This window comes from Battus philenor, unplaced genomic scaffold (genome assembly GCF_028537555.1).
Source record: "Battus philenor isolate CCGP_79_NKW_IND1 unplaced genomic scaffold, ilBatPhil1.0.hap1 SCAF_1, whole genome shotgun sequence".
NCBI lineage: Eukaryota > Metazoa > Arthropoda > Insecta > Lepidoptera > Papilionidae > Battus > Battus philenor.
This window is the reverse complement of record NW_027181661.1, coordinates 16,564,690-16,636,778: the sequence shown is the minus strand read 5'-3', so window position 1 is coordinate 16,636,778 and position 72,089 is coordinate 16,564,690. Positions and strand designations below refer to the sequence as shown.

At 40.8% G+C, this 72,089-nt stretch overlaps 4 protein-coding genes and 1 long non-coding RNA gene across 8 annotated transcripts in view; 2 read left to right on the top strand and 3 right to left on the bottom strand.

Annotated features, from left to right (window-relative positions):
* Positions 1 to 24,460, bottom strand: part of LOC137921042 (uncharacterized) — a 28,314-nt gene extending 3,854 nt beyond the window's left edge. For 2 of the 3 annotated variants that reach the window (XR_011107288.1, XR_011107294.1), the window contains exons 1-4: positions 24,256 to 24,460; positions 19,564 to 19,619; positions 19,300 to 19,427; positions 18,881 to 18,985 (exon numbers count right to left, since the gene is read on the bottom strand). This is a non-coding gene — a long non-coding RNA (uncharacterized lncRNA). The remainder of the gene's footprint in view (positions 1 to 18,880; positions 18,986 to 19,299; positions 19,428 to 19,563; positions 19,620 to 24,255) is intronic. The other variant, XR_011107282.1, reaches the window with a different exon arrangement.
* A 20,014-nt stretch (positions 24,461 to 44,474) lies between these two features.
* On the top strand, positions 44,475 to 52,169 carry Flo1 (flotillin-1). 2 transcript variants are annotated; one of them, XM_068763490.1, is made up of 11 exons: positions 44,475 to 44,620; positions 45,719 to 45,885; positions 46,879 to 47,058; positions 47,245 to 47,328; positions 47,869 to 48,087; positions 48,387 to 48,547; positions 48,832 to 48,940; positions 49,258 to 49,383; positions 49,473 to 49,643; positions 51,015 to 51,120; positions 51,453 to 52,169. In XM_068763490.1, exons 1-10 carry the CDS (start codon positions 44,569 to 44,571, stop codon positions 51,081 to 51,083), a joined length of 1,338 nt encoding a protein of 445 aa, XP_068619591.1. In that variant the 5' UTR covers positions 44,475 to 44,568; the 3' UTR covers positions 51,084 to 51,120; positions 51,453 to 52,169. The 2 variants fall into 2 exon arrangements, with proteins under 2 accessions (XP_068619591.1, XP_068619598.1); XM_068763497.1 differs by lacking the exon at positions 51,015 to 51,120.
* A 51-nt stretch (positions 52,170 to 52,220) lies between these two features.
* LOC137920232 (sulfhydryl oxidase 1-like) lies at positions 52,221 to 56,514 on the bottom strand. The gene is made up of 2 exons (XM_068763510.1): positions 54,705 to 56,514; positions 52,221 to 52,387 (listed from the first exon to the last, which is right to left on the bottom strand). Exons 1-2 carry the CDS (start codon positions 56,405 to 56,407, stop codon positions 52,372 to 52,374), a joined length of 1,719 nt encoding a protein of 572 aa, XP_068619611.1. The 5' UTR covers positions 56,408 to 56,514; the 3' UTR covers positions 52,221 to 52,371.
* A 2,674-nt stretch (positions 56,515 to 59,188) lies between these two features.
* On the bottom strand, positions 59,189 to 69,181 carry LOC137919777 (ubiquitin carboxyl-terminal hydrolase 38-like). Its single transcript, XM_068762967.1, has 12 exons — positions 69,133 to 69,181; positions 68,764 to 68,928; positions 67,469 to 67,621; positions 66,724 to 66,947; positions 65,746 to 65,901; positions 65,033 to 65,203; positions 64,350 to 64,525; positions 63,795 to 63,977; positions 61,826 to 61,927; positions 60,867 to 60,937; positions 60,132 to 60,510; positions 59,189 to 59,585 (listed from the first exon to the last, which is right to left on the bottom strand). Exons 1-12 carry the CDS (start codon positions 69,179 to 69,181, stop codon positions 59,225 to 59,227), a joined length of 2,190 nt encoding a protein of 729 aa, XP_068619068.1. The 3' UTR covers positions 59,189 to 59,224.
* A 113-nt stretch (positions 69,182 to 69,294) lies between these two features.
* Positions 69,295 to 69,753, top strand: LOC137919769 (uncharacterized). The gene has a single exon (XM_068762954.1). It carries the CDS (start codon positions 69,295 to 69,297, stop codon positions 69,751 to 69,753), a length of 459 nt encoding a protein of 152 aa, XP_068619055.1.
* The last annotated feature ends 2,336 nt before the right edge of the window (positions 69,754 to 72,089 follow it).

The following is a 72,089-nucleotide window of genomic DNA, read 5'->3' as shown; positions in this document are numbered from 1 at the left end:
ACAGAAATATTGATTTAAAATAATGTCCGTGTGGTCGCTAAAATATGCATGGAGCGCTGAAAAGCTATTTACAGGCGTCGAACGGACGGCCCTCGGCGCGACCTACTTCGACCTCTAAGACTGTTGTACGAACATCTTCAATATATGAGAAATATACGAAGAGCGCGTACAGAAGGCTTTATCTGGGCGCGGCCCTGGTGAACCACCACCACCCAGAGTGGGACTCAAATACAGCCCCGACTCTATATCTATCTAACCCTAATTAAAATCATAAAACGAGGTTGCATTTGTAATAAACCTTTTTTTTATTACACCGTTCAGTATGAAGCAATGGCAGATGGAAACGAAGACGAAGACATGCATTGACCATGAATTTATTTTAGAAAAATAGAGAAAAACCTTATGATACTCTGTTAAAACAATGCGTTTAAAAGATTGTCAATTAGCGAGCGAGGCATTTATGACACACTAGCACTTAATTTTTGGTGTTTTCTTCGCAAGTTACTATGTAAAAGATAGTACGATTTGCGAACCTAAGATCGTTTAAACAACGAGCCAATGGGCGTCCGTTCTACTAGAATAACACACGGTTGCGTTTTTATGAATGAACGCGCGGTGTCGCATTGCTTTCATTCAGCGTGAGCGTAGAACGGAAGCGAATAAACAAATTTAAAACATTTCGGCCGCACGATCCGTTAAGCCGATTTGAAAGGGAACAAAAGGAAGGAGCGAGCTTAGCCGCGGTCAGTTTCGACCAATAAACCTACCCGCGGGCGCGCCTCGCAGCCGGAAACGGTCGCCTCGTGCCGCGTCGGGACGGCGTCGCGTCGCATCGCATCGAGTCCGCGTTAAACCTGAATCGAGTCCGCGTTAAACCTGAATCGCGGCACCGGTAATTCAGTTATCGCTGCAAGCGATGCGATTCGGATTGACGCGCCGATTCGTACCATAAACTGTTTCGGATTTCTATTGCTTCGTAATCCGATACCGCTCGGTAATTGCGCAAATTTATTGTCCATTAACTAAACGACATCATTCAATATCGTTTTAAAATTGATGTTACATTAGTTTTTACATTTTACGTTTATTACTTGTAACTAAACAGTGATATTAAATAATTCACACTACCTTCGGAACGTTGTTAACCGCTATCCTATAGGATTTTGGAAATTTAAAAACAAGTCGTGCGAATAGATTTCTCGGTTTGCGTTCTTCATTAAACCTCCACCTCCTTCCATCACCAAATAGGTTTTATGTTTGTTGCGTCGTAAATAAATTGTTTTGCCGGTTACAAGTTCGAGTATCCAGTGTTAGGATGTAAAACTAAATCAAATACTTCAATAATAAATTTTTCCTGAACAAATTAATACTGTTTACTCTTCGGTTGGAAGTAATAGAGCGTTGAAAGCGTTTATTTTAAATATCTCTTCACGTTAACTAAGCTCGGAGAACGCGCGCAGGCGAGCGCTAAACTCGTATTGTGTTTACGGACGTCGGTGGACACGAATGAAAACTTGCCCCCGCCGAGCGCGCCACCCCCCACCCCTCCCGTCTTCCCCCCGCGCACCCCACGACACCTGCAATAAAACTAATTGCAGACTGCAATATCGCTATTCCGTTTGTTCCGCGCCGCAGCGTCCTAAATGATATTTCATTCCCATGCGCGTTCATTTCTCTTCCGCTTGACATTTGTAAACATTTCGCGGTCAATAACGTTCGATGGACTTCGTTCTCTCGTGTATTTATTATTAAACGCACAGATATGTGGCGACGTGAAGGTTTAATATGCATACATTGCTCCCCTGCGAAACGTGCACCAAAACTTTAATTCGTTTGTTTTAAATATTACGAATGTGTACGTCGGGCGTAGAATAAAGAGTTCGCTGTACCAGCTGCGCCCCGTGGCCGCGCGCGACTTGTCATTGAACGATCAATTGTTAAACCGGCGCTGCGCAAAGAGACGCCGATGAATAATAATTTGTCTCTGCCAAAACGACCAAATATCAGAAAAAAAAACATTAAAAATACCCACACTTACATAACAAATACAGTTCCTCTTTGTCTAAATATAATTAGTGATCATTTTTATTATAAAAATCATATATAAAACACAATTCAATATTGATTAAAATATAAATGAAATAAGATTATATATACACTGGTTATGACATTTACAAAGTTTCATATATATTCATCGTGAACAATGTCCTGAAGTGTTGCGGTGGTCTGCGGCGCTGGGCTTTCGGTGAAGGTGCTCGCTCCGCATGAAAGACAAGGTAGTGAGAATTTGAGATGTACGGGACATCTCACTACCCAGGTCTTTCACGAGGCATGGAGCAGGCGTGTTTCGAAGTCCTGGCATCTGCTACCTCGACGTCGGCACGGGTACAAGGCAATCACACAAGCTTCACCACAGATGTATCCATTTCGTGATTGGTGCAAAAAAAACAATTTAAAACTAACGAATTAAATTGATAAAACATTTTACAAACGCCTGGAAAGAAACATTTTTTTATTTATAACGTTGATGATGATGTAAATAATGAGATTGAGGCTTTACAGTGGAATAACACTTACAAACAATAATAAATAAACAATATAAATTAATGAAAATTTAACAAACAAACAAATGACAATGACTAACGTAATAGATATGCGTATCTATAAATTTATTAAATAACAAATACATAACGTACACGAAATATAGTCTTACAAATAGAAAACATATCTTTATACAACCATTATTACATGTAAACATTAGCAAGTTAATTATTACAAAAGTAAAAGATATAGAATATTTTGGAGGCGCGTGGCGAAGGAGCGGGTCCCGTTAGGAATGTCAGCGGGTAACGGAACCGAGCGCACGGCCCGCTCCACCAAACAAAGGATGCGCTCTATCACCGCACATATAAAGTTGATACGACGTCTGATATCCATAACACATAGTTCACGGAGTTGTTCTTTTTACTCGGCTTGCCATTGGTTTAAGTTTCAATTAACAAGATTCCTCATTTATTTAAAACATACTCCTTGCTCGTCTTTTTAATTCGGTTCGAGCGAAAAGAGCAGATGCAACATCCGTATTTATCACCTTTTATTACAGACACTGTTATTTTAATCAGAGAACTAAACGCGCAGCTTGTCAGCCCTAAAATAAACCTTTTATTTTCATAACAAAACCGACGAGTGTACGCGGTTAATGGGTAAGGTCGTGACATTGATTAAAAAAGTTGTGTAAAATTTTTAAACTTCCCGACCCACGTGACGTACAGTTTTGTGCAAATCCAGTTTACCGATTTAAAGTTCATATTTTCGACCGTTTCGTCGTTGAATAACAAATGTTAAACTGGTTGCAAAATAAAATGTGAGTGTAAGCGGCTATAGTGAAGGGTGCACCATTATAAATTTCACTTTAACTTTTTTAAACAACTTAATAATACCCAACATTGAAGTCATACGAGAAATATTTCCAAGAAAAGTCATATCGAAAAGACGTGACATTACTTGGTCACCACGACGTACAGTTACGTGATTTATTCTAGAACCAGTTTTCTGTTAATTCGAAAACACCTAACTAACTTGAAGTCAAGAGTGAAAAGGTTTCTTCTAAGCAAACATGTAGCATCTTAGACCTCTTCATTGGTTAACATCAGACGAGACGAAGATCAAATACTTCGCCTATAAAAAATAAAAAAAACATGTTTTCCGGAAAGCTACAATGTAGTTCAGAAGAATGTCAGGACACCTTGACGATAAGAATCCTTTGTTTTAATAATAAAGCAAAGTCGAAGCACAAGTCTTATCGCTCGGCGCAATTTCTTACATTATCTAAATATAAATATAATAAATAATACTACAGTTAATAAACAACGAAATTATTATTTACATATAATCTTTAAATAGCTTGTATATACCCTTTCACTTAGATAGTGTCCTTCAGCCAAACTATGTATGTAAAATATAGCAATATACAGTTCGATATTTCTAATTAACAGTGCATATATAACGGTATGGTCTTTCTTTTTAAAGAAATTATAATAAAAACATGTATATTATTAATAGTGATCTTCAATAATACCTACCCACATATTTTAATATTGCCAAAAAAAAAAACAAAGGAGGTCAACGATGTTATTTGTATGAGATCGTTAAATATTTAATTGCATTGAAAACAGCATCGCCTGCAAGCGGACGCTTAATCTGGTTAGTGTTGTTTAACTTTGAACTTGCGATCTCAGTTGAAGATTCACTATTATTTTTTTATTAGGTTTTTATCGACAAAATACGATATGAGCCGCCTAAACGATTCAAAACCATTGAAACTTAAGAAATCATATCAAACGCTAACATTTTATATTATAAAACATTAACCGAAATTTTAGAAAACGATTTATAACACTCGGAGTTTTGCTGTGAGATAGAAACAGAAATGTGGAGAACCGCTGAAGAACCAGTCACAGGCGTAGCTCGAAGAATTGTTCGTTTGAATTTGCACTGGGAGGAACATACAGCTCATGCAGCCGACTGCTGATGGAGCCGAAAGGCTTTCGAATGACGACCGCGAGCAGGAAGACGCGGAGTGTGTAAGCTCCCCACTAGATGTAATGAAGTAATGACAATGTAATGAAGATCACGAGAAACGCTGCGGGCAGCACAAGACCAAACATTGTGGCGATATTTGAGGAACTCTCTCAACTAATATGAAGCGAAATAGCGCATCGATCCGACTTGAGCACGGTTCCTAACAAAATTATAATTTTTTTCCCCATCTCTTTTCTCTTAACCCTTAAATTCTACCAATAGGAATAATCCACGCCCATCGATAAATTTTTAATCTGTTATCGATTATTTAGAAAGCTTAATCTATTTAAAGAGATATTTAGAAACGGGAAAATGAATTACGGGCGCCTCGCGGCCCTATACGTCAAACAAAGAGATGAAATAAAATGCGTGCTAATTGGCCCGCGGCTCCCTCATAGCTCACGGCGAGTGTGAAGTTGATTGTACACATTCGCACGGGGCAAACGCACGCACGCACCCACCCTACCCACGATGCCCATGCGTACCTACACCGCCTCATTGTATCCTATCATAACTTTTTTTTTCCCACTCGCTAGGCGCAAATTCAAAACAAGGCACGGCTGAAAGCGGGCAAGGACGATCGCCCTGCTCTACAACGGGTTGTAACGCGCTGTTTAAAAAACGCTCACAGCTCGTGTATTGGCCGCAATACATTGTTACAACGTTTCTTATTTTCATTTAAAAATATTAAATTGTAATAACTCACAAAACAGTTAATATTACACACGTGAGAAAATTTACATTTGTTATTTAACAATATCTCACCGAGATAACTTTTATAGTTAATAAAGCACACTGTCACAGAGCTCGAAGCAGCGTCACACAGATTAACCAAGGAAATTATTACGCGAAATAAATTACAACCAAATAAATTGCGCGGACAAACTGAACTTTATCTGACACTTTTAAAAGAAATGACAGCTGAACTGTCAAAATGATATTTACTCTGTGGTATTAAAATCTCGCTATAGAAACTTTTTAAGACAATGTTAACTTTCTATTGAGTTTTTATTAACCCTTTGTGTGCCGCAACATAGCGTCTGTCCGTGTCGGGGACAATTTTTTTTTAAATGATAAATGGAATATTTTTGTTTATGAACCTTTGGTCGGTAGTATATCAAGAGCAAGCGATTTTTAACTGTATTTTAAAGGTGATTCGATATAATGTAGCGTACTTTATTTCGGGCGAATCCGACCCGTACGTATTCGGGGAGTTCGGATATGTCCTTAGACAGCTGACAGGTTAACATGGGGTATGTTTTATAATTCCATTTCAATAAATATAATACTATTAGCCAAATTATGGTAAAGACACTTACATTAAATGCACGTTTAGTTAAGCAAAATTAATTATTATATTTTATAAACAAATTAATTCTGTACAAAGTGAACAAATGTGACTGATATGTATATGTAACGTGCTCGAAAACTGAAGATCGCTTACATGTATATATATATATATATATATATATATGTGTGTGTGTGTGTATATATTCTAATTTGTAGTGTCGAACCCATTTGTTTGCCGAGATTACTCTACTTGACTCGATAGCGGTCTGCCTTTGCTTTTACGATCTGACTTATAGCAATTACTAACCAGTGCATTTAATACCAATATTGACTCTGGTCATCATTTCTCCGACATCTCCCAGTGACAATGGCATTAAACCCGTGTGATTGTCGTGATTAACACGTTGACTGCCACGGCAAATTTTCGTAAATCTAGCCTAAAATTATAATTTGATTTCATAACATTATATTATTAAAAATTCTGACTAGTGTATAGTTATTATCAAACATCATAAAAAAATATGTTTTCATCGTGGATGCCAACTAAGGGTTGTGTCTATGTGCCTGCGACGCAGACAAGTTTCGACCTGTCGCTTCTCTAAAACTGAATCACAGCCTTTTATGTAGAAGATTATTTTAAGAAGTTCCACAAACAATAAAATCACATTTTATTTTCTGATTTTGAACAAATTTTTATGATTATACTTTTTGTTCATTTTTAATTAAATTTTCTATTCTTGCAAACATTGATTTATTATTCTTTTTCCAGAAGCAGTGTGTCGATATTAGCACTGATATATTTCTAGTATAATAGTAGCTGCACATAAATGTCAAGTAAACGCGGGACGAGATATATTGTAGCGTCCTAGAAAAGAACGCAATCTAGGAGTTATATCGTAGGCAGTCAACGTGTTAAGTATCGACATATCTTCGCCTTGTACATTTAAAGTTTGTATTATACTCTATCAAGTTTTAACCCTTAAATTTCAGGTATTAGACATTTCAGTTAATTGTCGTTGAAGAATATATGATATACACATTTGTCATAAAAGAAAAAAAATACATTATACACCTCCCACCCTTAACTGCGCAAGCTGGGAATATATTAGCACTCTTAATGTCATAATAAAAATAAATAATAAATTCTAAGTACATCATCAATAAATAACATTACATGTAGATCATAACATTTTATTATAAAATTCCATAACAAAATAGAAGTTGGCAAAAACAACTTCCAAACATCACGTAGTTTGCAAACTTATCTGGCTCTGAAGCATGTCTATGTACATCATATATATATATATAGTATTCTACCGGGAGGGAGTGGTGATATATATCAAACAAGACCCACAGAGTACAGTAAGAGAAACCTGTCGTCACTTTGGTCTCGGCACACCTAGGTCACACCATCTAGGTCATCGTGATATAAAAAAATCACACTCCATCAACCAACTGTCTGACCCAACTATCTGACCGTGACCACTGTACCGCACCTTAATAAAGCGCGCATATCACATCATGCATATAGATATAATCGTGCCGATATAGTAACAGACATATATATCAACATAAAGCCTTATGAGTCAAATTACAATATTAAGGTTTCGAAGGCTTACCGAAAGTTCTAAAACTAGAATTAGATCAACCGATGGTTAAATCTCGGGACCCTACTTGTTAAACTAATTTATTTACATGTAACCACTTAATATATAAATGGAAAAGACAATGCTTGATTAATTTTTTTTTTATAATATAATATTCCTAAAATGTGAACAGCACATCATTGCAGAAACTAAACGTTCTAAATTCATCCGTGATTTTAAATAACTAACTTAAAAGTGTAAAATTTAAACGTAAAAGAAAATAAAAGATTATTTATGGCAAACCACCTTTATCAAATACACGAACGACACAAAAAACCGATGGTAGAAATCTAACTCCAATAATGTTGTTACATTGGTAGGAACACCGGAAACAGTATGATAAAATTAAACACTTAATGTCGGTACATATGCTGATATAGACAGACATATAGTAATACGAAAACATAATTATTATCTATATTTAATACAGAGCTCTGTTAAGTCTGTGAAAACTTGAGTGTACATAAATAGAAGTAAATTAAATTTTATTTAATGAATATTTAATGATATATATCGTATTAAATTTAATAATGAAGAAAAATGAATTGGTTCAAAACAAATATCTCTGCATGCACTTTATAGAGATGAAAACTGTGTCTGTATCATCTTGACAGTATCAACGTTGTTAATGTTATTGAAAAAAAAATAATGATCCGTAGATAAATATAATCTATATTTTAAAAAAACAAAAGTAGTTATCTGTAAATCAATATGGGTGTAAAATTAAATACTACAATAATGGATGTAGTTGCTGAACTGACTAATATAACGACGCATATTGATAACAGAGAAAATTGGTAGGTATTTATTTGTTCACTGCGCCACTCTCGATACCAATATCATTTTAATAATTGGTATCATTGTTATAAAATTAAATTTGTATATGAACTACTTAAAAAACAAAACATATATATCGTTATCCACTGCATTAGTGACCTTTACAAAAACATATATATATATATATATATATATATATATATATATATAATAATTTGTGCAATTACATTTTCTTCTGTTTAGCTTCAAAACGCCCACTGCGTTTAGATATAATACAACCGCTACCAGGCTAGCTGGCGATCGAGGTATGATATTATGGAATAATAAATGCATAGTGTTAATTAACCCTTAATAGCCTGATTTACAAAAGTGATTTTTTTTAAATATTACTATGTTTGCTTGAGGGTGTAGATGAAAGGAAAAATAGATTTTTTTTTTAATTTCGTTGGAAAGAATATTATACAACAGTAAAATTCGTACAGCCAACCTATATAAAAAACTAATAGTAATGTGAACATTCGGTTTAAAAGATTGGTATCAAAATTGAAACTAAACTAATAGCCTAGTATTAAGGGTTAAGATCACGAGAATCCGCGACCTACGATCGCCAGTCTGTTACTATTAGGTTTACTTTTAGGTTATATTATCTATATTTTCAAATTACTAGACTGCAAATCACAACATTCGCATGAGTTCTTATATATAACGGAAAAACATGTGACAGAACTAAAAAATACGCTGGAATGGGCATAGTAATAGTTGGGTTAGGTTAGGTTAGGTTGACATAAATATATAAGTAATCTATTGCCAATCTGAAGTTGAACTGGACATAGTTTTTGACCAGATATTCACGGGCTACTTGGTATTCTCAGAGTACCTTCATAGATTTAAGCTCAAGGAGTCCCTCGTGCGCCCGTGATCCAGGGTCAGGCGTCACCGGCTGTCTCTTATTTAGCGCCGAACGATCTGTTTGTCAGTATAGGTTGAAGGAAATCATAGAAGAAAATCATCGCCTCGCTAGTAAGCCAAGATTAAGGACGCAAGATCTTTCTGGAGTATTGAATGAGAATAATCGGAACAGTAATAAAAATGAATAAGACGTAAGTCATTAGAAAAGACATAAATATCGCAAATAAATTGTGAAAAACCGAAATGAAAATTGTTATATAGAATTGTATAAACGAAAATAAAATTTAATTAGATATAAAAATTGTAAAATATTCTTCAGGGAAGTCTACGGAAGAGAGGCAATTTATAAAATGTAACAATGTATGGAAATGAATGGAAGAGAATGAGCAGAATAAAGGAATGAATGATAGATCATAAAGACAAAAGAGGAGAGGAGAAATAACAAAATTTTGTGATCGATTTATTGTTAACCATCTTCCTGCTTACACATATGGCAGGGCAGTACGAGCGTTCCCCAAAAATGGCGGCCATAAAAAAACTATTGTCTTAATACATCTACATGATTGACAACAGATATTTTAATATACAAGCTCGCATTTGTCTTTGTCAACCTTTAGACGCTTGTAACTGCGAGTGCGCGAACATTCGAGAAGGAAATTGCAAGTATAAATGAAACTTGTAAAGTAATTAACTAAATAAACGGAGAGATCTATATCTCAGAGTAACAAGTTATTCATACACAACAAATAAATTGAATCAGACTCCAAAGTTGCCGCTGCGTTTGAAATATATTTGAGTTTCCAATGTCTACCAAATCTAACTTCACCATTGGCTTATAACTTCATTATTACAAAATGTTAGTTCAATTTATGTTTTGATATTATATATATGGAGCCTTTTGTTTTACTTTCTCAACTAATCCATATTGTCGCGCTTGATTTGAAATTAATATTTGCGTAGATGTGGGTGAATGAATTAATATAATAGATCGATCTATTTATGCCATTTTTAGACAAGGTACATAGCTCTTTAACTTTAGACCGTGACTTTAACTTAAGTGAGATTTATTAAAAACTTATATTAATACATTCCATGCCACGTGGAGCGTATACGACGCCGCACTTTCCGTGCAGACCATTTGCAGTTCTCATTGGAAAACAAAGGATTTAAAAAAAAATAATTGTAGGTCGAATATAGATAACTACACATCACGCATGCGCGTATTTAATGCATATTGCTATAGTTTCGCAGTGTAAAAGTGTAAAGCATACGTCTTAAATCACTTTTTTTCATTTTTAAAGTGTGGGTTGTATACGCCCCACGCGGGCTGAATGTAACATCATCGAAAATTGCCGCGACACGAAACGTGTTAACTCAATCATACAATTTCATGAAAAAAATAATATTACGAAAAATAATTCGATTTTACAATACGACGCTCAGCTATCGATGCCGGGGTTATATTGATACAAAATATATGTGAGGCCTAAACGTCACGTGACTCTCTTGGCGTCTGACTTGTCCAAGGCACTAAAACACGAGACATTATTAGTCGAAAAATACACAAACCATATAACTTTACATCAGTTATGTTTTTATTTAAACGGTTGAATTGAACTGAAATATTTATGTTTGGATCAGTAGTTAAAATAGGCGTGCGCCAACGATCACAATTGGTCCTTTTTATTCCTTGTTTATATTAATGAAAAGTCTTAGCTATAGAATTAAAAAAATGTAATTAAAAGCGATGATATAAACAATGCTCTCTCATAAATTTTTTAATTGGATTTATTGTTTAATTATTAATAAAAATAAATGTATGATTCATTCAACTACGTTCAATACAATAGAGATTTATTTATTAAAATCGACACCGCAGTTTCTCTCAAATTACAATGGGAGCCCGTATATATGTGATCTATCGAACGAGATCAGTTCTGCAAAATGTGCAATTAAAAATAATCCCTCAATTGACAGCGCAGCTAGATTATTCTACTTTAGTATTTAGGGTTAAATCTGCTGATACAGATACATTTTTTATTTTCAAAACGTATGAATAGTTATCTTCTAGGCAAGCATGTACCATTATAGACAATGCTTAATTAAAAATTGTGGTATAAAGAACTGTTCGTTATATCTATATATAGAATTTTGAAGGAAATTTTCTTAAAGAAATTATCGTATTGGTACATAGTTGATATATGCATATATGATAATCAAATCTATGTGTATAATATTATGAATAAATATAAGAAAGCTGTGTAAAGAACTTGAAATACCTTTGTCTAGCGATCAAATTTTTTAAATCTTTCGTCGGCAACTGTGTACATTATTTCGGAAGATATATGTTAGTGAGATATTTAGATTAATTAATTACTATACTGAGCATTTATAGGTCTCGGGTTCAATTCGCGAGATACAATTTTTATTATATAAGATTGTCATTGCTCAAAAATAAATTTACATAGAATGGTCAGCAGCTTTCTATGGGTACCATAATACTACATTGCGATCGCTAAGCCTGTCAAGCGTGGAGATTATTGTTTATCCTCATTGACTATTATATAGTTGATATATTAGGAGAACCAGAAAGTAATGTCGCTTTCTTAAGTTAAATTCACTCGACTACATTTTTAACAAGTTTTTATTTCTAATCAACAATATATTCACCTTCGTTATCAACAACCTTTTGCCTTTTAGTATACAAATCAAAGCCGGGTAACAAATCAATCGGTTTTTCTGTAAAATAAGTCGACAGAAACGACATGTCTTTCCGATTCCCCTCATGTATACATATATGTGTATATGACATTCTAAAATTTTTTTAAAATAAAAACTCTTTCGTAGACAACTGTGTTCTGTTGTTCACTACCATGTAATGTCACTAAATTATCTTAATAAAATCAAAAGTTGATACAACGAAAACTAAAAAAATCTACTATGGCGTGAAACATTTTTAGTTGATAATAAAACTTGGAAATGAATTGCTTTTTTACTGTATTAAGATTATTAATATTAAGGGATTAGAAAAAAATCACTTTGAAGTTGAAGTATGCTATAGTGGATCACAACCTAATTCTATTCTTCTGTCTTCTTATGATGTGGTCGTTCTTATGATATCTAATTCTATATCTAATCTGTTCTTCTATGGAATAAGCTAATAACAGTTTCAAACGGAAACTTCGGGAACATATGCGTCAGAAATTAGCATAATCTACACAACAGTTGTTATTATTATTTATGTTTATCTACACGGAGTATATATGCTAGTATTTTTAATGTATCATTAGTGTTCTATTTTATTATAGTTTAGCACCTGCCTCGATTGTTTCCCCTCTCCCCTAAGGTAGACTGGTAACGAAAGCCCATGGCGTTAAGTCCGCCATTGTAGATTTTTTAGCGTGCATAAAGAGTAAATAAATAAATAATAAGGTGGTCGATGTGAATGATACTAAATGAACAGTATGAAGAAACGAATGAAACATATACATCTATTCTAACTACCTTTTTTTGAATATTTAATTTCTTCGTTGCCAGTAACAACGAAATAAATACAGCTCTTAATGCACACTCCTTCATCGATTAAAATTCATACTTCGAAGTCATTTCATAACTTATTTAAAAATATGTTAAATTATTTTTTAATGTCATAGTACACCATTATAAAAAAATTGACCATAGTTTTCGTCGTATTGCTTCCATTGTACGTTTAGTGTAGAAAAGTAATTTTTATTAGTTAGAATTAACGTGTTTAAAAAAAAACATAGTTGCGGAAAGAACTCTTTAAAAATATATATTAATGTCTGACGAATATAGGGTGAAAATAATATGAAGAACATGATACATTGTAAAAAAGCACTCTCGACCCGCGAGTCGCCTGAACAACGAAACTATCACAGCCTTCCACGTTTACTAGCACTAACTTCAATCTATATATATATATAAAAAACAATACTAATTATCTGACAATAAATAAAATTTAAATATAAGACTGCAAATTCTAAAATTGATTATTGTGCATTTGAATATAACTCGTGTATTATTATTTTATGTATCTAAATAACATATTATTTATATTTTTATTTAGTCAAGGAATGCACAATTTAAATTTAGTTATATTATTGTTAATCATATCAATCTAATTTACTTATTAATCAAACTAAGTGGTTTAATTTAAATCTATGTAATTTATATATATATATATATTACACCATCAGGAGGGTGCGGTGGTATATATCAGGTCATCGTGATATAAAAACATCACACTCCATCAGCCAACTATCTATGTATATATATATATATATATGTATATATATATATATGTATATATATATATATATATATGTATATATACTACAGGGATTCTTAAATGTACGCTTAAGAAAGTCTGTCCCATTGCTAGTAATATGGGCGTTACATTTCGATTGGTTCATCAAAAACCCTCTTCTTCTGCTTAATTTGTTCAAATCATACCATCTGTAGAGATGCCTATATGTCCTTTATTCTTTTGGCGTCAACTGTCTTAGCGGTCGTGCATATTCTTATACAAATATCATTACAAACAGAGATGCTATACCACAACACCCGTTCCCTAACCGCGAACAGCGTGGGCGAACTGACGATGAATCCAGGTCTATCCTAGGCTCGCTTGTGGTCCACGCTACCGTATCAAGCCACCCACAACATCAACACTACACAGAGCGGTTTACTACGTACGAATGTCATCGTACAACTGGAATGCGCCTGTCCAGCTTCTATTTTATTTTTTAATTCACGGACCCTTCCGCTCCGTAATCTCAGTTCCAATGAAGCTGTAAAAGCTTCCGGGCTAACAGCGTCAATTTCAACCGTAACCAAGCAACAGAGATGCGTTATGAACTTTAGCAACAATGGAATGGCGAAGAATACACGCCAATTGAAATTTTCAACACTCGATTCTCTTGATCGATTTTATCAATAGACGAGAGAAAACACCGATTTATTATGAGTGTGTTTGCGTGGAGCGGCGTTATCGGGGCGGACGGGGCAGCGGCGCGGGGCCGGGAGCACAACCTAACTCGCCTCAATGAACTGAACTTCGAAAGTGAACGCAGCCGCAGTCTCCCCCGCCCCCCTGTCGACTAGGACCACGTGTGCAGCGTGCGTAGCGTGTGCGCCGTGACCGACCGCACGTATGTTACTTCACTAACAAACGCTGTCTATACTATATACGATAGTCCATTCATAGAGATACACACTATTAATTCAACGACCGGATACTGGCAAACAGATCCGCGTGGGTTCTATGTTTTAATATATATCAAAGTTATAAATATGAATTACTTGAATGTGTTTGAATTATCACCGTAGTGTTGCATCGTTTAATTAAAAGTTAGCGGTGACGTCACACGTAGACATCTGCAACCGCGCGGCAGAACACCAGGCGCCGTCGTGGAGCACCGGAATCTATGTGCACATTGTTTACATCTATATCCGAAACACGCGGCTGAGACATTGTGATCCGTGAGCTGCATGCCTTGCTTATTTTGCATAGCTAATTCCGCAAAAGCAAACTATGCGACGCAAAAGCAGATTTCATGTTAATCATCTTCTCGGGAGGCATATACGGGGTCGCATTTTTCGCTCCTAGTTCACTGAATGCAAAATCCAACAGATTCTGGTGGAAGGTGTAAGCACATATTTCACATAGAAATTTATGTGCAAAACTTATAGGTAGCAACACGTAAACGGATCGCTTTTAAAATAATTCTTCAATTTCTTAATTGCGAGTACCGTATATCTTATTGTCTGACTGTCGATAAAATAACCGCATACCTAATTATATTTTCAAAATAAATCTAATAGTATTATCGCAAGTATTGTAACTATTTTACTGTGCCATATATATATATATATATATATATATATATATATATATATATATATATATATATATATGTGTGTGTGTGTGTGTGTGTGTATATATATATCAATCTTTTAAGTATGAACATTCGATGTCTACAGAGTACGTTGGATACTCGGAAATATTTCTCTGTCTCCTGCTTACGTTGGCTATACTTCAGATTCTTCTGATCGCCCATATATAAGGAGTGGTTTTCTCTATCAGCCGCCATTGTTTCAGTTTGTTCTGACCGAAGCACGCTTCAGTTCCTAAGTCAGTCAGTGGCATGTATAGAGTCTAATGTCGATGATGACGCGCAGTCTCTATATACGCACTTGGCTTAAGTCCAACGGCAAACGAACGCCGCGAATAAATAATCGCTCGCTCGCTGTAATTCGTCCGCAGACTCTGAAAATATTTACGCGACCACCGATAGCTGACCATGGCCACGGTGATATCGATTTCAAGGCCTTGCAAAGTCTGGTCGCGAACAGGAGCATCGAGCTGACATTGTGCACATCCACGGATACATATCCAGCTTTATATATCAGCTATTCATACGTAATGCAATACCATTTACTATAAACTCCAACAATCGCTAATATATCGACTAGATTTTAGAACTATTTAATATAATAGCGAAAATTTTCAATAAGAAATTGTCGTGTCAGTGCCCTATGATATATCTACTATATGATTTTTAGAAAATATTATACAATAGGGTTTTAGGTCGCACGCGGAATTTAGACGCTCGGGTTTAGTCTGTCGGTCTAATTAGCAATGGAAATTTCGCATTTAACCAGAATGTAATAAATAATTCTCATCGACGCAGTGTTTATAAATCTTATAATCATATTGTTGCCTTGAAATCCTGTGGAGAACGTCAATATAGATGCAAAGGTTTTTAGTTATGAGAGGAAAATTTATTTAAATAAACTCATGATTTTTGGAAGGTTGGTAAAGTTACAGTACCAACCGATAAATATTTCACATCGACCTTTGGAAAGAGACAATCGGCTAATTTCGGCTTCGTAGAGCACTATCTCTGTTCCACACTACCTATATGACGTTTTGTTATTGTTATTGAAATTCAAAAAGATCACATCTTGCCTTGTTGGAAGGTAATTACGACGGCGTACCGTAACGTAAACATAATTAGTCGAATAAATACATTTAAAAAACTTTTAAGTTAAAAGGTTTGTTTTTTGATATTGTGGTGGTTGTGGAAAAATATGTACCTAGTCCGCCATATTGGAACGGCGTCTATCTTGAATTTTAAATTTTGACATAATCATCGTGTTTTACTAGTGCAGCCCTTTCATTTGATACCCATATTGAAGGGGTTATGGAAAAATATGTAATCCGCCATATTGTATCGGCGGCCATCTTAGATTTATAATGTTATTGATTTTATTATTTTGTGTACCAAATTTCAGATCAATCTGACAACGGGAACGTGCTTAAATTTCAATTTCTAATTTTGACCCAAATAAACAAATTCCGTACGGGTCGAACTAAATAAAACCGTTTAAAAATGTCAAGAATTCTGCCACACACAACAATAAGATTTTTTCAAAAATTTGTACACTTGAAAAGTGTACTGGCGAGATATTTGTTATAAAAATTATCAATCGTTTCATTTTGACTGTCAAAATCTATTTAAGCAGAAGACGTCTTACTATATGTGATACCTGTCCGCAAAATAGAAGAACTAATTCCTCTCATGTCGTACCACACAAACAACATTCGCTGGTCTAAATATCGCTTTCATATAAGAAAATTAAAAACGAAGTAGATATGCTCAGTGAATCCTATGCAAAGTTATACAAGATTGTTACTACACAAATATCTAGTAATATTTTTTTTTAATTGTTAGCAAAATCTCTTAATATCGTGTTATATTTACTGATGCAACTGATTTATGAACCAAAAAAATGTATACATACATCGGTATCTTTTAACGACAACGGCTAGAAATGTTTACAATTAAGCGAAGGGTCGCTTAATTGTAAACATTTGATATATTTTGTGTATTTTCAGTTACAGATACATTTTCGACTCGTCTCTTTTTCTTTTCTTATTTCCTTCCGTTTAAATAGGTGTTCGAAATTCGAAATATCTTTCACTTCGCCTTGCTCTCCGATGCGAAATGTCCCGTGTCGATGACACAACGATATTCAAATTTTTGTTTTGATTTTTACGCGCCGGCGCTGTACGTAATCAGTGATCTGAATAGGTGAACGATTTATACAAAATAATGTCAAGATCGTATGTTAATACAGACGCGCCTCCTGGTTCATGAATTTCAATAGAGTAAACCCGGAATACGGAATTAGTTATGACGCAAATTCACAGGTGTTCGCGATTCCGTGCCCATTCATACGCCGTATTGTTTAATAAAGTTTTAAAAATTAAATTGAACAAATCCTAATATTTACAATATTTACCGCATTATCTAATATATAAAATTCTCGTGTCACGGTGTTCGAACTTGAACTCCTCTGAAACGGCTTTACTGATTTTTACCAAATTTAATATGCGTATTCAGTAGGTCTGAGAATCGGCTACTATATATTTTCTATACACCTAAGTGATAAAGGTTGTTCACACTTAAAAAAAATTATTTTTTAACGAAATTTTTTGTTTTTATTTTATTATGATACAGCATACAAGAATACATACAACCATAAATTTTCACTCCCCTACGATCAACCCTTATTTTTTATTTGTAAATTAAAATATCAATTTTTTTTTTGCAAAACAACGTTTGCGGGATCAGCTAGTAGACAATAAAAATATATAATACTCGTAATAAACAGACGTATGTCACGACTTTACGGAGCGATCTAACAATACGTTGCACCTGCTTCGTCTATATAATGCTCCGAATATAATGTAGAATTAAAATATGAAATTAATTATTGTTATAAACACGACGTTACTCTGGCGGAAAGAACGTGAAGTCAGTTTTCGTCGACTTGTTAGAAATGATGCAGCGTGTTTTAACATAACGGGCCATCTTGATTGCATTCGAACGAACTGAATCATTATTTATTCCACGATACATTTAGATATATGGCCGTTGTCATATATGCCTCAATTTCACTTGTTTCCGGTAATATTAAGATTTCGAGGTTTAACTTTGGGTCAAAGTTAACAAAGATGACCTTAAAGTGTGATAGCATCGTCTCTCGAGCTGAACCCGAATCAAAAGGCGAAAAATAAAAATACCAGGAATAATTTCAAGTGGTCGGTGCGCACATAAACGTGTCATTATATGAAGCGACTGATGCCAGTGTTCTTTATACGGAAAAAAGAACAAGTAATTTTATTATTTGTAGGAGATTTTTTCTTTGGTAAAAGGAAAATAGTGCAACGTGAACGTGAAGAGAGTTGACTATGAAAATGAAACTGCGGCATCTCGCTGCCGGGCTACAGGCTTGATTCGAGTGTTGCATGTCGCTAGCCGGATAGTCATATTTTATTTCGATATATTAAAGCGAGATTGTAGGGGGAGACAGGGAAACTATCCACGCCAATGTCAAATAATAACATAACACATAAAGAACAAGTAAACTACAGTCGTCAAATAAACTTACACGAGTTCATTAGTGCTGGTCACAGTACAAAGGGTCGGTTTGCTTGTTATAAACACGAGTTCGGATAATTAGACCATCGCTTGTTCAGTTACAATCGAAACTTTAAACTACCCTCGGCGCATGGCGCGGGGCGCTTTCGAATCGTGCACAAAAGGAACCGGTTCAACCGAACGGGATAACTCGCAAAAGCAACTTACTAGCAGACACCCGGCTAAACGAAGCGACGCGAGCTGTGCCCAAACTGTGAGGTGCAGGAAGCTAAAGTAAGGATACGGACAGGCACCGCCGCGCGCCCGCGCCCGCTGCGGACAATCACAACACAAGTATTTGGAATGATTCATTAGTGTACAGCGCCGGCCCAGGCGCCGACAGCTCGCCTAGAGTGGGCCCCGGCCACGCCGCAGTTACGAGAGAACAAAATATTACACTGTCACAATAAAAAAAACTTGTCACATAAAAAACAACCCATCACATAGAGTACAAAACAAGTCGCGCAAGCAATAACGTCTCCATAAACAATTCACAATAGCAGTGCGATTAAAATAATTGAAATAAAGTTAAAATATTTCCCGCAAAATTAACAATAAACATAATAACGGCTGTTTGTGATAGTTACCTGTTAGCTGATGCTCTGTCAAGTCAGCTCTGTTCATGTCAGTTCGGTTCTGTCCCAATAGGTCCAGTCTTGCTCTGCTTTTCTACGGCGGCTTCTGGGGGCACCGAATGGGTCGTCAGCGCGGGCACCTGCAACAAGGGAGAGACGGTTCCTTGAACCCGGTCGGAGAAGTCGAGCGGCGCGGCAACGCAACTGACAGGGAAACATTCGCAGAACGCAGGCGCACACGCAACTAAATAATCACAAAGTGAAATCGGGACTCACCCGCGTGACGCGACCGCACGCCGCACGCCCTCGCCGCGCTGTCCCACAGGAGCCACCTGATAAATGAAACAAAAGATTTCAGATACATTTGAATGGTTTAGGGAAATAAAAAATAAAATATAAATATCATTATTAATTTATCTAATAAGTATTTTCTAATTGGATATGAGCAGGAGTGTTCACACTATCGGCGATCGATGGGTGACGCATGCGCAATGCGCGCGGTTCCCGCGAACCGACTCCGACTGAGGAAGCGCTCGGAACACTTGTGGGCCGTGCACTAAGAGCAAATGTTTTATTTGATAGATTACTAGCAACGAAATGACTTTAGTAGAGAGATAGACCGCACGACACGACGCCGAGTAACGGTCCGCGCAACGTTTGAAACGAAAGCAGCCGCCCTGACCTCGGGCAAGCCTAGCGGACGCTGCACTCGCGCGCTTTTTTTGCACATTTCGAGGCGTCGAGTCACGGTGGAACGCAGTGTCACCGTTACATCCCCTCATGCGCTGCACTAGATCACTTACGTCTTGATTTTTTTTTTTAAAGACGAGGCTTTGTATGTGTGCATAATGCTTTTGCAGCGAAGCGATAGCTAACAGCGGTGCGAAAGGTTTTGTAATTAAAAAAGGAATGAGAAGCACTCTTTTCGTAGTATTTAACATATCCGAAAGAGCAGATGTGACGACGAACCCACTGGCCGCCGCGTTTCCTTCTGTGCGAGTAAGGTACTCAAACTGATGCCAAGCATCGCGAATCCAAGTTTAAGGCACGTTTTAAAAATATCGATGCAAGCGCTTCAGTTGTTGTGTCCCACGAATACAGGTTTATCTAAGGAAACGGGATATCAGACTGATGAGGTATCGTAGTTGGATGAGACTGCGCGCCAGTGCACATTTTATTATATTAGGTCAGTAAACGCAAACATTAAATCAAAAGCCTTGGGAACATTCTTGAAAAAGATACTGGCCGAATGTGCGTTAAAAGGCGGCGGGTGTCGGCGCGGCGCGGGGTGGCCGGGCGGCGGGTCGGGGGACGCGGGTGCGAGTGCGTCACCGCGGCGATAACGCGCTGCGTCGTTGTGACAGCGGCCGGGACGCGTCAACGTCGCTTCACCGTTTCATTTTCCCGCCGATCGGCAGCGGAACTCTGAAGGGACGGCGCCAACACAGCGTCAGGACAGGCGCCGGGGTACGTACACTGAGCGATAGCTATTCGTCCGCGTGTCTCAGCTGAAGGTCACCAGTGAACAACAATTATAATTGATGCGATTAATAATTCATAATAGATACGGGTAAAACAAAAGGTTTGTTTACGCGCTGCGTATTAAAATGTCGAGCGTGTTTACGACGACCGTTATCGGTCATTATCTGGTGCGAGCGCTCGACGGACAAAAACAAAGGGTGTCACACTGACCCGCGTTCGCTCGTAAACCAATACGCCTGCAGCCGCCGGCGCCGCGACGCGCCGCGCACTTTCGCACGGTGCACGGGCTCATTGTCACGGCGCGCGGGCATAAGTTAGTTTCACGTGAACGTGCGGTACTGGGACATAAGACAGGCCTGTCGTAAGATCTCTATAACCGCAAGGCAAGCGAGTCGAGCTCGGCGAGACAACTACAGGCCTTACAAACAAAATTACATACGCGCGTCTTTACGTGCGACATCCGTCTCATAAAGAGCCCCGTTCCCCAGCCTCTTAATTTAATGTATAACAAAAGCATTGCATAATGTTTTTTTTGGGAAACCCAACATAGATTGACTTTTGTCAATTGAAAACCATCTACCTGCTCGCCCCGACCCCATCGACTAGACCTTTCCGATGCGTTGCGATACGTTGGGTCGCGCCGCCGCGCGCTTTTTATGATCCTGCCACACCCGCCATAGGTTCGTCTGGAGGAAAAAACTATTGTCACACATAATGGTGTTTGTGACAAAACTGACGCTAACCTCCTAGTACCGAGTGATTGCTAGAAATTACGATGTCGTACACGCTCGCTGCGGATCTAACAAGACATTGGTATGAAATTATATAAAGTAATAAACAAGAGTACAGGTCGCGGGACTATGTCGCGTGCGGTGGCGGCGTGAGGTGCCGCTCTACTTGTCGGAGCGGGCGGTCGCGTGCGGAGCCGCTTTTTTGAAACCTTACATCCGCCGCGACGGCGTACGTACGCACACACACTTGCGCATTCGGACGCACACCGACGCCTCGCCCGCGATTTCCCCCAGCAAAGAAACATCTGGAATAATTCTTGAAAAAGTAACCGGTCACGATATCCGCTTCTCAGGCCCCGTAAGGCGGGACGGACCGGTGGCGCATTGTACGCGTTCTCGAGCGAGGAGCCGGGAATCGCGCGTCGAATCCTTAATTAAATATGTAATTGCGAGTCACGTCGCAGTGGCGCGCGGTGCATCCGCATTCGCCGCGCCGCCGGGTGCAACAAACGCGGCGGTGACGTCAGCGCGTCGCGCGGGCGCCAGCGACAGCCAGGGGGACGCGCACGGCTCCCGCGTACACTGGCCTCGCACACGAGCCGCGCCGAGCCCGCGCCGGCTCCGAAAGTGAAACCGACCGCTCTGTCCTAACGTTGACGGAGTGCGTTGTTCATTGGGCACCATGCGAAGTAACTGGCGGTATAATACTTCGATATGTTATTTTAGCGAAATAGATCGTATGTATACAGTGCCGCCCCACAGCACGTCTTGGTATGGTTAAGACCTACGCCATGATGAGGACGCTGATGGCGCTGTGGCCTCAGCTCAAGTGCTCGCGCGGCTGTTTTTTCTATTACATTGGATCGAAATATTTATCTACTTAAGACTTTTACAAGCGCTCATTTCCACGATGCCATGCAAAGTGACGCCGGCTGCATGTTGCACTCCAGTTGTCGGCGGCGCCGCGAAAGAAGTGTTTATCGCAGATGCACGAGCGCCGCACGCCGGCCGGGAGGACGCCGCGCGCCCGTTGGGAGGGCCGAGAGGGCCGGTGCGGAGACAGCGGGTGCGCGCGCAATGTTTCCCCGCCAGCCCAATGGAGCGCGGGGCGCCGGCTCCAATTGGAGCGCAGCGTTATTGAGGTCACGGCGCTTTTTGAACGTTATATTACGGCTGCCATCCACCCGAATGTAATGCCGATGTTCTCCCGCAAGGATACGAACTGTCGGTGCGACACGCCGACAACCACCCTTGAACTTCTGTGAACCGACAAACAACGGGGTCGAGTTTCCGGAGCGCGTGGATAGTAAGCTCCCCGAGCACTCTATGACCACGCCACTAAGGGCAAATGTAGACAGGATTACGAATCGAATTATGAAGCATTTATTTTACATTCTGTTTAATTTTTAATAGTATATTATGTTCCGGATATTAATTTAACCCAGGTGAGTTATAGACATTAAGATTTCGAAGAGAAATCAAAAAGCCCCCTTAAGCCCGAAAAGATTTACACGTGTTTACGTGCGAACACGGCCTCCGAGAGGCCTAGCGAGGCAAAGTGGTTATTGGCACGGGCCGCTGGGGTCTTTGGCCGCAATAACTGACCTAGCACTAAGCGCGCCCGGGGGCTGCGGCACCTGGCGGGCAGCGCTCCCGCTCCCCCTCTCCGCTTCGCTATCTGTCTGCGCCGGTTATTTTAGTGAGGCGCTCGCGCACAGATGGCGCGGACGCAGCGGTCGGACAGGCGCGGGGCGAGAGAGGGATGTGCGGGACGAGGGGACGTGAGGGCGCGGCGCGACTCTGCGCCCTAGCGGCGCTCACGCAGGGTGCAGTTATGCGCGCGCGCCGCTCCCGGACCCGAGTTGTAAACAAACCGGGCGAGGGCAATGGCTGCCGACCGCGCCTCGCGCCCCACCGCACCGCAGCCCGCGCCCGCGACGCCATTCAACCGGGAAGTTCACGCTTTATTTTTAGCATTATACGAAAGGCCGCCCGCTCCGCAATAAAATATAACGGAGCCCGGGCGCTGCGCGAGTACGCTACTGTTGTCGCTCCCCTGTCCGCCGCGATCTCACAGGGCGAAGCGGCGTCGGCGGCACGGCGACGGTTACATTTCAAATATCGAAATGCGCGCCGTGGCCGTGGGAGTCAGGCGGCCGACCACGCGCGCCATTCTTGTGTTCCACCGTTTGGACTCTTATATTCCATATAAACATCGGCATTATACATTTTCCAGAGCCGCCGCGAGATCCAAGTCGATATGAGAGCAGGCTCGGTGACGCACGCCGCGTCCACGCATTCTGTGTATGACCGCGCACGCATGCCCTGCACCAAATAAAAGCGAGGAACGGCTATTTTTGAAACCGGTCCTGCGAAATAAAAGGTGGGCCGGCTGGTGTCGCGGTCGGTGCCGAGCGAGGGTAAGGCCGGTGTCGCGGGCCAGCTGCGATGAGGTCGTTAGCCTCGCGGCCGCGACAAGTGCCCACCGCAACATTGACATTGGGCGCGCCCGGTGAACACGCTGCCGTTCACGAACATGGTCGCGTACGCGTCTTCGGCGGCGTCTTCGACGGCGGCACTCGGGCGCGAGTCAACGACCCACGCGCGGGGAGGGCGCGGGAGGGTGCGCACGCACGCAGCGGTGCCCCGCCTTTATTTATTACGCTACGCGCGGCGCGGCGGGGCGGGGCGGAGGCCGCATTCCGGGCCTCCGAGTACGAACGCTTACAACTAATATATGGAAGGAAAAACTTACGGCCGGCGTCGGCGTCCGTCTGCGAGCGTCGGCTAGCACGTGGCGCACGTGTGACCGCGTGCCGCTGCCGGTAGGCCCCTGATCACCCGCTGCCGCAGAGTCGCGCATGCAGCGGCCGGAGCGCGCCGGCGCGAGCCCGCCCGCTGCCTACGAGTTAGCACTAAAGTTCACATGGCGCGCGCGAGCGCCCGACCGCCTCCGCGGAACACACGTCCACTCAGGTAGCGGCATGACGCATTAGTGAGCGCGCGGCGCGGCCGTACGGAATGCGAGAGAGGCGCGGCGGGGCGCGGGGCGGGACGTCCCCTGCCCCGCTTCGACCCCGGCCACTCGGGGGATATGTGCTGCCCTCTAGGCCGGGCTCATCGACCGCGCGCCCCGCCGAGCAGCGCCGTGCCGCGCCGCACCGGCCCGGACGCAACGCCACAAGCTTTCCCACCGATAGCGGGCAAACGCACGCCTGCATCGAATCTTTATTACAGTAGTAACGAGCATAATCTAGCAGTAGGTAAATGATTTACATTTGCGTAACATAGGCCCCGGCCGACTGCGTTCCTTTTCTTGACCTAAATAACACATAGTCCGTGAGCGCGCGGTGGCAGCGGAGGCGTCAAGGACAGCGGGCCTGCACGCCCCACGCCTGCCTCAAACTGTTGCGAAACGCTGCAGAAAGCACTCGGTGTTCATTTATCGCGTTAGCAAACATTAATTCAATGAATGGAACATTAAACAAATAAACTGTCGTAGGGATTAACGACGATAGACGGTGTAGTAGGCGCGTGTAGCGGAACGTCGGTGCGCTGGTGGCGTGGACGCGCCGTTATCTCATGTAGTGATTTAGTACAAGAGGCCTCAAAAATAGACTTCGGTTTGGCCTATCACTCGTCGATAATACCAGTTTTGTATTCCGATTCAAATGCGCCCGAGAGGGCCGAACCTCTACTTGGTTGGTTGCTATTACTTGGCTACAATTACAACCACTTAGGAAAACTTAAGCAGTGGAAGAAGTGGGCAGAAGAAACTTCAGCAATGCTTCTATCTAGAATGATCGGGGGTTGGCAACCCCTATAATAAACAAGCCGTCCTCGGTCCCGACGAGGCTGTTTCTTTTTCGAACGGCTGTGAAATGTTTCATACAATGCCTGTCTTAAAGTCGTCGCGTCGTTCGGACACTCGAGGGCATATTCCGGTCTCAGGACGACGCGGCGTCTGAACGTGCCAGGTGTTGTGTTTTGTGGGCACCTGCAATCAACGAGTTTGTGTGTTGAACGGCAGAGTCAAAGTAATGCATCGATGCACAATTTAAGCACTGGTAATAAAACTACGTACAGGTCTTAATTACGTACACGTAACAGCATTGCCGAATTGCTGGGATATTTTTTGTTTCTCTATTTCCGGCACCATTATTCTAGAACGTTGGCTGCGGTCTGGAGCCGTTTGGTGATGGTGCAGAAGCAGGTGTCGTCTGAAAATAGAGCAAGCTGTGCACCTTTTACGAGTGGTAACGAAATCTAATATAACTTGTATGTTTTGCGTTATGTCATGGTAGTTCTCCATGGTATGCTTTTAGTACTATCTGGAGTACTCCGCCCTAAAGTAAGTGTGGAGTTACAGACTTTTTTCGCGCATAAAACGTACGATGGCTCGGAAGACGGCAGCCGTATCGCGTTAGACTTTTATTCCCAGGCGACATATTTATCTTCGTTAGCAATGGCGGGACAAAGTGTGGCTCATTTTCCAGCTGAAAGGTTGTACATCGGCGAGGACGTTTGTTGCCTCCCAACCGATGGGAGGGACTGGGGCGTGGCTCTTTGGCCTTGGATGCTGTCGGAGTTTCGGGGTCGGATAACCTGTTGCTACTAGGCGGTTGGCCACCGGTAAAGCCAGGGATTTGGACGTACGTGTCTGAGAATACACACAAGCAGCGGGCGTTGCAGATGGTGCAGGCGGGTGTAAAGTGGTTAGGTCAGCAAACGCCTTCGAGTACTTTGTTTCTATAAAGACAAGTCGGTCAGCCATCTTTGTTCCCAATACATCTCATACGGTTTTTGAGTCAAGCTCTGATTGGAAAACACTGGCACTAGGTTTCCAGAGGGTCATGTGCGTTTAGGTCTAACTAAAGCTACCCGCGGACGCTAAAAGGTCTGTTCGTGTACAGCTGTCGCACAAACACGCAGCGATCAACAAGTGAGCTTGCACGTGTGCGGGCAGACGCATGGACGCGGCCATGGACCCGCCGCCCGCTCGACGATGTCAACAGCGCCGCGCCAATCGTTATCATTCTATTCTTATAAATTATGCTATTTTTATTTATGTTTTATCTATGTCACTCATAAAAGAACCCGGAGGATATAAATTTGAGTGAATTTCTAATTGCTCGCATCACGGGAAGTGTACCTGTTCGACAAATCACAAACACGTGGACTGCTTTTACTATTTTATTTCGATTTTTGAATGATTCCTGGGGTTTTTAATGCTAACATAGACTAAATATTTTTATCGACAAGTTTCTGGTTGCGGGCAACAACAGACCTGTCTTCATGGCGATCTTTGAGGGAGGTCTAAGTAGCAGGCATCGTACATATCAATGTACCACTGGGCACCAAGTAATGCAACTTAAGTGTTATAAGGAAACTGTGCTACTACTGTGATAGTGAAGGCGGCAGGTTCATCACCAATGCTAGTAGAATGAAAATCCGTAGGAATACTATACGACGCAACCTGTTTTTCCACAGAAGGCTTATACGACAGCAGGGAGCATACTAGCAGTCATCAACAACGCTACTGTAACTATTTTAGGAATATCTACTGTCTAGTTTGTGCGCTACACGGCAGGCGTGGCCGGCGATTCGAGCGGCCGCCTGTTATTATTGCCTGTGAGAGAGTTGTCCCGCTTGTTCTCGCTCCGTAAGCGCTGTTCGTGAAAGAAGGTCGAGCGAGCGCTTAGAGCTTAACGCATCGATAAGGTTCTTTCGTCTGGGACAAAGTCCATAACACTTGCAGCTTTACCAGACTCACTTCGAATAGTTCCGGATTACATGTATTACATAAAGCCCCTGAATCGATCTTTACCGTTTCGCAGCACTTGATATTTGTATCAAATGGTTTTGTAAGTTCTGGAAAATTCTTCGGCGACAATTACGCGACTGTAGCGTACGCGCAGAAGAGTGTAGTGCACATTTTAAAATATTTTACACTTCAGAAGTTTATTTGTCGTGTTAGGCGCCCTGTTCACGTTGAAGCCTTCTTTTTCTTCTTCCACAATACTCTTTACCGCAAAGCCTTGCTCTTAATTAGTCCATCTGTTGTCTGTTAACGTCGATATACATTCGTCAGTTTTAAGGGTTACTTTAATTCATCTGTTTCATTGAGTTGTGTATCCGTTATAAACTGTCTGTATGTTTTTTCCTTATGGCCTCTTTTATTGGGGAGGTCTTGTACCAGCCCTATCTAGATGGGGTCAGGGATTACATTTGGAACAATATTTTTTTCAGATGTCGTTTTATTAGCATTATATTTTAAACTTCTTTCATTGCTTTAACATTTATACACAACATAATATAATATTCTCGTACATTCTAGATTTCCTTTTTCGCATCACCTTTGATCCTGTTTGATTCAATTATCACAGTCTAAGTAATATTTATGACAATGAATCATAGTTTGTTTTTGTTTTGTTACAGCTTATGTTATTTATATATGTATATTTATCACAGTTTATATCTCTTTATTTTGATTTTTTATTAACATTTTTAAAATACGGTCGGGTGTGTTTATTTTAGATTTTATGTTTTGTTCCTCACTGTTACATTTTTTACGCTCCTGCTGTAACTGAGGAAGGATTCTCTGCCTCCTTCGTCTACTGTCTATATTTAGGATCTTACTCCAACAATCTTTTGACTCTTTCCTTTCTTATCTAATAATGAATTAAGGAAATCAAAAGCCTACGGTGGCGGTAGGAATTTGTATCGGCCATGTTGTGGGTTTCCTCTACAAAGTGTTACGAAGCGCGGCGGCTGTTATGTCGCGTGCGAATTTAGCTTCGACATGTGATCCAGGCGTCGTCTATTTGCGCGGGAAGTCTGGATAGTACGCGTAGGCAATCAGCGAAGGCTCGATACTGCCTGAGGATGCAATCAGCGGAGGGCGGGGAGTTTCCGGCTGCAATCAATTATCGGCATGATTCCGCCCGTTACGGCGCGCTAACGTTGACAGCGCGGCGTCTAATTGCCGCCGCTGCACGTCAGTTAGATGCCCTAACAAATTTCACGAACGGTGTTAGGGCTGTCCGACTTATGCAGACGAGTTATTAATTATTCGTTTTAATTATCTCCCACCATATATTTGTACTATTCCAGTCCAATATGAAAACCGTGTTTCTGTATGGATGCGTGACGTGCAAGGTTACCAAAGTTATCACGTGTCGGCTTCAATTCTTCGTTAACAACTGTCTTCGACGTATTCTCGGTATATACTGGCCTGAAAGTCTCCAACGTAGACCTCGGAAACGCTGCGAAGAGATGCCGATCAAACGCCTCAAGTGGAACTGGAAAGGACCCTGATCACATACCGAGGCCAGCCCAAGAATGAAATCCTTAAGAGAAGCGAAGACGTGGCCGCCCAAAGCAAACCTGGCGGCGGACGATCACTCAAGTGAAGGCAGTTGGAATGACGTGGAGCGAAGTAAAGCGCGAGGCTCAAGACCGCTCGGGATAGCAACGTATTGTGGACACCCTCTGCCCCATCTTGGGGACATAGGAATAAATAAATATATTTGTACACTGTCTATCAATCTATATATATATCTATTTATCGTAACACTTGGTGACTCTTCGTGCAGACGCTGCTGTATAGCGCCGAAGCCAGGTACGACAAGCTATAACAAAACTTTGTTGCCCCAGAGGACACAGGCTCGAGGATCCTTGTGTGACAGAGGACATTCGTCCCGTAACAACCCTCAAGCAGCCATCATAGCACTTAAGTAAGCACACAGCAACGGCTTCGAGCTTGTACAGCCTAAGAATATAACGCTGTGAAAATAACTAAGATTAATCAAGGTGAGGTAACATCTGTAAATTTGATGTATTTTAATTTCATTTATTTCAGAACTGAGTTTGTTCGATAAATCACAAATATGGGACACCTAAAAAGTACGGTATTGATTGTACAAAAGAGAAAAATAAAAAGGCATTATTTTCTACATCAGAGTACGATGTTAAAAAAAATTGTTTATAGTATCATCAAAAACAAAATGAAAACTTCACTGAGTTATTCTATTTAGATGGCGCGTTACGTACTAACGGAAAACTTATTTGAAAAGTTATTTTGATTTGGAATTGTACATTGAACATTGGTTTCAGCACTTTTAAAATTGGACATAAAATAAAAAAGATTTAAATTAAACTAACGAAAAGGTAGCATTGTTTACATTATCTGTTATTACTCGTAGTGTTTCACTTTTAAAAAGTAAAGATATAACGTCTGCACACAATGCTTTCCCGTGGTTGAAATAAAAAAGGACCCAATATTGTGCCGCGCGGCACGCTCATTCAAATGGTTAAAAACCGTACCGCTTTCTGTTCCTGTGAACGTACGAACGTAACATACTGTTAAGATTCCACTGTTTAAATCATAACTTACTAAATGTATTTATCTATATTTATTTCCGTAATATTGCAACTTGCTGTCGTACTCATTCTTTGCGACAAGAATCACGTGACATTGCCTCTATTCAACCCTTGCGTCGGTAGTTGAGCGATACCTTCTGCAATCGAACCTTTTTTTTTCGTAAAATTAAATTTTTTTATTTATTTTTGTATAATTATGTTAATATAGACTTTATTAAACGTTGTTATTACAGAGATGATTTGAAGAGCGATTTTTTTTATTATATTTCATTAAGTCAGAAAATACTCAGACATTTATGCCACTATTAAATGTTACAGCCAAACATGGAACGTCAATATGGGTTAGTGTTTTGAGAACGTAAATAAAAAATCCTACAGATAATTGGTCTTTTTAATAGTCAACGGACAACCAACGAACAACGTTTCCTGAGCATATAAACCGAGCACAGCTCACAGGGCGAGCTAATGTTTTATTAACCATCACTGCCATCTAAGACAACTGCCACTTGCACGGCTGCCATGAGCGCGACGTGACGTATAAATGTCGTCGTCGTGCAGGGTGGAAGCGATCTTCCACCTAATGCACGCATTGCCCCGTCATACGTCTTAAGCGCAGAACATAAAATAAAACGGCACTAGTCAGTATGAACCGATGGCGTGGATATCGCTTCTTTTGTACTTGTTTTGCGGAGTCTAAACAAACAAAAAGCGCCGTTATGGGCCGTGAAACCGCGCGGTCATGGACTCCGCGCCCCCGCCGCCCCGTTACCCCGTCGTTCCGCCGGGGACCAACGGACAGCGAGCAGTGAGGCCCACTCGGTGAGGCCGAAACTCGCCTCGTCCAACTGGTCGTCTTCCAAATTGTTAGTAGTATATTAACAAACCAATGCTGAGCGGCTGCGGTCCGACCGCACTCCACATTGACTCTCCGCGTCGTGTCCTTGCATAGAATTTTTCATGTCCAACAAGAGTGTCCTAATTTCTTTTATTTATTAGCCATTCAACGCCACCGCAACACTATTCGAGCGAAGCGAAGGCGGGTCCGCCAAGCTGGTGCCTGCAGCACAGCATGTGCATCCTGTGGTCCTCCTTATTGGCTCATCACAAGCTCTTATAACATTTCATTATGGAATATATGACAAGTCAACGGAAATTTTCAAATAAACAAGCGCATGGCTTACGCGACACACACCTCGCCGGCGACGGACAACCACCCCGCGCCGGGCAGCGGCTGCGTTATATTTTTAGAACGCCTGCGTGCATCGCGGTCGCAGTGAACGCAGTAATTTGCCGTCAGCGAAATGAAAACGATACGCATTTCGCGAACGTACGGCGGTCCGGCTCCCTCTACAACTCACAACGTTTATTCGGGCCCACGATTGTACGTTAAGCAATTTGCGTTTAGAGGATGACTTGAAAATGAACCGGCATTAACACTAAAGAAGCACCGCGACACGCGTGGACGCCCGGTAAGTAATGGACGGTACATCCCGCACAAGGTCACGCTGATTCATCGCACTGCAAACATTGTTACAACCCATAAAAATTTTTATGACAAGTTTAAAGAAATATAAATATGCAAAGCAGGAGTTTCAACAGAACGTCGGATGAGCTCGCTTTGCGGAAGAGCATCAAAACAAATCGATTATTGTAATATAAATATAGAGAGCACACGACACGTGTGCGGGATCTGCACCATGTAAGCCAGCTCACGTAACTCCTTTCACAGAGCAACAGGTGCTCGACGCGCGTAAGTAGAACTAACTCCCGAGCTAACAGCTTGCATCGCGCAAGCTGTTCTGCGCGCTGCCCTCGATGCTTATAAGAATCTAACGAGAGATCTGGACAGGGTAATATTGGATTCCTACCCACTAAAATCCACTTCGCCGTCTGCACTGCGAAAAAGACTCCAGTACTCACATTACTATTATAGAATTTTTTTTATTATTCCCAAAGACCCACGGCTTTGTTTATCTGGATAACTCCTGTCCGGACCAGCATTGTTCACTTACCCCTAAAAGTCTCGAAATGCTATCTATATATCTATTTCAATTCTAAGAGTCGCTGTAGCTAATTAGACAACAAAAGCCATGTTTTTGGTGAGGAAACACCATTTTCTGGGAGGCGGGCTTCACAGAAGACTGCCAGGGCCCTTCACAATGATGGTCCACTCAACACCATCGACATGACTACGGGCAAGGATAGGTCCTATTCGATCTTGTTCACAAGGACCCACCACTTCAATAGCAACGCTAGGCTTTCTGTTAGCGGATGCAAGATGGAATCCTGGGTATTGGTGCTTATAACAACAAAGATTGACTACAGGAAAAGAAAAAGTTCCGATTTAAAGACTTCATCACAATGTTGGCTTCATTCTAATACAGCGTCCAGTCGAAAAAAGTTGTTTACTTCGAGTTCAACCACATCGTACCTCGCACCGTTAAGTAAAAGAGCTATAGAAAGAGATAGGATTATCCTCTTCTTAAAGGTCGTGTGTTGTCCACGGGCAACCAGTTTAGCGCTGGACTCGTTTTCACTACTCGTGTAGTTGACATCATAGTGCGGTCGAGTTTTTCGCATTTTGCCCATCCGAGAGCTTCACGTAGTAACGCGCACCATGACAGCCTTCACGGGACTGTACACCATGGGTCAGTGTGCACAAGGTAACCATTCGCACACTGAAGTGCAAAAGAAGACCGGACTACGAGGAATGCACCACCTCATTCGTCAAGCGACAGCTTAAGCTGGGAACGCTTAACGAATAGGTCAGCAGGTATAAGAAAGGGACGACGGCGTCGACAACGCGGAAATTTTTCCCGTACGCCATCTCAGCCTTCCGCGTACTCCCCAGTGTTGAGGTGGACGCTGTCTTGTTCCAGCTCTTCACGGGCCATGAGGGGTTTTCTAAATACCTTCACCGGTTTAAGGTCAAGTAGAACACCTCGTGCTTCTGTGAACCGGGCGTGGTCCAGACTGTGGTCCACTTTGTAGCCCACTGTCCCTCTTTCGAAGGACTCCGAGTCGACTCCGAATCCCATTTAGGCACGAAGATCTGCGAGGAAACCATAACCTCGCTAATAAATGACGAAGAGAAGAGACCAGCATTCCTTCAATTTTCGCGGCAAAAATAATCAGTAAATATAAATAGTAAAATAGCAAGTAATAAGAAGTAAAAAATAATAAAAGATAAAGAAATGTGAAATTGAGGAACGAGGTGAGGAATGAAAGGATCGAATAAAAGAAAAAGGTAGAAGAAATGTAGAAAGAAAGGAAAAGTACGAAAGAACATAAGATCAATGAAAGAAGAGCTCGGAATTAAAAGTATTGTATGACAAATTTATTAAAATTAAATAAAAGTCCCTCTCCAAAAAATAAGATAGGGGTACCAGAGGACCCCAATAGCAGGGACCATAAAAAACCATTCGCACAAAATACCAGGACACTAACAACGCAAGGTTCGGTTCAATTAAGAACATTTTACGCGCTGGCGCCGCTGCTTGAAACCCGTGGAAACGAAACCAGAACTTTGTCAGGCCTCGATACAGTTTTTGCAGACAGTCATGTTTGGATTTATGACGAAAATTACGAGGTGATAAAAAAATATTTTGCCAGATTTCACCATGCCACCGCACCGTGGGCGCATCAGGTGTAAAAAGTTTTATGTAGAATCCATTTACAACACGCAGGCGACACTCATGAAAGTTTGCACTTGAACATGCACTGATTTAAAGAGAGTTTTTAATTATATGCAGGCCGTTCAAGTAGAAGTGACAAAAATTAACATGAGATTTTAAAGTAGTCTATTAAAGTAGTTAACTGATGCGGGAGAAATGAAGTTTTCTGGTGGTGAAGTTTCTCACTCGTTGAAAGTTTGTCTCAAAATGGCAATAATATTAAAGTACCCGTGACAACACTGTCGTTTTTGATTTATTCCGGCTCCCCACAAGGAGTCAAAACATGTCAATCATCATTTAAGATGTAACAGGCGCACTGTCTCGCCAGAAATGAATAAAGAAAAATACCATTTATATTGTACCTTGAGACACATCGGAATGCAAGGATCCGTCAACGATTCTCCAAGGTAGAGAGGGACCTGGCAAGTATAATCTTTCGGAATAAAAGTACAGCGACCCGACACCGGTAGCATTGGTAATATATGCTAGAAGTGCAGGGCTTAAATGAGATGTGAACAATGACCGAAATAGAAGGAAATGAAAAGTCCAAGATCTATTAAGTCACAAGGCGGGTGACGTTATTGGCGGCGCTAGCGCTACATTTGATGGGGAAAACTGGATTGTTGCGGTCCCCGCAAGGCCGTAGGAAGGGAAAGATCCATGAGGACAATATGCAGCGCACGATTGGATTTGTCAAGCTGCCGCGCGCCGTGCCGTCAACTTAAATGTATAAGAAAGCGCAACAAAACTGACACCGATCTATGAGTGTAACTGTTTTATTTTGTGTTAGTCACTCATTCACACGGCGGGCGGAGGGCGGGAGGGGAGGGAGCAGCCGTCTTTTGGACACAAAATAACGTTACCGCGCACGCCGCCGCTACAGCCGAGCGCGACAGAGAGCTCCGAGCCGGGCGGCCGTCGAGCGATGCGCGCTTCGTTTTCCTTACGGAGCGCGGCGCGCGGGCGGCGCCGACGATCATGTAGTACGGCTCGTGTCGTACGGAGGGAGCAGGAGTGGGGGACGCTAGTATGGCGGGGGCGACGGCGGCGGGGGGAGAGGGAGGTATCGGCTGTAGTACGACGGCTGCGCTTCTCGTAAAGGAAGCGACCCTGACGCGGTCATTGCTCGCCGCGGCCGCATTCCTGTTCCTCGCCTCCCCCGCCCCGCACAGTGAAGCGGCTCCCGCGCCCCGCGGCGCCTGCGCATCAATGAAAGGCCCGCCGCGACCGCTTCCCGCGGCACTCCGCTCTGTGCCCTTCCTGCCCTCGCGCTGCTCGCATGCATCACTCTGTCTGCATGTCATGACTCCTTTAATCAACATAAGCGCTTGGGCTGCTGCGCACGAGCGCACTCGCCTCGCGGACAGGCGGCGGATCCCTTGCCCCGGCGCTACCTCTATTATATAAATGACTTAATGTAAGGTACGCGGTTAGCCGATGTATCTAATTGTGTGTATTGCCTCGTCGGCCCGCACGGCTGTAATATTAATCGAACAGCTCGGGTAACCAGGGACTCCGTACTTTCTGACGCTGATGTCTTTTCAAAAGGCGACAGCTAGTTATGGACTTTCTCCATAATCAATCAATTTAATTTGTCCAAGTATAGGAATACTATTTTTTCTGTAAAATCCTCAAAGGTTGTAACAGGTTCTAATGTTGATCATTTTGTGCGCCAGAGAAATAGATTACATGCGCCGCCCCATCGTGTGGCCTGCTGCATATAAACGTATGCGTGAGGTTGCAGTCAGAGCTCGGTGCAGCCCCGGGTGCACGACGAGCACAGCTGCGAGTAGCGTTATTGCAAAAAGGAAGGCGCGCGGGGCGGTGTGAGGCGGTGCGGGGCGCGGGCGCAGCGCGCAGTGGGTGAGGGCGTGCGGTCAACGCTCGCCTAACTGCCGGACTTACTAGTTGGACGCGCGGCGATGGAATCCGCGGGACAAAAAGAAACGCGCCGCTCCTGGCCGCCGCTGCTCGCCCACCCGCAAACATCCCGTTTACGTCGCCACGCACCTACGTTCTCTACGGTAGCATTCCACTCGGGCTCGCGGACAGCTTGTGCCTGCTCACGACCTCCACAGCCTGGTCCCCGTTCGAGCATTTATATACTCACTTGAGGAAATAGTAGGCAAAATACGCATCCTTGTGCACCTCGAGACTGCCGATGTGCTTCACTTGCACAATTGTATCTGCATTGTCATGAAGTCTACGAAGAACGACGTAGTTATAGGTAATAAAGAAGGTAGTCTGCAAAGCAGCTGCAGCGGACTGCAATACCAGCGATGGATGTTCTTTTAGTAGTTATTAACGGGCATCGGTTTACCTGCAACCGCAAGTAGCTGAGCAATCGCGGAACTAGTTAGTTCTTTGAACCGCTCGTCTGCAGAGAGGATGAGGTCTAGGTAGTTACCCAGCAGTGGGCAGAGAGCTCGTGCGCTTGCAGCGGCTGATTTGTGCTTTTCCACTGACGTTTGTGAAACGGCACTCGGGCGTTCGTTTGGTTTCACTCTATTTGCAGTTCAAAACGCGGAGAAGCGAGCGCTCCGCCTCGGCGGGCACGTTGGCCGTCGCTGCCGGCATGCTGCGAATGCTTTACGATAAACACATTTAATACAAACCGTTTTTTTTTTGCACGAATTTATGAAATAGTATGCGCAAAAAACACGAGGATGAGAAACGTGCGCAAATGACGTATTTGTTTGAATTAAAGAAACTAAGTCATTGTAAAATTACGGTTCCATTCAAAACTCGAAGATTCTCTGGCAACGTCGACGTTAAGAGGTAACGATGCGGTCGGACCAAAGCCGGAAGGGATGTGTTACAATTACAAAAAGTATTGCGTTAGAGGCCGTCGTGTTATTACAGTTAAGTGTTTGTCATCGATACGATGTTTGGCGTCGCGTTTACCGTTCAGCGCGCCGGTGTGTGCGTGTGCTCGCGCGCACGCGGGCGGCGCCTGCGCCACTATTACACTTAAATGTCAAACAATATCCAAATATGGCTTAAAATGGGCCACCGAGTAAAAGTACTAATGAACTACATTACGTTGCTCGACACGAAAAGTAGGTAATTGGTAGGTTTACATTTCGCCGCGTTGGCTGCGTTTCGGAGCACGCGCGTATCGTCCGGTTTGCGCGGGAACGGTGCACCGCTACAGAAACTGTCACTTGTGCGTCTGTTAAAAGCTGTACGTGTCCAGGTATAAAATAGACAATTCAAATCAATCGTATTAATAAAACAACAATGCTATGTGACTAAAGCTTACATTTGTTTAAAGTTACATGACTATTTATTCAACTACGGGAATAATGTCAATGAAATTTCCCACAACCGCGTGACGCATAAATTGTGCTCCTGTTGCATTTCACCGGTTGCTCCTTGTTCATAGTCTGTCAACAAGACGATTATTATAGCGTAGGTCGGTACCTGCGGTTTTGTAAACGGCACATAATATGAAGATTCATGTGGGAGCTGCAACAATTGATACATAGAACCTCTTCCTCTACGCCCAAGGTTTCATGTACTTAAAAAGTGTTACTTATGGAAAGACGTGACTGGACACTTCCGCAAGGTCATTGTGGTTGACACGTAGCAGTCACACATGTCCTCTACACTGGACGATTTGGTAGCAGCTCAGCGCCTCCGTTTCACCAGCGAGCAGTACACCACAAAACAGCGCAAACATCATGCTTAATATAAAATACTGTACGCACACAGTCGCGTACCGGCTCGCCAGCCACCGCCTCACTATGCAACTATCTCACAGCTAGTGGTCGCGTCAGACGTCCGCAGTTCAACTTTGAGCGGCGAAGCCTCGAGGCGTGACGTCAGCAATTGCGGTAACTACGTTTCAGTTAGTTAATAGTTGAGTTAGTTTCGAGCTCCGCGAACAGTTACCCGCTCCGAACAATCCCAACTATTTATTACGAAACAAAAGAGCAGTCACCGATTAAATTCAAAGCTCAAAGAGTTATTTACGGTTCGAGTGTCGGCAGCACTTTGCTGCTCTGACACGAAGCGTCCCCCTCCTGTACACTCCTGTATACGCTGCGCGAGCTTTGACCTTTCAGGGGCAAAATTAAAATACATAATATCAAACTGAATAGCTCCTTCCTACCGTGGCGTTTTCAAATATTACAGAAACTGTTTGAACCTTTTATTTTCATTGCTATCTCTTTTTTTATTTTTAGAGAAGGTCAAGTACGGTACGGATTGCTAAATCACAGCTTGTATGTGAAATGTTTAGTTTCTTCCCTGGTGCGTAATTGCCTCTTCAAGTCCTTTAATTCCGACGCTGAACAGTGTGTAGTCCGGCAATAGCCAAACAAAAACTTTCTCTGCAAGATGGTCGTCGCGAATACTTTGAATTTGTGCAGCAATCGCACAGGGATGATGTGGGCTGCAAGGGAGTGCGGATATCAGTGTGAGTACCATTACAGACATCAGCTCGGATACACTTGCGGAAATCCACGTACATCCGCTTGTCCTGCCGCACGATATACCCCACGGCGCTGATTAACATTTTAATTTTGATAATATAGGTATTAGAAATCCTTAAACAACTGTTGATACATCGACCTTTAGAAAGAAAATACTGTTGTACAGCACGTAAAAGTGATAGACTAGAGATGCCAAATTGAGGGTTAGGTAAGTTTATAGGTTTACAGGACATTGTTACAACAGACCGTCGCTCTATTGAATTGTTGATTTACATTCTTTATGAATGTTTTTCTGCCTTTTCAGCTATGTAATGTTTTTGAAATCATTGCCATAAGACGTGTAAGTGAAAGCTAGCGAATAGAATAACTGCAGAGTGGCAGTCGACTTACGGCAGAGCTCCGTGAACCGCGTTACACTTGTGACACCGTAATTTTTACTCTTTAATTCAATCTTAGCGCTAAGGCCAACCTGTGAACCCATGCCAGAATCCGCCGGCACCCGTATTGAAACGCAGCAAACTGTCAACCTCAGTGAGGTCCAACGAAGAGGTGGCACGTATAATGTACTTTGGCGGAGTTGGAGTCGTGCTGCGTAGTGCGCCGTTTCGAGACAACGAGGACGCATTTAATATTTTGATAAAATGATTTAGATGTAGTTATCACATTACATGCTTATGAACACGGGGAGCCAATTGTGTGTATCGGGGAAGTACATGTGGCGGAGATCGAGTCTGCGGCCCCAAGTCGAGGGTGTAGGAGACAACCTCCCGTTGGGCAAGCGGCAAGAACGTAGGTGTACTGGCTACCGAAGGTTTCGATGAAAGCGCTATCTTAAAAAACAGTATCTAACTGCGAGTGGACGGGCTCCCATGACCAAGTAGCGCAAGTCAGCCGGGCTCCGGAGTAGCGCCTTGTGCGCCCCAATTTTAAACTCGGCTCCTCCAATTGTGACGTGAGCAAAGGGGCGAGCCGGTCCCGCTCGCGACCGCTTGATCTCCGCCGCCGCATAGCGATGCACGTCCGAGGCGGTCGATACGGACGCCGACTTGCGCGGTGGGTCGACCCGCGCGCCCCCGCCCCTCCGCGGCACTACCCTCCGCCCGCCGCGCCCCGCGCCGCCCCCGCGGGACCCACCGTCGCACCCTCCTTGTGCCCTCGTTGCGTCTTGAATACCCCTTCGCGACGCCTCACATTGATTTGTGCTGTTAATATACATTATTAATGACGGGTGCGGCAACGTGTAGCAGGGCAGCTGGCAGCCGCGGAACCTACGTTCTGCTGCTCACCAAGCGCGTCCATCATATTCGTGCGCCTTGTCCTCATAACACCAACATTGTCCAGAGCCAATGCTTTGAACGCGGGTGTCGTCGACGGGCTCCGACCTCCGAATGAAAACGCAACGCGTATTGTTGCTTAATATGATATAATAAACAGCGGTAGTAGTTCACGAGCGAAGAATTGTCTCGGTGTCGGCGCGTTCACCCCGGTGCCGCGACCCACATCGTCGTACCTACGCCCCCTACCCCCGCTGCCCCGCCACCCTATTGCACTGCACACGCACACTGAGCGACACACTCGCCGAAGAACCGCACAGGCATACGGCGAGTGCACCTCCTGCGCGTGTGAACACCCACCGTGTCGACTCGATCACCGTTTATTTACGAGAATAAATATAAAACCAAACTCGATTATCGAAGCCGGCCGCAACAGAACTCGCGAGGGGCGCCGACGTTTCCCCGTGCGACCTAATGTAAGGTGTCGGAAACACCGCCGGCGTTCGGCTTACAGTGCTGTCCTTAGATTCGAAGAGACAGGGCGCCGTGAACGCCTAACCTAGAACCTCTTAAGATAGCGAAGCCCGAGGCCTGCCGGGGAAGCCTCGGCTCGAGCCACAACATACTATCACTTCATCGCATTTGGAGGCCACCGGGTTTTTAAATTGATTGGGCGGAGGCTCCATGAAGTGACTTTAGGGGCCCTCGATGGGACCTCGGCTTTTGTTATTATTCATGTCAGCTGACAGACGCTCACTGCAAGGCACACGTCTTCTTTAAAGATCTCCACAATGACTGGTCTCCGGCTCTCACTTATCGATAACCCTCGTTTAGTAATCCGACTCCAGGGCGTGAAAAGGGGTCCAATCTCGACTTGTTGGGTGCCATTACCTCACCACTTCGGAAAACATTAGCCTTAAGGGAAGGAAGTAGCAGGAGAAATTTTTGCAATGATTCTATCTAGAATTATCGGATATTGACCACCGCTGTGATTTTTGATTGTGATTAGATTCCGACCAGGCCAGTTGATTTTCACGTTTCGGTCCCAGGACGACAGTTAAATTGTGTTTTAGGTGGCGGTAACTACAATCAGTTAGTTGTTGTATGTTAAGCTACACAGTGAAAGTAATATATCGATGATCAAATCGAATCTAAAAAATCGCGATCAGATCAAGAATATGGCTCAGGGCCGGGTTCACACGCCAACGCGCCGCAAGCATTCCCTTACTCTCGTTTCATAATAATTAGAGTGATGTTCGACAAATCTTAATAAGGCAACGGTCCGGTTTTCCCATGGGAGAAAACACATGACTGCGATAGGTTCTAAAGTTGAAATGCGCGAAAGGCTTAGGCGGCGAGTACGTCCTCAATGTATAAAAAGGTTCAAACTTCGATCAAAGTTTTAAGGCCGAAGGTCTTCAGACGTCAGCAACATGAAATGGTTTCGTGTTGCCGTGGCCCAACGAGGATACAGCTGAGGAAAATCCAGCATTTCCTCCACACGTACCTAAGCACAGTGACCCGTTTTGAGCGCTGACTGCGGGTAAGGTTTAATAGGAAGAACCATATTTAGTGAAACGAAGATTTCTTCTCGAAAATAAATAAGGATTGCAGAGCATGGAACAGCTTGGTATTCGGGTACAGTTCCCGTTTAGAGATGTGTTTACGCCGGAGACCAGCTCTTTTGCAGCCGGGTGCTACATTTTACCACTCACGAACACTGATTTCTTTTTTTAAATATAGGGTTTGTTATACAAATTGAATAAAAAGAAAGTTTCTGCAAGTTGAAGTGTAATTCGGATATCAATATGTATCGCAGATATAAACAAAGGTACTTAGGTAAGGTACGGTCGGAGCGCCCGCGTTGCTAAAACTGAACTCCAGCATTAAACACGAATATTTGAAATCGCAGTAATTAATACATAAGCAATAAATTACCATCGGAAGACATAAACACGCGGTGGTGCATTGCCAATGAGTGGAGCATTGAACGAAGACGCTGTTGCATTGCGCGGATGGAGAAATGGTACGAACACGTGCGTCGGAGAGATCCGTCGCCGGGAGAAATCGCGCCAAACATCTCGTATCGTGCAACTGGGTGCATTTTTTTTATTTCATTTCTTTGAAAGCCTCTCAATTGCTTTTTAACTAACTTCATAACGAATAAGGATTATATTAGTATTATAATCATTAATTATTATGTTTATGGAACAATTTTAAAATTACCCGAGAGTTCTCAAAGGTTTATGATATTATTATTGTTTTAATACGTTATCTACAACATACTACAGCGAATGTGCTTAATGTACGTAATTATATATGCATAAAATAAAAGTGTAAATAAATAACGCGCCAATCACAAGTCAGCATTTTTTTAGGTTGCACATCGTAATGTAAAGTAAATTCAGACACCTTCCCGCCCAAAGAACCGTGGCTGTGAAATATTCATATCGTAGTTCCTAAAAACACTGAAAGCTTATAATTAGTTAATGTATTAGATACACATATAGGTCGGATATACCGGAAGGCCGGTACTTTAACATTTATTTTAGATAGGGTATCAGAGCAATCTGTTTCTCCCATAATTATTTAAAAAAATAATAAATCACCAGCTACATAACATCGATTTGGACAACGAGTAAAGTTATTGGAATAATTTCGAATAGTTTTTCGAACACCTTTTCTAGTGATATGAAAGATATTATAAATCTTTAGGTTAGATTTAAGTTTTTATGAATAATGTTTATCCCAAAACAAAAATGGAACACGAGTGACGTCACACCCGCAGCCAACAAATCCTCCCAACGACGAATGTGTCACACGCCAGCCCACTATTACACGTAGTGTTTCCAATCCATCGCCGGGCGCTTCACCATTGCGAGCAGCGTGCGTCGTTACACTACAACCGATGCAATCAATTCGATGACTACATGAAACACCATCGCAATCAGTAAAATCAAATTTATCAGAAAGAAAATAAATCTATTAATAATTTTGTCAATTTTTACAAGTAAAACAAAGATTTTTTTTTACATTCAAAGAAAGGTTATTTTTTACACAGTTGTCAAAAATTTCATAAGTATTTAAATAAATATAACATTACATGAAAACAACCTCTGCAGCTATTATTATTATTACTATTCCTAATTTGCAAATTATATATCTCATCCCATATAGCACTGTTTACTATGGATTTGAAACTGTTCTCCTTTACCTTCATATTCAAAACGTAAACAACATCAATCGTAAATACGTACGTAATTATAATTATATGTGAACACGTCATTCAAAATTATGAAGAAATTAAAATAAATCAAATAATAATTTAATTATATAATACTATAATAATCAATTAAATGATATAAATAAACATAACCAATGAGAATAATTAAATAATCTGTGATAAAAAACCTGAACTGGCATAGCTTATTGTGAAAAACGTCGTGTCTTTGATGATAGGTTCATAAATATAAATTATACAAATCCACAAGTCTGAATAAACTAAAGCCAAATTACCATCTGATCGCTTAGTAAAGCAAACAGTATATTCAATACTGCATATAATAATATAAAGAACTCGGTCATTTGATCGTAAAATTAGACGCCATACTTAAAATTGACGTATTGATTGGTGACAAGAGATTTTTGAAACGATGTCTCCCCCGCTTGCTTCGCGCGCTTTCAAAGTTTATTTTTTATTTTTAATGCCACTTTTGTCGTTGTAATTTCAAAAATACATTCTTGTTAATATTAAACACGCAAAAAAATATATTAATTCTACATCCATTAGAGCTACAGTTTAAAAATAAGCATTTTTTTAATAAAGGCAGCCTGATCTAACCTCAAAAGGTCAGTGTTTAGAGGTTCTCGAGTGACGCGTCCACGAACCGGTGGATCTCCACTAAGTGGACTGGCGATATAGTTATGGTAGCGGTAAGAGGAGTAAAAGTAGCTGGTCGTTATGGCGATCTTTGGGGAAGACCTCCGTCTTGCAGTGGGTGTCAAAAGGCTGAAAAGAACCACCCTCGTGGGTAGAATATCGTGAAATCTTATCTGATCTCTATTCGGCGATGGTAACATTTCTTAATATTCAAGTCTTTAAGCCGTATGGTTATAGAGATATCGAGATGACTCAGTACATAGGCGCCTCTATCGTCGGTGTGTTAAGTTACATAGAATAATTGCGTAAATATCAATTGTTAGTATTTAGAAAAAAACACGAAAAAGTTAGCTGTCTATGGATTGTTCAAGAATACCCGTTTAAGTTCTGGCGTTGCTGTCAATATCCTATAATTTTGACACTACTAAATGTATTTTTTCAATAAATGTGAGTTGTAAAATCAATATCGGTTCTTTCATTCCTCACCGGAATTAAGGAAGATATTTCCCACGATCATCTTAAGACACTTTTATTTAAAAAGCATAATAAATATTTTATGGAATAAATAAATATTTAAAATAATAACATAATAAAAAAGGGCATCATTTCGATTGCATTCATCAAATCGGGCATATTTTAAATATCGTTTTGAATTCGAATTATTAGGCTTTAAAACTAATGTATAAGATATCCATCACACACCATGCAATAAAAACAGACCAGACCGTCGCCCCGAAACCAAAATATTTCCCAGTAGTGAGTCACAATGTATAAATATATTCTCTCCATCACGTCATCGTAACGGTCCTTAGATACTCTATGGTCATCCCATTGACATTTGTCGATTGTAAAGCTAGTGATGTATAATTACGGAATTTAAAAGAGACTAAACAATTTTAAAAATTTCATTAGCTGTGAATAAAACATAAAAAATCTTTAATATCTACAAACCTATATAATAAAGTAATAATATTACGCGAATATAAGAGAATTTTAAACTAGTTTTATTTATTTTTGAAACAGACATGTAATAAACTTAAAATCATTTTTGAATAATCGCTACATAGTAAATTTTACGTACCTTTTTGGAAAATATTGAAAAAACAGTTTGTAAATTTTTAATGATACACACTAAATATAAAGTTAAAAATAACTTCATCGAGCACCGATATTGAACCAACAGTTATCTAATTTGTAAATTAAAAAATAAGCATTTAAAAACTTGTACTAGAGAAATATTTAAGAAAGAGTTTTTCAAAAAAAAATTACAGATAATTTATAGAGAGGTGATTTGTTGAATATTTTTCTTATCTGCGACTATCCCACCATTGCCTAGAGAAGCTGTTCTGTGTTTTTGTTTCAAGTATTTTCTTTGGTTTAAGAGTTTATTATCGAATCTTGTTTTATTTCACTGAGCTAGAAATGACCTGGGGTTTCGTGACTTGCGGCCCGAACGAGGCTCTCGTTGTTTCAGGTAGGATCTGATAGCGCTCCTCAAATAATTTATCACTCTGAGTATACATAAAAAAATTTCCCCATGATAACGAAATAAATACTTTCTTTAATATCTAGACTATTTTCTGTTTTTGACTTGGCGATGTAAATAAACAATATAGCTTAGCGAATTTTATGCGACGGTTAACAATTTGTTAGTTTCCGCTGCGCCTGCTTTTTTCATACCATTCGCATTTTTTTGTTATTTCTTAATGTTATGTTTGTTTTATCCATTGCGGATTACAATAGATACACAAAACAGTATGTTACTAACTTTTACATACTTATAGCATTAATATATGGATGTAACAGGAATGTTTGTGTTATACAAAAAAGCAAGCTAATTTTATAACACCTCTGATTTTTTTAAATCCTTACCTCTGCTAAATTGCATGGTACGACAAAAACCTCAAATAAAAGATTTGCAGAAACTTAGAATTTACAAATTTTTTAATATGCAATTATTTGTAGAGTTCTAGAGCAGCGATATTATTTATGCTAATAGTATAGACAACTTAAATCTACTATACCCAATTACCAATAGTAAAGGGTTATTTTTTCACATATCATTAATTTTGTAGGTGCGGAAAGCCCAGAAATAAATCCAGGGAAAACTATAATAAAGATGAATTATACAAAAAGAGATTCTTAAAATTTTTACAACTTTAAAGCTTGCATTAGAAGACATTACAATTCTGTCTTTTGCCTGGGATCTCCTCTGTGTGAAGTGTATGACAATGTCTTAGTATATCTGCTTATGTTGTAGTATAGTCATTTGTACAGAACTACATTTAAATTATTATCAAAGGTTCATATAAAACAGTTCATAGCTATAGATTCATCTAGTGTACATTTATTTTGCGAAATACAATGTTATAATGTAAAAGTTATGTATACCTTTTTCAAATCCAAAATTTTCTTTTGTTAGATCTGTAAATAAACATGATTCTAATGAAAAAAAAATTATGGGTTATAGTATGATTTATTTATACATGGCAGAATTTTAACTTTTATGTTATTGAATTGCTTACAATTTGCACCTAAGTATATTAACTAACATGTGACGCGACCTCCACAGGATGTTGCTACTCGAAGCCGCTTCTCGTGCCTGGTGGCAGAGCATTTGTTTGGCCAGCCATACAGCGTGTCCAAAAGATATCTCTTAACACTATAACACTGCAAGTGGAGTCTCCAACTGTCTACACAAGCCAAGGTGTACCGATTTCAGTGACAGGAATAGCTCAGGTGCATATATTGTTCTGCTACACTTGGAATTGTCATATTGTTTACCTCTCATTTTTCTTTGACAACATACATCAGCATTTAATATTAGATTTATGGATATTAATTAAATACCTACTTTTACTGAAGTTAGCCAATTTGACTCTTAGTCCCTAGATAACCAGATAAAATAAACATCAATTGTAATATTTTTTACAAATAAATTATGAAATTACCTTGGTGGATCAAATTTTTCAGGCAAAAAATTAATTTTATAAAATTTATATGTTATTTTATTGCACTGTACTGTTCACACTCGATGTATATATCAAAATGAGGAAAAAGTAGGTAGTAATGTAGTGGCATAGTGAAAACAAGTGGCAATGGCTTCCCCATACTCACAAATATTGTATGTCACGAATTCCAAATGAGAAGAAACAAAGCACATGCTACTTGACTATTGCCAAGGCCTTATAGGAGCACTAAATTTAATGTTATACAATTAATTTTTCAACCACTTTATAAGTCAATTTAGCTGACAATTGTAAAAATAGGTATATCACATTCAATAATGCAAAATGAAGATGTCTGTGGGGAAGAGGAATAAATATTAATATTTAATTACATGAGCAAAAACCTACGTATGTTTATAAAAAGTAATTTTAGAGTTTTTTATATATAGAGTTAAAATTTTTAATGAGTCAAATTGGTTCCGCCTGTATATTTAGTAATAAAGAACTTAAATCTTAGTAGATCCTATCCATCCTAGTACATCTCTGTATTTCACATTTAGTTTGAAACAATTGTTTAACCTCATTCAATGCTTAACAGGCTGAGAAATTAAGGTCAATTAGGTTTGTACGGGCCTTTGCATTGTTTTGAGAAGCATAAATACATTCATGTGTGGGCACAGCCACAATCTTCCACTTATATATGTCACAGGCTTAGGTGTTGACGGCTATGTATTTTACCTTTGTGTGAGCATAATGCACTATAGATAATAAACTTATGTTTTAGGTGAAGATTCAAGGACAAAACGCAGAGATGCTGCTGTCGGCGTGTGAACAGTTTCTAGGCAAATCAGAGCAGGAGATTCAGCATATAGCCCTTGTGACACTTGAAGGTCATCAGCGTGCTATTATGGGCTCAATGACCGTTGAAGAAATTTACAAAGACCGAAAGATATTCTCCAAGAAGGTATTTATAACAGCAAATTATTTTGATACAAAATTAATACTACATGAAAGTATATAGACAGTTGCATTTACTATAAATTGACCATTGCATGTAATTACGTTAGTTATTTCTAAATAAAATTTGATTTATCTCCAAAGAAAGATTAAATTATGAACAAACAAACTAATAGGAACATAATTATTACAGGTTTTCGAAGTTGCATCAAGTGACCTCATCAACATGGGAATAACTGTGGTGTCATATACCCTGAAGGATATCAGGGATGAGGAGGTAATTATTGATTTGTAATGTCAAGCATCCACTTGACTGCGCCATTGAGTACATTGTGTAGCAATGACATGAATGCATCTTTCATCTATAATGCAGCCACCGACCCCGACTTAAACCGATGTGTACATTACAACTAGTTTATTTATGTACATTGCTCAGTTGCACCAGTACTAGTTGTTACACATTGTTGCATATACAGTACTTGTTTAAATTTTATTCATTATTAACAAGTGCAGCCGCGGCTGCTGGTGTCTGCAATTCACATAGAGAATTATTTTTTTTTCTGACTTGGCCCCCAGGGAGCAAAGGTATGTCCCTTTCAAAAGCTTTGTGTTTAAATCATGCGGTGCTTTCAGTGGTTGTGAGGTGTTTAGTAGATAGTTTTAATGTATCGGCAAATACCGCGGAGCGCCCCCGGGGTGGTGCCTTCTGTGCGTCTCGGTGGCGCCCCGTGCAGCTCCTTTTCTATTAAGGTGCATTCAATGTTGTTTTTAAAGATTGTCTCTTAGCGAGTTATTTGTAAGAGCGGGCGTCGGACAGGGCTACCTGAAGGCGTTGGGCATGGCGCGCACGGCGGAGGTGAAACGAGATGCGCGAGTGGGCGAGGCGGAGGCGCAGGCCGAGGCCAAGATCAAGGAGGCAATGGCGGAGGAGCAGCGCATGGCCGCGCGCTTCCTCAACGACACCGAGATCGCCAAGGCGCAGCGTGACTTCGAACTCAAGAAGGCCGCCTACGACGTCGAGGTGCATACCAAGAAGGTAAGTGCGCGCGACCGCGACCCCCATGTTATCCTGCGCCCTCTTCTCACTCGATCTTTGCTCTTGTTATATCTGAAAACATAAACAGAATAGTTCAGTTTAAATCTTTGTTACCGTCAAATGATAATCATCTGTCCTTTGGTTCCCGCACACCTGTTACTCACTGATAATAGTAATTGCTTTTTATGAAAAAATCATATGTTTGATTTGGTGAGGAGGCGGGTTGCAGACTCAAAACTTGAGGAGTGCGTTGCACGCGATTCGGCTACGATCACGGTTGTGTGTGTTTGTAACGACAGGCAGAAGCCGAGATGGCGTACGAGCTGCAGGCCGCCAAAACGAAGCAGCGCATCAAGGAGGAACAAATGCAGATCGCTGTGGTGGAGCGCACGCAGGAGATCAACGTGCAGAAGTGGGAGGTGCAGCGGCGCGAGAAGGAGTTGGAGGCGACGGTACGCAGGTGAGCGCGTCGCCTCTCTGTTCACGTAAGCGGCTACTGGCCGATCCGCTTTGCTCTAGCCTATTGTTTCAAATCAAGAAACTGCCGCTTTGTCATGTTCTCCCGTGAACGTGTAGTTCCAGTTCTTTCCACTTGTTGTAGAGGAAGTCTGCAGAGGTTTTTCCAGAGCCCGCTCCGGCGCTTTAGGTGTTGAGTGCATGATGCTCAGATAAGTGTTCCCGCATTCAGTTGAGTCTGCTGAGCTTGAGGTCCAGCGCCAATGATGTTGTTGTGTGCATCGGCAGGCCGGCGGAGGCGGAGAAGTTCAGGCTGGAGAAGTTGGCCGAGGCGCACCGCCTCAAGACCGTGCTCGAGGCGGAGGCTGAAGCGGAGGCTGTCAAAGTCCGCGGGGAGGTAACCTATCGAACCTAGATCTTTTACATAAAACCATAATTTAATATTGTTAGTAAGTATTTAATACTATACTCACACTTTACCCACATTTTACGATTAAGATCAAATGGTGGAGCGCCTGCAGAAAAACCTGAGTCTGCCCGCTTCGTGGCTTCTCTTTAGGAAACGTGAAGAGAAATCACGTCTATCAAGAGCCTTCTTAGGAATGACTATTCCTCCTACGAGGCAAACATTGTTTTAAAATTAATCAATTAAGTGAATATATGTTGCTCCGTGCTGTCCCGTGCTTTCCAAAAGGAGTGGTGTTGTGTGCGCAGGCGGAGGCGTACGCGATTAAGGCGAAGGCCGCCGCGGATGCGGAGCAGATGGCGAAGAAGGCGGAGGCGTGGAAGGAGTATGGTTCAGCCGCCATGGTCGACATGATGCTGGAGACGCTGCCAAAGGTACGTTGTCTCTCTCTCTTTTTTGTCTCTCCGTTGCAAATCCGTCACGAGGTCGGAGAGAAGGAGAATAACGCTCGTCTCGCGCGCAGGTGGCTGCCGAAGTTGCGGCTCCGCTGTCGCAGGCGCGCAAAGTCACGATGGTGGCGTGCGGCGGCGGTGAGGTGGGCGCTGCCAAGCTCACCGGCGAGGTCCTCAGCATCGTGCAGTGCATCCCCGACCTGGTCAAGGGGGTCACCGGCGTCGACATATCCAAGGTCAAGGTGAGTGGCAGAGAACATTTGGTCAGGCCCACGCTATAGCCCGATCTTCGCGCTAGGTGTCCTTGCGAGGGAACTTCACACCGGACTCGTATGTATATATATATTGTTTTGTCTCATTTTTTACGATGTATGTGTTCTACAGGAAAAAAAACAAAAAGTTTGCGAAAATATAAAAATAAATACGCTGCTTAATAAATTACTTGGAGTGTCTGAATGAAATTCATTTTAAAACCTTAAAATAAAATTGTATTTATTTGATTCTATTACAAAAAATATAGTTTAACTTTATTTAATCATTATCGCTATTTGATAATGGTATGCATCGTTTGTGAAGTGTGTCCAAAGCACCTTCATCATCAGAAAAACAGTGTCAATGCTGTCAATGAAGACGATGGAGTATCACAGACTTCGTTCTCGTCATATGTACTTCTTTCTCTTGTGGTAATGTAATTAGTGATTAAAATTTGAGATGATAAATTCACTGCCAAGTTGAAGACCTCAAATTAATTTTTACTTTTGAGTTTTTTACAATTTTTGGAACGTCTGTACCTTTTCTTAAACATATTTATGATCTTTGGTGAAAATAAAAACCGCAAAACTTCAAATTCGCTTAAAACCTTTATGTATATAAATGTACAAGTACATTTTGTTGATCCAATTGAGTGAAACTGAATACAAATTAAAAAGGTAATCCTCATACGTCAGTAGCGTAATGGAAAATACATATATAACATTATATATTGTCAACTACAGCGATATTGATAAATAATTTATTCGCATACATATACGAATAAACTGTAATGTAATAATAAATATACCTATACATTTAGGTTTTTTTTGGCCCCGTTTTCCCCCGCCGTGTGTAAAGGCGGGGTTCTATATAATTAGTTATAGGGTAAATAAGTTTTTCAGCTAACATATATTTCTTCGTTTATACATCTCATGTTCTTTCATTCGTACACATCATATCTTACATATACATATAGGTTAAAATATTTAATCTGGGGAAAATACGTGCGCGCTTCCGATTAGAGACTGCAAAATATGTTTTTACTGAAATAAACGCTTCGGCGATAGCGGCCGGGAGCGTAAGATCACAGCGCTCGCTTATCGCCGCGACCTGCGACCCCTGCCCCGCGACCCGTGCCCCGCGACGCGCTATCTCTCGCGAGCCGCAAGTGCGATTTGCTGCTCGGACGGCGACTGCTCGTGGAAGTTCTTGCTCGGTGTTCACCCCGCTGACAAGGGCGTGAACGCGGGGTTGAGCTTCAATCATTGCATCATGAACATCCACCAGCGCCGTCGTTCCCTCATGCACGTAACATTTCATAACATGCCGCTTCGCTTCACTAACCGCACGGTGTTGGGTAGGCGCTGTCGGAGCCTGCGCCCACGCCCACGCCCACGGCGCGAGGCGACTCCGCGCGCAAGCTGCGATAACTCTACTGGATAACTAGTCAAGCTAATGGTAATCGAGGCAAGTATCGCGCGTCATACCTCCCCCCACCCCGCACTCCTCGGCCTGCCACCCACTACTAACCTCATCAATTAGTCCCTTATCACGTCATGTCCGCCTGTTATTCGTAGGATCGTGAAACGGCTCATCTTGTGCGCAACTTCGTGTCGCGTTAATAAACAAGAGTCATTTGACGCTGTGAGGCGAGCGAGACGCGGGGCCGCGTACGAGTCGACTGTTATTCTTGCAATGAAAACAACTTGAATAGCGACGAACCCTCTGTTATCATAATATTAGCTTTCGGTCGCGCACGGGGATCGCTGTCGAATTGTAACGCTGTGCTTCATCTCCAGGGTCTCCGCGGCGTGTGAGCGGCGAGCGCCACCCCGCCCCGCCCTGCCCACGCCTCCGTCCGGTCGCATTCCTGATTACATTCTACACAGTGGGCGAGCTCTCAGCCACCGCTCACGGAGCGGCACTGCAAGTTACTCCTACTCTGCAGAAAAATATTTTACTAAGAGTAGTATAGGCGAGGTGAGCGGCTGGAGTAGCGGCCGCGGAGGGGAGCGCGGGGTTCCGTCGAGCGGCCGTCAGCCCCGCAGCGCAGATCGCTAGTAATCCTGTTGTTTGTTATACATAAATCACAATCTATATTTTTTTATTTAGCTAAACTGTCTTTAGGCTAATTGTAAATGTTTGGTGTTCAAGAAATGTTTGCTAAAATGTTCAAGGTGCGCGGGGCGGGCGCTGGCCTCTTGCTGCACCTACATCATTTTAACTAATTGCAATTGTGTGCGTGCGTGCATGCATGCAAGGCAGCGCGCGGCACGGCTTGGAGGGGGAAGACACGAACGAGAGTGCGTGCCTTCCCCCGTGCGTGTATTTTTGTAAGAGAAGTATATCGTCGCCGCACAAAATAATAAATCGCGAACGAAGGCTCCGTTTTATTCCGGTGCGACAGTTCGCCGGGAGCCTTCGCTTCCCAAATGAACGATTCTGTTTAAATGTATTTATATGTATCGACGTGATTCATAACATTGTATATTCAATAAAAAAATACTTCAACCCTGTGAGGCTGTTTTCATTGTGTTCACGCGGGGGACAGAGGAATGAATCAGCGATTGACAATGACAATAGATTTATTTGTGGGAAGGAAACAACACAACCGATGGTTAATAAACGTGAGGTGCGGGTCGCAGGGGTCGCGCGGGGCGGCACGTCTCTTGCGGGGGTCGTCGCGCCCGTGGCCCGGCGGCTTCACGCCAGCAGCTGTCACGCCGTGAGGTACCTGCAAGCAGCGAAAACGTTACCGCGCCCACACACCAGCCCCCGTCGATCACTATATCAGACTAGATCACGACCAAATGTTCACTGAAACATACACAAGTATTTCTGATTGATTTTATTTATGCAAAACTAATAATATTAATATTTGTGATAAAGTTTGCTTATCAACATTAGCGCGGCGGGGCGGGTGTCGCGTCACGAATTGAATTCATATTCGAAATGAAATCTAATCGGATTAGCGTCGCTCGAGCGAAGCGCACCCGCCAGCTATGCAGAAGTCAAATTTGCGCCACGCGCGCCCCGCTACGCCAATGTTCACTCGCACTGTTCTACTGTTAGAGTCTGCGAAATTAAGGATAACATGCTCAAAGCAGATTATTCACGGAAGTTAGGAGGAAGCTGTAGGAAGCAAGCGCGCGATGGACATGCGTGCGACCGAGCTGGAGCACATCGAGCTGCAAGGAATGCGTATCCGCGGACGGCCCGGCCCCTCCTGTCACCGAGCACAAACAGGCGTAACGCGACTGCACCATGATCGTATTTAAATGGGAAGAAACCGTGGTGCCGCCAGCGACCCTCCACCACAACCAGATGTGTAGTCGAAGTTGAACTAACCTCAGGCTAGCCGCGAGTGCGCCCGCCCGCGCCGCGCAACTTGACGGGTGCTGTTATGTCATACGAGGTCGTTATCTAGAGTAAAACAATATACACAACACTTTCGGCGACAAATAGATGTTTAATGTGTGTTCAACAACGGGGAGTAACTAAATCCTAAATGTAATCGATGCTACTTTTGTTTGCGGACGGACAGACACTGTGTCCAGCTGTCTCCAAATTCCTAACTTTATACTGTCACCGGAGGCCGCGACCGCGCGCATCGCGTGGCGGCAGGGACCGCGGCCAAATTCTCACGCTCGTTGAACGGGAACTCCCATCAATAGAGGCGCTCTAACGATTGTAATAATAAATAAGCACTAAGTAAAACTAAAACAGGACAGGAATATTACAGTAAATAACATTATCAAAGTTGGCCCGCGTTATTCGAATTGATTGAATTATATAAACGATATAAAATGCTGCAGTAGGAATACGACTAGCGCACGCAGGGAATGGGCGACGGTGTGCTCGACGGCGCCGAGCGGGCCGGTACGCGGTGGTTCGTAGTCGAAACAATTTGTACTATTGAACATACACTTATTTAAAGTCGGCCGTAAAGACTCCCCGCGGACGGCGCGTCTAAAACCAGTTTAAACATCGCGCGGCCATGGACGAGGAACAGTCTGCTCGGCCCCGTGCACCAGCGACACCGCAGGGGCCGGGTCGCGTGCACCGCAGAGCATTAAACACAATTACACATGTATACACAACAAGTCTGCACTTACAATATATCTACAGCAATATCACAATAGCTTTAGAATAGCATCATCATAAATTTAAACAGTAGTCAAAGGAACAACGTATTCTCATATAACTCTAGTTTCATGGCCCAGCGGTGGACTACAACATGTACGCGGCGCGATGCTGCAGACGTCACCTCAATGTCATACTGAACCATGCAAAAATCATAAAAAATGTTTAAATTGGCCCATCATTAGTTAATGAAACAGTTTGGAATGTTTTAAAAATGTTACCTGAAAATCATTAACAAAAACAATTTTGAATATGGCTTCTAGAAGTTGCCCTTGTAATAACACCATTTCCAATAATATTTTTCTTGTTTATTTTCCTTTTAATAAAATTAGTGAGATGCAAATCAATGCATTGTCTTTTTTGATTGAGGTTGAAAATTTTTAAAACATTTTTCCAGTCAAACATAAAAACATTCTTAAACTAAGAATTAACACACTTTAACATTTACAGCCTATAAATTAAAAAAATCAAACATTAAATAAAAATTTAAAACATACAACTTTTTCAATATTATTTGATGGAACATTAGTATGAGAACAAGTGGTAGTCTACAAGGATTGTTAACAATCCTAAAAGGTGCTGCCTCACATATAGTAACAACTGTAACAACATCCAGTGGTTCCCTCTGAATCAAATTCAAAGGACCGAAAGGTTATCTGCTCCCGTAAAATATAACAACACTTGCAGCAATAGGTCCAGAGTAAACATGACATTAGTGAACAAATGTAATTGTGAAACAGACATGTCTCAATCAAATTTTATGGAGGTTAGCAAAGTGTGGTGGCATTGTCAGTGCGAGCCAGTGTTATGCTCTAACCCAGCCATGCTTGCATCGACGTTTTCTGTGAAAACGCTTGCTAATGAAAAACTTAATGACTAGAATAAGAATAATAAAAGACAATATGTACAAGAGGCTCAACATCCCAATATCCAGGTCTGAGAGTGGACTCGCTGGCATGCTGGACCTCTCCACTCTCCCACCATCTTGTATAGTTTCTGGTCCATACACTCGCCGTAGATACTGAAAAACAGCCGGCAAATTCCAAGCACCTCTACTGAGCCTGCACTCAGGACATCTAGATGCACTAGGAAACTGAATTTTAGGATGTTCCGGATCCTCAGTAAAATCACCAGCCAATCTTAAATTCACTTCATTGTGAGAAATCCACAACCACAACACAGCTTTGTCATTTTCTTTAACATCAAAAAGCCTGTTCCTTGCTGCCATTGCTTGGAAATGCTCAGCACATTCAGTGCAGCCAAAGAAGTGTTTCACATATCCATGCATGGCCTTCAATACATTAGGTCCTTCAGTGCCTGGCTTTAATGCCGCATGGACTGTCAGGGTGTGGAACAATGTCCAGAGGCCACATGTGTAGCCCCTGTACTTTGGCAGACTGCCTTTACAACCCACATATTCTAAATCTGTTGAGTACACTGGTGCATGTGTAATTTCCAATCTCTTCACCAAATTGTATATGTCACCACCGCTCCATTCCTCTTTTGTTCGTAAAGTTTCTGCTAGGCTTGCCACATAGCTCCTGAGGTTCCCTCTAAATGGGAATGCAACTAATAGCACATCTAAAAAGTTTAAAAGTGCCTGAAGTGGTTCATTTTTCAGTATTTTGTGCCTTGTAATTTCAGTGTGAAAACTTGTTTTTAATGTTTTTTCTAAATCATTATAGTATGTAGTATCAGATTTGGACAGCATCGACTTCTCTTGAGAGTTTGTAATGAAGTCATTTTCTCTTGTACTCACTTCACGGTTAGGGAACACATAATTTTTAGATTTTAAGAATGTATTAACAGCTTTTAACAAATTCTGCTTTGTAGGTATCTTTGGTGTGAGAGGTGTGGCTTCCAATGTAGATCTTACAGCAACCAGGCCTGGAAAATGTGTAACACCTGCCACATTGGCCAGTTCACAATTGTCATGTACTCTTTTAACATTAATATGCTTATAGTCACTAATATCTAAGATGAGTTCCGAGCCGACTGTGGAGTTGGCATTTTCAAACACTAGAAATGTGTAAACGGCGTCAACGGGCGCATCACCCAAGGCAGCGGCGTATGTGGCGTAAGAGGCTATCCCTAGCGGCGGCATGGAGGCCAACCGGCCCCTGCTTTGCTCCGATTGTAGTTTTAAGACGAGTTGCGATTTCAACTTGTCAGCAGAGTCTGAAGATTGAAATCGGTCTCCAACGTTCGTGTTACCCTTGACATAATTTTCGTGGAGATATCGAAAGGATGGATAGGCCATTATTTCAAACTGTCGGCAAATCTCATTGTTTTCGTCTATCGAACAGTCGAGAACTGCGAGCTCGACGACATTTTTCCACGGGACAATCTCTTCTGCAAGGCTCTTGAATTTGGGGGCAAAGGCTCTGCAGTGCCCGCAGTAACTGTTATAAAACTCCACTAGCAGCGCGTGTCTCTGACCGTACACTTTGCGGTCAAAATTTTTATGAGTTAATATTATAACATGATCCGACTTACTGTACAAGCCCTGCTCATCGACGTCGCCACTGTCTGCAATGGCCGCACCTTTCACTGGCGCATTTAAAGCGATCGCGCATTGTATGAGTAAAAGCCAACGACTCATTGTAAACATTAAAATCGTAAGTATAACATACAACAAGCACGGGCGCGCTTTGATACACGAACGTGATACACCTATGAGGTAACACCGCACAATAAATACGTTGCACCTACTACTACTGGCTAAGCCTACGCTGTCACATTGTCACAGGTGACAGCCGGAGTTGCCCTATGACATAGGGCCTATGTCTCTACTGATTGCAAACATTAACAATACTAAAATAGGTAAGATCAAGGGCAATCCTTAAGTACCCCTAATTTATAAAAATGTGATAAAAATCTATTTATTATAAATAATTTCTAACTTATTTGATACTTATAACATTTATAATTGTAAATAAGTAATCTATTATTTGACATTGTTTCTGTGATTACTTTAAAAGTAAGGATTAAACATTAGACACTCGTTGACACGGATTGCATGAAAAAAAAAACTATTATTATACTGTAGCAATTGAAATAAATTTTTGAGATTCAAAAATACTTGAAATTTTCAAGTAATAGTTTAACTGTAGACTACGAATTTTAGTTTGTTGAATGGTATGGTATTATTATTTATTTCAGTTGTTTCTGGATAGATCCAAAACCATTTTAAATAGTCGAGTCTTTATGGAACAAATATCCATGTCCAAATAATGGTTAACTATTTATAAGAAATATAGTTAACGTAAAATAAACATAACTATATTTCTTTTATATCTCTAAATTTGCATATATATAAGAACTTACTTTTGAAAATTCCGTCATAATTAAAAAAGTACTTACTTTTAAAAATTGGCAGTTTTTGTTTTATATCAATCAAAAAAATAGTTTTCTAATTCAGATAATAATTATATGCGTAAATATGAGAAAAACTACAAAAAAATCAACAGTAACAAATGTTATGATGAATGTTGACAATATTTTCTAGGCTCCAAAAAGGATATTGTCTTGATGGATATATGTAAAAAGGTTATTAAATCATAAAGTGGTGATAAAGAAACATAGTTTACGACAACGGTTACGATTTCACGAAATTCCAGGTCGAGGGGGGCGTTCTTTAAAAAAAAAACATTCCTCAAACGATACCTCGTATAGGTACAAAACAGAATATTTTTTTGAGCGTGTTAAAAATTACTAAGAGTTTATTTTATTAAAAATGAACCATGCGGTGGACATATAGTTGTTTTGTTACAAATACATACGGCAAGATCTCTTGTTATAAATCACAAAACTACAAGAAAACAAATATTTATAAATGATACACTTACTGATATATGAATATTTGTTTAGTTGCCGTACAGCATCACTATGTTATCCTGATGTCGGTGTGCCTGATGGCATCGTATGCATTACGCTCCATTCACAGTAGACTCTTTCTTGTCTTATAACGCCATTGTCCACGAAAAGTAAAGTAAAACATTGTAACATTAACATGTTATAAAAAGAACAAAAAACAAAATATATATATAATGTTTGGAGTGGGACATTCACTTCTGCCCAAGTGGCATTTGCAGATTTGAGGTAGCAGGGAGCCTAGTCTACGACCTTTCTTGAGATGGCGATGTTTGAAGGCTCTCGGGGGAGACTCGGCGCGGGCGTGTAGTTATTTCCAGGGATTGAGAGGCCGAGGGAGCCCTTGCATCGCTTCGGTGGACGCCTCATAGAGCGACTAAGCCCAAGGGCATCCATGAGGTCATTTCGACTATGGACGGGCTGTCAATCGACGATAATACCCGGCAAGCATTCCGACACAAAGGACACTGAGAGGCCCGAACTTCGACTTTGTTTCGCTAATATCACGAAAAGCGTTAGCGAGAAGCGAGAATAAGCATCTCTTTATTTTAAAATGATTGAGGGTTGGTGTTTCCTGCTCATATACTTGTGATACATTATCCGGCCTCGTTTCCGATGAGGCCGGTTGGTTTTCGAATAGCGGTGCTTATCTCTGTCCTTGTGAACCCTTGACAGCCTATCGAAGGCTATCACTGTATGCAGAACATATGTAAAACATGTAGAGGAGGAAAAAAATAAAAAAACCTGACTTCATTATATCTACACAAAATCAGTGAACTTGAGATTTAACACGTCTGGAAGGGCTCGTTGTATAAGCTGGCTATAGTTGAAGGTCGGTTAACGATGATGCGGCATAGACGATGTTCCACCAGGAGATGGCGCGGAGACTGTTGAAGTCGCAACTGGAAAGTTTGGTTCCACTGGTGCTGGCCCTAGAGCAGGCGGCGACGAGGCAGCAGGTACGTTGAGTTTTGCAGGTTCGGGACCGAGTGGCGAAGGGGAGAGATGCTCCTGAAGAAAGTTGTGTTCTTATCTACTATAATTTCGACAAATGAATGCCGCCAGAGGTATATTACTTTAGGTATAGAAAACTTGCCGTAGATGATGGTTCTCTATCGTAAATGAAATAAAATACTAGTTATTTATGAGACACTATTACGGAATACTTGTATTCGTCAGTTACATGGCTCTTTACACGGCGGCACCTGCTGGGATAATGTCATAAAAAGTTGCCACTGTAATGCAGCGCATAAGTTGTAGACATTCAGCACTACAATTATCACTTCGTATTAAGTGTCGCGTCGGTCGGTGTGAATTAGCAATTGAAAAATAAAATATTTGGGATAAATTGTGGCAGCTACAACGGTAATTTTGACAGACGCCGAATCATGACAGTTATGTTACAAATAGAGTTTATTTACTTTATATCATTTATTATATATTTGAATATCGACTATTCAAATAACACTAGTTATATCATGAGTCGCTGGGCCAAGCTATTATTTTGAGGTAGCTACAATTGGTATGGGTTCCTCCTTTTTGGTCCTGATCTCAATTAGCTCACGTTTAACATTTGCAAGAATTTTACCGGAAGCTCATTATATGTAAGCCTATGGGTCTCCTTCACGTCCGTCCGGCGGTAGAAGAGCACCCTTGGAGTGCTTAAACGACCAAGAGCCTGTAGATAGTCATCACTGACTACGGTCACCTCGTCGTCGTCAAAGGTACACCACGCGTCGTAATTTTTGGCCAATGTGTAGTAGTGGCCAGTCTCAATGGCGACGCCTGTGTGAATTATACACGCGTACAGCGTGTACGTGTTCTCGATCTCCTGATACCAGACCGGCAGGGTCACCGTCATATTGTAGAAGATCTGTCGCACCAGCTTCCTCTGGATCTTAAGTATCGGATCATATCTGTGGCAAGAGAAGATTTACTTGCGTACGTGAACAAAGCCTTTTTATAAAATTAACGAATAGCTACAGCTACAAGTGACAATTTTTTTTCTCTAGAATATAACTTGCTACTTCTATACATGACTAGCTCTCATATAAGATCCTTAAGCTGCTTATGTATCGTAGAAGTGACTAGCTACTACTACATGTGATCAGCTCTCTCTTTGGAAGTTCCTCCAATTTCGTCTTTATTAAGGAGATAACTAGCTACTGCAATCAAAGACCAGTCTCTCATTGAAGGTTTTTTTTGTTTGTTTCGAAGAAGTGTCTAGCTATGTCTAACTATTGCTACGTTTGACTACCTTTTTCTAAAAAGTCCTCGAATTGCATTAATATTGATGAGATGACCAGTTACGACTACGAACGACTAAGTCTCTATGTGAAGCTCCCCGAGTTGAATCTCTGAAGCGTCTAATCATAATTAACTATTAGAACGTATAATTAGCATTAGCTACTAGCTAGGACTAGTTCTTTCCTTAAAGGCCCCTGAGTATTTTGGTGACTCACTTGAAATTATTTAGCCCGACGATCAAGTATTGAGGAGTGGTCTCAAATAACTCGACGCGTACAGCGGGGCGCAGGCCGTTGCACTCGAAGCAGCGGAACATGTCGCCGTCTGTCATCAACGTGGAGCTGCAGTGTAAGTTGATCAGGGATTGGATGCTGTGATGCTCGCCTAAGTCGTCATCGGAGAAGGTCAGCTGCAGATCGCGGATACTGTAGCTTGTTTCAAACGCCTCTTGACAATCGCTGCAGGTCACGCGAATGAGCATTTTGCCTCCGAATATCTGGTCCACGAAGTTATTCTCATCGACGATGCATTGTTCCCTGTTCAGGGGGTCGCTACTGTAGATTATCCGGCCGGGGCGCGCGATGGCTGTCGCATCTGCAGACCAGAATATGAGAGAGTTTCATGCTTACTTAGGGAGGTGATGTAGTGTTCACATGAAAAAAACTCTGTATTACTGGCCACTTTGGCCACAATGCTTTTTGCAGTTAAATTATTGTTGCCCGTCGAATTCAAATTCGAACGCCGAATTGATTTTGTACGCCATCAGTACCTTTGGGTCGAAATTGTAAATCATTTCTGTATATTTGTAACATACTTCTCGTCGATCATGCTTGGTTTTTATTTTACTCACCGCCCAAAAGGACACTTGCAGGTTGGTAATTCACCTCCACCCGGAATATTCAGAGAGCTATGGACAGCGTAAACTGTATTTCAAAAGTTAGAGAACTTACCGCTGTACGGCAACGGCGTTTCGGAACCAATACTGCTGTCACTGCAATCCATCGGCTCTGATGAGTTTTCGCTGCAAATACGTTAAAATAAATTAAGGTATAATACATTGACGTTTCATCAACTAGACAAGAACAGAGACATGTTGACACGTGTCGTCGTGGCCAGTGGTCACCTGTGTGATGTCAATTTTATTATTTCTGTCAGCAGAATTCATAACATTAACCAATTCAGAAGGAAGAAGACTATGCAAAACCACTAGTGCAGAGTTATCTAGACTACCACGGGATCCGGTGGACACCCAACTATATTTGAAATTTTCGTTGCAGCCGAGTTCCAACCACTAATTTTGGAAACACATTAGTTTTTTTTTAAGTAATGGTTTCAGAGATTCATAAAATTTCATTTGCCTACACAGATAGATGAGGTTAGTCAATATTTTAGTAGTTCTCTGTCACAAGCAGATAAATATTGGTGGACCTCCGTTTATAAATTGGGGATTCATATTTTTTATTCACATTAGGTAGGTCCCTGTAGTTTCCCGGAGGCGTCCACCTGGACTAATTTGGGAATTAAAGCACCACTTGATTGTTACGGCATACACTAAATGAAAAGGAACTGAAGTTTAAATGTAAGCGGTGTTGTGACTATTTGCTCCAATAAGCAAATGTTGGTATTTGGGTAGTCTGTTGCAGTGTAACTATTGAACTCCTGATCCCCTTTCATCAAAACCCTTCTCGTCAGCGTCCATTGCATTGAGCTAGAAGTATTTGTCTCGTTACGTTGCTCACACCATAACAAGGACACGTGTGAAGTGTCAGTGTCATATGACAAGGTACAATTGACTATTTACATCTCATTGGTCGCGTGTTGTTGTGTATAATTAGTAGTGGACATCTAAAGTAAAAGACATTGGTTTAACATGCTGGTTATGATGATACGCGAGTGTGATGTGACTCACCTGGGCAACGGTGAGCAGGCGTTTTCCGAGTAATTGTCGTTTGTCGCAAACGATTTTACCATCGTAAGATTTTCGTGAGCGATGAGCAAGTTCAGGAGGTACCTAGAGACAATGACACAAGTTCACAGATATTGACAATTCAGCAAGCCTGAACCTCATGGGACAGTGGAAATGGTTAAGCCGATTGTGAATCCCTAGTTGTCAGATCTATATCATGCATATAGTTTATGAGGACCATGTGACGATAGGATTTCTTAGTAAATCATAATATTCGGATTTAATCTCTTTTTTTTTTTTACTTAGACTCTCTCTGCTACCCAAATGGCCTTAGCAGATTCCTCGGACTTGGGGTAGCCCAAGATCTCTTTTAAAGTAGAAAAACTCGAGGATTCCCTAGAGGATCCTCCGTCCGTGCCGCTACATACTATTGTTTACCGGATTGTGAGGCCGTTGAGCATCTAGAACGTTCTATGGAGTAACACAAGGGGCCTAACCTCGGCTTAACCTAATCACTACTACCATATCGGAGAGCGTTACCACTGGGTAGAGAAATAGCGTAAGAAATTTCAGCAACGCTTCTATTTCGTAAAATCGGGGACTTACGTCCATTTGATCTTGTATTATCTATCCGGCCTGGCTTCAAAGAGTTCGGTTAGTTGTCGAGTGGCGACGATATTTTTTCCCACTTCTTTTCCTATCTAACTCTATGACCCGAGCTATATTATTTACGTTGTTCATGAAAAGTATATATTTTTTTTAATAACTCGTGTACTTGATCGATTCGATCTACTAAAGCGATAAAAATGATTACGACATATGTTTTGTCTGAATCTTTTGATAAATTGATTTTGATGTCATAAAGCGCGTGGACTGTATAAACGGATTAAATAAGTGCAAATGATTGTGGTGATTTAATTATAATTTTACAAAACTACGTAACAATACAATTATACGTAACAATAGACTGACAGAACAAAACGAACATGCAGAAACTGCATCGCGACACTAACTTTCAATATGGAAAGTATAAAAAAGAAAATATGAAGAGGTTTTTAATGACCGAGTCTGCCGTAAACATTTAATCATATTTAAAAAACAGTTTGAAACGAAGCAAATTAACAACATATGTGGAGTGAAACTTTTAAAACTGTTGTCTTAGTACTGTCTGCTTATGTTACTGTTGTCATATATTGACTATGCTACTGTCATAATCAAAGGTAGCAGGTAAACAAAGTATAACATACATGACGGCGCAGTCACCTCGTTGTGCTGTCAAAGTCAACGTCAAGGGTGACTTTGCAGTTACGTGTTTATGGCAGCGTGGCGGCCATTTTCAATCGGGGAAGTTTTTGAAGGGAGGGTCGCAATGTCTGAATCATACACATGATTACTCACCCACACCCACCTGACATGGATTTCGATGAAGGCCTTCCTGCGCTTATATATATATATATATATATACATATATATATACATATATATATATATATACATATATATATATATATATATATATATATATATATATATATTAAAAACTTTTATGTTAAACGGTTTTTTGATACCCATATTGAGGGGGTTAAGGAAAAATACGTAATCCGCCATTTTGTATCGGCGGCCATCTTAGATTTATAATGTTATTGATTTTATTATATTGTATTGTCATCTAAATTAAAAGTGTGTACCAAATTTCAGATCAATCTGACAAAGGGAAGGTGCTTAAATTTCAATTTCCAATTTTGATCCAAATGAATTCCGTACGGGTCGAATTAAATAAATCCGTTTATATATATATATATATATATATATATATATATATATATATATATATATATATATATATATATATATATGTATATATATATATATATATATATATATGATTTTTTTACTTAAACTCCCGATAGCCTCGCGGTGTTTAAAATGATTAAACAATGTGAAATAATTAATAAATATTAGCGAAACTTACAGGAGGTATTCGAAGCAGTCTTGTTCTTCATTGTGTCGAAAAGACGGCGGCTTAGTCGCCTTGTACACTTTTATGGGATCGATAACGCTCGATACAGGATCATGCAACATCTTGACGAAAAGTTCGCCTAGTGGCAACCAGTACGGGCGATCGCACCTGTTTTTCACCACGTGGCTGCTGAAACTGAGAAAAGTTCGACGTCTACAACAACTCACAACGAAAAACAAAAAATAATATAACGTAATCTGAAAGTTGGGGTGATATTTATTAGATATAATTTAAAAGTTCGAAGCGAATCTAAAAAATCGCTCAATCTCATTAGCAGATTCGGAAATGAAATTGAATTGCCTTTTTTTCGTGTCACTAACAATTTTTTTTTAGATTTTATACAAGTGTACTACTTAATTATTCATGTAATTATTTAGATTTATTGTTGTACCCACGTTTTGAGAGCATTTGTTTATTCATTTATTCCGCTAAAAACTTATATACACGCGCACAAAATGACATTTGATGCGATCCGGCACGGACTTATGTGTTATTAAATGCACTTACAGATTGTTCGCTAACAGCGCCTGCAATACGCTATTCATATAGCATGTTGTCCCCAAATTTTTTAGGCCTGTCACCTTCTTCGGCGATTGGAAGATCGGGACGATGCCGTCTGACCATGGCGGCATGTGGAGGTAGTAGTTGCTTGGCATAGCCACGCGTTGCTCCAAACACGCAATCTGTTTCCATCAATCACACACTTCATCATCAGTCTACATTCAGGCTCCCCCCTACCTCGGGATACGCTCATGAATGGCCACGAATGCTTCGTGCTCTGTTGCCATTGAACTGCCTATCCAAGGAGTAGCAGAAAAAGCGGAAAAAAAAAACATAATTTATGGCACAAGGTATACGCATGTACAATAAAATTATATAAACAATTTCAGATCTGCCACTGGTGATATATAAAATATTTAAAACATGTTATAGAAAAAAAAGCATATAACTCTATCTTATAATACCGATATTTTAAGTTGATTGACGATAAGAAATTGCCTGTAACAGCATATTTGAATAAAGAACATTTTGATTTTGATCTTTGGGGGGAGGCCTAGGCCTTGAAGTGGGCGTTTATCTACTGATATACTAATGAAACCGCGTGTCTCCCCCCGCTTTTTTGAGGCAAAGATCACCTTGTCATTTAGCCTTATTATGTAAAAAAAAAGCAACCTTGTAAGCCAACTTACAATGTCTGCGTAGTACTCCGTAAACGGAATGAAATCTGTCTCAACGATTGCTTTCTGGCCGCACTCGACCATGTACTTTGTCAAGTCGACAACGTTCTGCAACAGCTTCTGACACCACGGTCTTCTATCCGCAGCCAGTTCGTCCAGTACTTCGCACACGTAGAGAGCAATCTATGGCAGAAGTCAAGTATGAGCTGGTCGGAAGTGTTTAAATGTCTCTGTTAGGGGTACTAATGTTTATTGCATAAATCCTGAGGAATGTCAAAAAACACTCCTTACCTTGATATTTATCAGCATCCACGACTATTATGCTTATAATTTAAGATATAATTTAAATTTAAATTAAAGAAGTAAACCTCGGCGTCTAAATAAGTTGTAAAAACAACATCTGTCCATAATAATGCAAGGAAAAACCAGCTAATATCAGTAAAACATGAGTAGTGAGGAGGTGTTAGGATATAATGAAACAAAAATGTCTTATACCGTATAGTGTCACAATGATAGTTTAATCACATTATTGTAATGTAATCACAAATCTTGCAGTGCGCAATGCGTACAAACAAGTTTTGCAAACGTATATTATCATTGTGTATTTTCAATAAGAAGTTATTCATCGGGAGCTAGTTACAAATAACTTTGGTGCGCATTTTCGGAACGTATTCAATGCAAGGTGTGTGGTAATGCTATGGATACTAAACGTAACGATAGTTTACCTCCATGAAAGCCTTCCTGCGATTCCGAAGCGACGCCATCACGTATAAAATAACGTCATTAATGGATTGTACTGGATTCAGATCCAACAAGGACTTGAACATGCTCGACAGGTGTTTCAGGCCCACTTTGATTAGAATCTTAAATTGTTTTTTCTCCTAAAAGTATCAATATGTACAGTTATTTTAAATAAAAAAATAATTCATGTGGTATTCTTATGACGTTAAAAAAACTGCAGTTGACCAATGGAATATATTCCCTTCAAACATGTCAGTTAACCTAAACGCAATTCAGGCATTCTATTTTGATATACAACCTTCATTTGACATGAATAATTTCACTAAATGTTTTGCCTAAACACACTTTTGGCTCTGAAATTTAATCATTCCTTAGAATTACTGTAAAATAAAACGTAAGTTGAACCGATAGTGTTAGGCAATTCGCAGAGCAGGAGCGACGATCTTACCCCAGAGCTCGGCATTACCTAATCTTTACTGACATCTCGGCCGACTGAAATATCATAGACTGATATGATTCCTTCATTTAACGGCGAGGTGCGTCGTCTAAAGCTCCTGCAACGCTCTTCCAACTGCCCCATGAACCTATAAAGTAGATGCCTCCAGCAGACAGCACCAGTAACAAAAGAAACTGATAGTCAGTTTCTTATGTTTACTCCGTGGATCACTTCTTGGAAAGCACATTTCCACTTCAAACTTGAAACGAAGACAAGGGCGCAGGTTTTGTTCAATAAAATATAATCAAAGTCTCTTTCATAGTCTGCTATAAATTGAATCGCAAAGTTAATTAGTCGATGACTCTCTTTCATTTTAACAACATCTCATCTCGCTTGTACAACCTAATTAAGTTTTCACATTGTTCGAACAAAAATCACAAATTAATTCTGTTAAGAGTGTTATATTTATTATTCGTTTAATATACTCTACATAGATGATGTTTCAAGCAGGCGTGAGTGAACCAACCTCCAGAATTTTGATGAAGGCGAGAAGCCAATCCCCCAGGGCAGCCGTAGGCCGCCATTCATATGTCCAGCGCATGAAGTAGTTTAGGGCGTCGTGGTGTTTACGGTCGGCATTGGCCTCATCCTCCTCCTGCAGCATATTCCTAACGGCCTCCAAAATCTGCTCGTTGCTCATGGCATTGCACACCACGAGCGCGGCCGAAGCGACGACGTTGACCTTGTGTTCTGTATCGGAACAAATTAATTTGGAACTTTCTTTTAGTCTCACATGTTTACCACAGACATTTTAATTAATCGACAAAAAATGATGAAACGTGTGTTACCCGATTGATTCTCAACTGTAACTGGTGTTAGAATCCTTAGTGTTCTTACAGAAAACGTGGTTCACGTTACAGTGTCATATAAACTGCGTACATTTGTTCGTGCAGTTTGTTCAGTTTACACTACTGGTAACTCAATATTGAAAGTTCTAACAGAAAGGCCGTATTAATGGTGGCTCACCCAAAAATATTAGGCGGTATGTACCATGAGCTGCAGCTATATATATACGTATATATGAATGTGGTCATGACACCTAGCATTGGCGAAACGACGCAAAAAGGAGCAGGAAGGATTCAAACGCAACGTAACATGAAGTGGTACAAAGCATCTGCCGTTTTAGGGTAGAAGTGTATGGTGACTAAAAAAATAACAGTACCTAATTGCACGGGCAAGTAAGATAAAAACAAATAAAGATTTTTACATACTCGGATCCGAAGTCATAGCATAGATCGTCTTCAAAACGGTGGCTATGACCTCCCCGCGCCGGACGGAGTCCTCGGTGGTCACAGTGCGGAGAAGGAACTCCTCCGCGGCCGACACCGTTTCTAGGAGGTCTGGCACATCTGGCGCAGTGTAACCTAGAAATAATATTATAGTTCGATAAACAAAATGAAATTGAATTGACGTTACGTAAGTGCTTTTACATACGAATAAGTGCGACCTAAATTTTAATTAAAGGTCGTTGAAAAATGCAAGTTACTGGCCGCTTCCAACCGGGCCATGTCCAGCGGAAGACTTTCTTCGTCTGGTATGATGATAATGATAATGATTGATTTTTTCTCATCCTTCTTAATACCTTTCATTCCCTTTTTTTTCCCTTGACAATTTATTGCATTTCTTTTCTTACGTTTTCTTTCAAATTTACATATTCTTTTATTAATATTTATTTATTATTGATTTTTACATTTATTTGTCTTCGTTTAATATCAATATTATTTAGTTTCTTTATTATCTATGTAACAGTTTATTAAATTAAACCTTATAATCAAGTTCGTAAATTTCATCAACTTTGAAATACAATTTTCATGTTAAAAACGTTAGAACAAAATTTTATAAATAGAGAAAATATCGTTGTTGAAAAAACAATAATTAGAAATAATTCCGTTAAGGCTTTGTTACAGCTGATCACTCTAATCTATCTCTGAAATATTAGACTGATTTCTCTACACTGTTCTAAATTATCACAAAATAAATAAAAATGTAGTACTTGATGTATAAATGTGACAAAAAACTTAATCAGGAAGCGGGCCGCTTCTTTCCGGTACTTTATAGAAAATCTGTTGGGTCCCGGACGTGATCTGACCGAGATCATGGTAATGAGCATACAATATCCCAGTAAAACCTCAGAAATTCAACTTGTCTTTAATTTAAGCACATTTACATAACATAACCCGTCTGATAATGTAGCATATTAAAAAAAACCTCAAGTAACTTTAAAAAACATCATTCAATATAACATACAGCTTCGTAGAATAAAATCATTTACCAGTGTAACAAGTATTAACAGAATAAAACATTAAGCATTCGTTATGTTATTTAATTGTTTTATTAATCTACTTAACAACTCCCTGAGATATACACAATCTCCCACATTAAGTTTTAAATATATCTATGTATACATTCGTAATGCGTTAAAATAGTTTTTATTTGTGGGACACTTAAAATAGTTGCTATTGAAAAAATCTGGAAAGTTCTGCACAGGACTGAAAGCTGAACTCACCCAGGGAATAGACAAGGTTCTTGCAGAGTTCCATGAGATTATAGAGTGTTGGTACGAACACCGGTTCCTCGTTAAGAAACTGGATATATAAGACCAAGGTTTTCAGCTCTTCTTGTAGCTGATACGGTTCAAACTCTTCAAGGCTCTCCTCCTCAACGTCTTGATCTGCGACAAGGATGAAAAATATTAAAAATTTTTTTTTTTCATATTTAATATCCTCTTTTTAGTGCTGATACAACTATATGGAAGGAATATAGGAATATGGTATTATTGTTAAGTAATGTTTGGCATAAATTTAAGAAACTGGAGGTAATTTTTTTTAAACAGTAATAAATAGTTTTAGAGAAAGATGAAAAAAAAATAACTTACCGATAGATTCCGATGAGATGTAAAATATTGGTGTCCGGGGGTAAGACATCCCAACTGATGAATTTGACAAAGGTGATGTACATGTCGTAGGTAACTTAGGAAACTTAAATGCCTCAGATAACGCAGGTGACGCAGGTGCTACAAGTAAAGTAGGTGATGCAGATGGCGCAGGTGATGCAGATGGCGCAGGAGCCGCAGATGCCGCAGGTGACGTTTGTGATGCAGGTGCCACACAGGACGAAGGTATCGAAAATAACGGTAATAACACAGGTGATGCAGATGGCGCAGGTGATGCAGATGGCGCAGGTGCCGCAGATGCCGAAGGTGAGGCAGGTGACGTTGATGATGCAGGTGCCGCACATGACAAAGGTGTCGAAAATAACGGTAATAACACAGGTGATGCAGTTGGCGCAGGTGCCGCAGATGTCGGAGGTGAGGCAGGTGACCTTGGTGATGCAGATGCTACACATGACGAAGGTGTCAACAATAACGGTAATAACGCAGGTGATGCAGTTGGCGCAGGTGCCGCAGATGCCGGAGGTGAGGCAGGTGACCTTGGTGATGCAGATGCTGCACATGACGAAGGTGTCAACAATAACGGTAATAACGCAGGTGATGTAACTAACCCAAACCCAAACCCTGGCTCAAATGGTGCAGATGATGCACTCAACACAGTTAACGCAGGCGACGCAGATGACATAGATGATGCCGCAGATGCCACATATGACGCAGATGACTCAAGTAACGCAGATTGCCCATGGGACGCAAATGGCCCATGGGGCGCAGATGGCTCATGGTACGCAGATGAGGCGGGTAAAAAAGATGGCGTAGGTGAGGCAGCTGCCGTAAATGGTCCACGTGGTGTTGGAGATAACGTTGATGACGTAGATGATTTAGATGTATTTCGATCCATAATCAACTTTAAACGGTTCAGATATTAAAAAAGCTTGATAATGACGGCACAGTGATCACCCGACCGCTCTAATATAACCCTAACCGAATATCAACCGATTATATAAAACCACGACTGTCTTCTTCGAAAGCAAGGCGCCGACTAGTTGGTTATGGTGCTTAGTGACACAGGTTTAGCACAAACGTCGGTAGATGTAGAAAAATTACACGCGTCCGGCCGCGTCACATTTAGCATTCCATAGACTCTTTTTCCAACTACCCAATATCTACGTCTTTTTAATTTTCGTCATGATTTTACTTTTTTGTTATTTTAATTTGTATCAATCACAGTGATTTATTCTTTGCGTTTACTGAGCGTAGATAGTTAGGAGAGGAATTCTCGCTATTCCATCGATATTTAATTTTGATTGTCGAAATTTGAGTCGGTGACAATAAATTAGACAATAATTATTTTATAAATAAATATTTCTTACATATAAAGGAATATTTGAAAACTTATCACACCTATTTATCTTATTAAATTATTAATTTTGCTATTAATTATAAAACGCTATCTGTATTTTTAATTACGGTTTTTAACTTAGTAAGGACATGTCAAACAGCGCCATCAATTTAACAACTACTACTGAGTGATAAATCCCAATACTGCACCAATTTCAGATTTATATACGTTTACTAATTAACATTCACATACAATAAAGTAATTGTTTGTAATAATTAAAATTAAAAGTTATTATATGTTAAATATTGACACATACAAAGTTCTAGAATTTATAGTTTCGAATTATTAATTTAAAAAATGTCAACACAAAGAGAAAAAAGAATGTCAAATTATTAAGAAATACGACATGGAGACTATTTGGTATGTTCTATTATCCGTAGCTGTAAAATAATTAGAATTTAGAAACGTCCGTTAGATCTGGCGATCGAAGCGTCCGCCACGGAACCTGATCAATGGCCTAAGTCTAATTACACTGTAGGCGTGCGGCAAGTTCACCTAGAAACAAAGAATGTTGTATGTAATTCACAACTTTGTTGTATTGCAGTTTTATAAGATAAAATACAGTATATATATAATACAAGACAATCACAAAATGCAGAATTTGATATAATTCTAAACGAAAGCAGTGAGAATAATTGAAAACGAGGAAAAAAAACATGAAAATTTAACACAGTAGTTAGACAAAGAAGGATCACTAACAATTAAAACTAAACTTAATAAATCAGATTTTCCAGTGACAACTAAAGAAAAAACTGTTTGTTATGGGCTAAACGTCCCGTATTAACAACGACATGAACAACTACATGTTGGGGCAGATCAACTTACAGTTGAATTGCAGGTGTGACTCTCGATCATAGTTATATGTTGATTAACAAAGGCGATACAAGTGCCGACTCCACTATCACCAGAGTGCACTAATTGTTCTCTGCCCTTTCAAAGTACTGCGACTGATAAGTATTATGAAGGATCTGATAAACCACTTTAGGAAAAGCATCAGTGTCATATGATGAGTTAGTTACTTTCTTATGTGAATGTGAAGCTATAATGAATGGGCAACCTCTAACATATATTAATGATGATAACAATAATTGTTTAGAGCCATTGACCCCTGCTCTTTTCATTCAACCCACATACCATACCAACACAATGGATTTAGATTATATTGACACAAAAAGTTTGAACAAAAGATTACAATATATCTACTAGTGTTAAAAGAACAATTAAAAGTCAGTAACAGGAAAGAATATCTGACTTTATTGATTCAAAAAGGAAAAGAAATTAAGGATGATTTAAAAAATAGAGATGTCATTTTAGTGGAGATGGACAAGAAAAGAATTTGATGGCTGTTAAGTGTAGTGCTAGATCTGTTCACAGCTAGAGATGGGGTGGAGAGAACGGCGCGAATTAGGAGTGTTTCGGATATGAAAATCCGCCCTATTCAGAGATTATAGAAATACATTAGAATTGTCTAGTCCAACAGTTAACATTTTTTTATTTACTAATAAGACAAAGAGCCCAAAACAAAATGGGGACGAACATACAA

Excerpts from the sequence above, each read along its gene's own strand:
- LOC137919777 (XM_068762967.1), bottom strand. The coding sequence starts at position 69,181 with ATGTCTTACCCCCGGACACCAATATTTTACATCTCATCGGAATCTATC. Across the intron at positions 67,622-68,763 it reads GAACCTTGTCTATTCCCTGG|GTTACACTGCGCCAGATGTG; the intron begins GTGAGTTCAGCT and ends TATTATTTCTAG. Across the intron at positions 59,586-60,131 it reads GTCGGGCTAAATAATTTCAA|ATATGATCCGATACTTAAGA; the intron begins GTGAGTCACCAA and ends CTCTTGCCACAG.
- Flo1 (XM_068763490.1), top strand. The coding sequence starts at position 44,569 with ATGACCTGGGGTTTCGTGACTTGCGGCCCGAACGAGGCTCTCGTTGTT. Across the intron at positions 44,621-45,718 it reads CGAGGCTCTCGTTGTTTCAG|GATGTTGCTACTCGAAGCCG; the intron begins GTAGGATCTGAT and ends CGACCTCCACAG. Across the intron at positions 45,886-46,878 it reads CAGTGACAGGAATAGCTCAG|GTGAAGATTCAAGGACAAAA; the intron begins GTGCATATATTG and ends CTTATGTTTTAG.
- LOC137920232 (XM_068763510.1), bottom strand. The coding sequence starts at position 56,407 with ATGTTTACAATGAGTCGTTGGCTTTTACTCATACAATGCGCGATCGCT.
- LOC137919769 (XM_068762954.1), top strand. The coding sequence starts at position 69,295 with ATGGCGCAGGTGATGCAGATGGCGCAGGAGCCGCAGATGCCGCAGGTG.